This window comes from Gorilla gorilla, chromosome 9, assembly GCF_029281585.2.
Source record: "Gorilla gorilla gorilla isolate KB3781 chromosome 9, NHGRI_mGorGor1-v2.1_pri, whole genome shotgun sequence".
NCBI lineage: Eukaryota > Metazoa > Chordata > Mammalia > Primates > Hominidae > Gorilla > Gorilla gorilla.
Window position 1 is genome coordinate 105,445,852 of NC_073233.2, and position 72,089 is coordinate 105,517,940.

Below are 72,089 nucleotides of genomic sequence, written 5' to 3' on the forward strand. Positions count from 1 at the left end.
AATGACATTTTATGTAACTTTATGATAGTGGCAGGAGGCAGACAAATTCCTAGGCAGATAGGGGTGGGTCCCTGGTAAAACTCAACCTTCAAGCCAAAGGCAGCCTCAAGCCTGAGACCCAGGCTTCCAGTTCCAGGTGGAATCCATGACCCAGAGTGAGAACTTGCTTGATGCCTTTCAGCCAGTTAATAGGTGCTTTTTCCAGGGCTGCCAATGGACCAACCAGCACACACTTTGTGCATTGTGAGCTCATAAAACCCTAGAATCAGCCACATGTCAGGACTACCCACCTGTGGGTAGAATATACCCACTTCACGTCTCCTCTCTGCTGAGAGCTGTTCTGTTCACTCAATACTCTTCTCTGCCTTTCTCACCCTCCAGGTGTCTGTGTAACCTTATTCTTCCTGAATGCAGGACAAGAACTCGGGACCCAGTACAAGGTGAGTGCAAAACAGGCTATAACACGTTCCTGGCCAGCTCGCTGAGCTGTGGGTAGTGACAAGCTCCCATTTGTCAGATTTTGGCAGGGAAGGGCAGTAACCCTTCTGGGGGCCCAGGTCTCAGGATTTCCTGAGCCAGAGCTGTAACACTATAGCCCTCCTGCCCTCTGCTGGCATCAGGTGTCCACCCCATGTGATGCAAAGTGGTGGCGGGGTCGGCTAGCCTGGGAGCCATGGGCCAGAGCAAGGGAGCAGGACTGATTGAATTGAAAACATGCCCCTCACCCCTACTTGCCAAGCTGCTGGCAGTGGGAAAGATACAGCTTAGCATTCCCCGCAGTCCCTTGGGGATATGTGATTGCTGGCGTCTCCAAGTTTTTATGACCCACCATGTTCCCATCATCCAGACGCTGGCACCTGCAGCGGAAGCGACTTGCAGTATGGCTGGTCCAGCTGCAGCTTCGCACAAATCCAGCACCTGGAGCAGCCTGTCCCACTGCAGCAGCTGGCTCACATGGCTGTGCACAGTGGCCAGACCCCATGCTCACTTGCTCACATAACCCTCATTGCTCTGCGCCTGGCTCACCGTTGACAGGCATGAGATCTCGGCTGGCAGCGCGAGCTGAGCACAGCCTGCAGGGCTCAGTGGATGGAACAAGTCCAGTGGGCGTGAGTGAAACTCAAGCCGCAGAGGTTTTTGGCTCGTCAAGCCACACCCAAAGGATCATGGGACATTTACACAATAATGCAAGAACTACAAAACAGTATAATTTATTTTTACTTCACAAATAACTTATGCTCACCTATATTACTCTTGTTTTAATTGTATAATTTATTGTTATTAGTTTTAAAGATACAAGTGTGATTTACAGATAATACAAAGGAAAATACAAACCTTTCTATTTTCCACACGTTTACCATTTCTAGCATTCCTTAATCCTATGTGTTGATCTAACTTATAATCTATTATCATTTTCCTACTATTTGCTGAATTCCCTGTGAAATTTCTTTTATGCATATGATTTGCCAATAAATTATTTCACTAAATTATTTCAATAAATTATGCCAGTAAAAGTTGTGCTTGTAAGGAAATTTATTAAGTTCAAAAATTAGAAAAACAAAAAGACCTAAATATAGCCAAATGTTCTACCCTGAAACATGAGAAAAAGAGAAATTTAAGCTGAAAATCAGGAGGACAAAAATATAAAAACTAGAGCACAAACCAATGATTCAAAAACAGAAAATCAACAACAAACCACCACCACCAAGAAAACCAAAAACTGGATCTTCATAAAGATCAATCAAATCAATAAACTATAGCCAACTAAACAAGAAAGGGGAAACACCATTTACAAGGTTCAGAAATGAAAGAGGAGTTATCCTTATTCTCATAGATATTAAAATTATAATAAAAGAATACTGTGAGCAACTTCATTCCTACCAATTTGAAAACTTAAATTAAATGGACATTTTCCTTGAAAGACTTTACAATAAAAACCCCACACAGAAGTAGATAATCATAATAGGCCTTTATTTATTAAAGTAATAGGATCAAAAACTAATTATTTTGCAAAAAAAAAAAAAAAAAAAAATCAAACCAGAGGGATTCACTGCTAATTTCCACCAATTTTTTAAGCAATAAACTATGCCAGTACAGCAATGTCTCTTTCAGAAAATAGAAGCATGAGTAAAGCTCCTTGACTCATCCTGTGAGGTCTGCATTACCTCAATACTAAAAACAAATAACCAGTTAGCATCATGATGACAGGATCAATTTCACACATAACAATATTAACCTTAAATGTAAATGGGCTAAATTCCCCAACTAAAAGACACAGACTGGCAAAGTGGATAGAGTCAAGACCCATCATTGTGCTATATTTAGGAGACCCATCTCATGTGCAAAGACACACATAGGATCAAAATAAAAAGATGGAGAAATAGTTACCAAAGAAATGGAAAGCAAAAAAAATAAAAAAGAAAAAAAAAGAAAAGCAGGGGTTGCAATCCTGGTCTCTAATAAAGCAAACTTTAAACCAAAAAAAAAGATCAAAAAAGACAAAGAAGAGCATTACGTAATGGCAAAAGGATCCATGCAACAAGAAGAGCTAACTGTCCTAAATATATATACACTCAATACAGGAGCAGCCAGATTCATAAAACAAGTTATTAGAGACCTATAAAGAGACTTAGACTCCCACACAATAATAGTGGGAAACTTCAACACCACACTGTCAACATTAGACAGATTGATGAGACAGAAAATTAACAAGGATATTCAGGACTTAAACTCAGCTCTGGACCAAGCAGACCTAATAGACATCTACAGAACTCTCCACCCCAAATCAACAGAATATACATTCTTGTCAGTGCCACATAGCACGTATTGTAAAATCGACCACATAATTGGAAGTAAAACACTCCTCAGCAAATGCAAAATAACAGAAATGACATCAGTCTCTCAGACCACAGTACAATCAAATCAGAACTCAGGATTAAGAAACTCACTCAAAACACCACAACTACATGGAAATTGAACAACCTGCTCCTGAATGACTACAGAGTAAATAGCAAAATTAAGGTAGAAATAAAGAAGTTCTTTGAAACCAATGAGAACAAAGAAACAATATAACAGAATCTCTGGGACACAGCTAAAGCACTGTTAAGAGGGAAATTTACAGCACTAAATGTCTACATTGGAAGCTAGAAAGATCTGAAATCGACCCCTTAACATCACAATTTTAAAAACTAGAGAAGCAAGAGCAAACGAATTCAAAAGCTAGAAGACAAGAAATAATTAAGATCAGAGCAGAACTGAAGGAGAAAGAGACACAAAAACCCTTCAAAAATTCAAAGATTCCAGGAGCTAGTGTTTTGAAAAGATTAACAAAATAGACCACTAGCTAGACTAACAAAGAAGAAAAGAGAGAATAAACAAATAGACAATAAAAAATGATAAAGGGGTTATCACCACTGATCCCACAGAAATACAAACTAACATCAGTGAATACTATAAACAACACCTCTATGCAAATAAACTAGAAAATCTAGAAGAAATGGATAAAATCCTGGACACATACACCCTCCCAAGATGAAACCAGGAGGAAGTTGAATCCCTGAATAGACCAATAACAAGTTCTAAAATTAAGGCAGTAATAGCCTACCAACCAAAAAAATAAAGCCCAGGACCAGACGGATTCACAGCCAGATTCTACAGGAGATACAAAGAGGAGCTGGTGCCATTCCTTCTGAAATGATTCCAAACAACAGAAAAAGAGGTACTCCTCCCTAACTCATATGAGGCCAGCAACATCCTGATACCAAAACCTAGCAGAGACACAACAAAAAAATAAAATTTCAGGCCAATATCCCTGATGAACATCAAAGCAAAAATCCTCAATAACATACTGGCGAACCAAATCCAGTAGCACATTAAAAAGCTTATCCACCAAAATCAAGCTGGCTTCATCCCTGGGATGAAAGTCTCCTTCAACATACGTAAACTAATAAATGTAATCCATCACATAAACAGAACCAATGACAAAACCACATGATTATCTCAATAGATGCAGAAAAGGTCTTCAATAAAATTCACCCCTTCGTGCTAAAAATATTCCAAAAAAACTAGATATCAATGGAACATCTCAAAATAATAAGAGCTATTTATGACAAACCCATAGCCAATATCATACTGAATGGTCAAAAACTGGAAGCATTCCCTTTGAAAACCAGCACAAGACAAGGGTGACCTCTCTCACCACTCCTATTCAACATAGTATTAGACATTTTGGCCAGGGCAATCAGGCAAGAGAAAGAAATAAAGGTATTCAAATGGGAAGAGAGGAATTCAAGTTGTTTCTCTTTCCAGATGACATGATCCTATATCTAGAAAACCCCATCATCTCACCCCAAAAACTACTTAAGCTGATGAGCAACTTCAGCAAAGTCTCAGGATACAAAATCAATGTGCAAAAATCACAAGCATTCCTATAGACCAACAACTGACAAGCAGAGAGCCAAACCATGAGCGAACTCACATTCACAATTGCTACAAAGAGCATAAAATACCTAGGATTACAACTTACAAGGGAAGTGAAGGATCTGTTCCAGGAGAACTACAAACCACAGCTCAAGGAAATAAAAGAGGACACAAACAAATGGAAAAAAATTCCACGCTCATGGAAGGGAAGAATCAGTATGGTGAAAATGGCCATACGGCCCAAAGTAATTTATAGATTCAATGCTATTCCCATCAAGCTACCACTGGCTTTTTTTGCAGAATTAGAAAAAACTAATTTGAATTTCATATGGATCCAAAAAACCTCATATAGCCAAGACAATCCTAAGTAAAAAGAACAAAGCCAGAGGCATCACGCTACCTGTCTTCAAACTATACTACAAGGCCACAGTAACCAAAGCAGCATGGTACTGGTACCAAAACAGATATATAGACCAATGGAACAGAACACACGCCTCAGTAATAACACCACACATCTACAACCATCTGACCTTTGATAAACCTGACAAAAACAAGCAATGAGGGAAGGACTCCCTATTAATAAATGGTGCTGGGAAAACTGGCTAGATACATGCAGAAAACAGAAACTAGATGCCTTCCCTAACCTTATACAAAAGATAAACTTAAGATGGATTGAAGACTTAAATGTAAAACCCCAAACCATAAAATCCCTAGAAGAAAACCTAGGCAATACCATTCAGGACATACGCATTAGCAAAGATTTCATGACTAAAACACCAAAAGCAGTTGCAACAAAAGCAAACATTGATGAATGGGATCTAATCCAACTAAAGAGCTTCTGCACAGCAAAAGAAACTTTCATCAGAGTGAACAGGCAACCTACAGAATGGGAGAACATGTTTGCAAACTGCTCATCTGACAAAGGTCTGATACCCAGAATCTACAAGGAACTTAAATTTACAAGAAAAAAACAACATCAATAAGTGGGCAAAGGATATGAACAGACACTTCTCAAAAGAAGACATTTATGCAGCCAACAAACATACAAAAAAAAGCTCATCATCACTGGTCATTAGAGAAATGCAAATCAAAAACACAATGAGATACTATCTCACACCAGTTAGAATGGCGATCATTAAAAAGTCAGGAAACAACAGATGCTGGTGAGGCTACTGAGAAATAGGAATGCTTCTACGCTCTTAGTGGGACTGTAAATTAGTTAAACCATTGTGGAAGACAGTGTGGCGATTCCTCAAGGGTCTAGAACCAGAAATACCACTTGACCCAGCAATCCCATCACTGGGTATATACCCAAAAGATTATAAATCATTCTACTATAAACACACATGTACACATATGTTTACTGCAGCACTATTTACAATAGCAAATACTTGGAACCAACCCAAACGCCCATCAGTGATAGACTGGATAAAGCAAATGTGGCGCATATACACCATGGAATACTATGCAGCCATAAAAAAGGATGATTTCATATCCTCTTCAGGACACGATGAAGCTGGAAACCATCATTCTCAGCAAACTAACACAGGATCAGAAAACCAAACACCACATGTTCTCACTCATAAGTGGGAGTTGAACAATGGGGGCACATGAACACAGGGAGGGGAACAGCACACACCAGGGCCTGTTGGGCGATGGAGGCCAAAGGGACAGAGAGCATTAGGACAAATACCTAATGCATGTGGGGCTTAAAACTTAGATGATGGGTTGATAGATGAAACAAAGCACCATGGCACATGTATGTATACCTATGTAACAAACATGTACATTCTACACATGTACCCCAGAACTTAAAGTAAAATTTAAAAAATAAAAACAAATAAGGACATTATAAAGACAAACTACAGACCATTATCTCTCACAAATATATATGCAAAAGCACTCAACAAAATATTAGCAAATCAAATATAACAATGAATTTTTAAAAAGTATACACGATATATTCCAGGTATTCACTCATTCAGGAGAAAAAGTTTCAGCCATTAGAAATAAAGTACATACTCAACTTTACAAAGAACATCTACAAAAATCTTACAGGTAGCATCATCTTCAATGGTAAGAAATATCCTGGTGACAATTTACTCCTAGGATCAGGAACAAAGATAACTTCTCTCAACACTCCTATTCAACATTGAACTAAAATTCCTACCTAGTGAAATGGGACACTGAAAGGAAATAAAATATACAGGTTTGGGGAAAAAATATACTGTGTTTATTCACAAATGACAATGTTGTCTATGTAGAAAATCCCAAAGAATTAACAGAAAACTCCTGAAATTTATAAGTGAATAAATCGTGGTCACAGATACAAGATTAATATACAAAAGTGAATTGCTTTCCTAATCAAAAATGAACAAATGGAGTTTGAAATTTTAAAATGTAATACCATTTTTGCAATAGCACCAAAAAATTTAAATAACCTCAAATCTAACAAAATATGTACAATACATGTATGTAAAAAAAACTCCAAAACTCTAATTTCAAAAACAAAAACACAGAACTAAGTGAATAGAGAAATGTACCATGCTTGTAGCTTGAACAATTAAACATTTTAAGGTGTTAATTTTTCACAGATGGACCTATAGATTCAATGTATAACTACAACCAAAACCCCAGAAAGCTATTTTACAGATTTCAACAAATTGATGCTACAGTTTATAGAGGAAAGTAAAAGACCTAGAAGAGCCAACATGATACTGAAGAAGAAGGACAAAGTTGGAGGTCTCCTATTTTCCAATAGAAAAGCTTAATGCAAAGGTATAGTAATCAGGACAGTATGTTATTGCCAAAAGAACAGACACAGAGATCAATGAAACAGAATAGCCAAACTAAAAATATACCTGTGCAAATATAGTTAACTGGTATTTGATGAATGATCAAAGGCAAATTAGATGGAGAAATGGTAATCTTTTCAGTAAATGGTGCTGGAATGCTGGATATATACATAAAACGATGATTCTAGACTCATATCTACAACATTCACAAATATTAACTAAAAATAGATGACAGACCTAAATATAAGATGCAAAACTATCAAACTCTTAGAAAATAAAATAGAATAATATTTACATAAATTTGTATTTGGCAGTACCTTTTAGATACAGTAAAAAGTCATGATTCATAAAAAAAACTAAGTTGGACTTACTTAAAATTAAGTACTTTTGCTCTGAGAAAGACAATGTCAAGAAAATGAGAGGGTGAGTCATAGACTGGGTGAAAACATTTGCAAAAGATATATCTTATGAAGGAATCCTACCCAAAGTATACACATAACTCCTAACACTCAGTAATAGGAAAATAAACAACCTGATTACAAATAGAAAATAGATCTGGCACCTCATCAAAGAAGATATACAAATGGCCCATAAGCATATGAAATGATGTTCATTTGATCCTAGTACATATCACACTTATTACAATGGATAAAATCCAAATATGCCAGCAATATCAATTTCTGGCTCGGAGATTGAGCAACAGGAATTCTCTTTCATTGCTGGTGGTTATGTCAAATGTTATATCTACTTTGGAGGACAGATAGGGGTAAATATAGTCTTGTCATATGATCCAACAATTATACTCCTTGGTACTTACCTAACTAATTTGAAACAGGAAGAAATGTTCATAGCAGGCTTATTCTTAATTGCCTAAACTTGGAAATCACCAAGATGTGAATGAATTAGCAAACCGGGATACTTTCATACAATGCAGCATTTTTTATGATAAATAGAAATGCACTATCAAGTCATGAAATGGATGAAACATATGTATATTTCTAGGAGAAAGAAAACAATCTGAAAGGCTACATACCATATGATTCAAATTATATGACATCCTGGAAAAAGCAAACTTACAAAGACAATAGAAAGATTAATTGCTGCCAAGTATTCTGATTAAGAAGGTGAAAGCACAGGGGATTTTTCAGGGCAGTGAAAATATTCTATATGATAGTTGAATGATGGATACCTGACTTTACCTATGAAATAAAACTCATATAACTTCACAGAACAAACAGTGAAACTTAGTGTGTAATTAGAAAAAAAGACAAATGTTTTGCTGGTTGAGGGTCCCCAGAATAGAATGCTAGTTGTAACAAAAGAATCTAACTATACTTTGATTATGAATAACCAATGTATGGAATAAGCTTATTGAGATAAGGGTGGGGGAAACATATTAACCCAAAGAATTTCGGAGATGACTGCCGTATCAGAGCAGTATTCTAATACTCCTATGTATGTATACTAGAATTGATCAATTAAGTCAGTGGCAGATGGTGGGAGTTTACATATAAGCAAGAGAAAGATGCCAGAATAACCCATGTAGTAATGGATGATACTCAGGTACATGAATATGAACTTATACTTAGGTTAATGCAGACACAGGTGGTTACATATAGAAATATATATGTATGTGTGTATATATACTGGTTATGATATACACACACATTTCTTTGTTTCATTGGCTGAGAATGTCTAGAAGTAGTGAAATCTCAGTAGCAAGGGTCACACATGGAATCTAGACCTTCATTTCTGATACCATTCTTCAGTAGAAAGAACCAGGATTCCTTGCATTAAACTAGCTGATTCTAGGACTGGGGCAGAAAATACACAAGATGAGTCTGAAGTATCTCACAGTGACAGAAAGTAATGAAGTACTTAAACAAATAACATGCCCTTTGCTGGAGGTATATTAAAAAACACACAGGAGCCAGCCGGGCGCAGTGGCTCATGCCTGTAATCCCAGCACTTTGGGAGGCCAAGGCGGGCGATCACAAGGTCAGGAGATTGAGACCGTCCTGACTAACACAGTGAAACCCCGTCCCTACTAAAAATATAAAAAATTAGCCAGGTGTGGTGGCGGGTGTCTGTAGTCCCAGCTACTCGGGAGGCTGAGGCAGGAGAATGGCGTGAACCCAGGAGGCGGAGCTTGCAGTGCGCCGAGATTGCGCCACTGCAGTCCAGCCTGGTTGACAGAGCGAGACTCCATCTCAAAAAAAAAAAAAAAAAAAAAAAAAAAAAAAAAAACCCAGAAAAAACCCACACACAGGAGCCAAATGAAAGAGATCCCAGCCAAAACTGGAACAATTTAAAGAATAAAGTAGTATTGGATTGTAACCCAAATATAAAATAAATACCTATGAGTCCATATTAATATAAATGAATGAATACATAAAATGGTAGAAGAGGAAAATCTACCATGCAGAAAAATTCCAAATAATTTATATAGATATTTCATGCTCAAGAAGGTGGAGCAGAACTCCCCACTCTAAGTGTGGACTGCTCATTGTCACTTCTTTACAAAGAATAGCGTATGGAAAGAGGAAAAATAACATTACAGTGGAGAAACCTGACAAGCACAACCTCTGCCAGGTAATAAATATTAACATGAACAGCAATAGGTCATGTGATAATGTATACTCTTGATATAATGTGATGAAAACAGCACTTTACCCATCCTCTTCCTCCCTCAAACCCATAGCCCTACTTTAATTATAAGAAAAACATTAGACAAATCCTAAGATAGGGACATTCTACAAATTACCTGACCAGTAAAATTGAGAACTATCAAAGTCATCAATACAAGGGAAATCTAATAAACTGTCACAGCCAAGATGAGCCAGAGGTGATGTGACACTAGAATGTAATGTGGTATCCTGAATGGAATCTCAAAACAGAAAAAAAAAGTTAAAAACTAGTAAAATCTGAATAAAGTATGAACTTGAGATAATAATAATGAATCAAGATTAGATTACTGGTTCATTAGTATTAACAAATATAATGTATTTGTTCTATTAACATATGTGAATTTAACAGGAAGGAAACTGAGCACAGGGTGTATGAGAACTCTCTGTACTAACTTCAGAAGTTCTCTCTATACATCATAAACGATTATAAAAAATAAATTTTTAGAAATGTTATAACTTGTTAAATGTTATAAATGCATTAAAATAATGTAAATGCATGTAACATTTCTTATCTCCAGGTGGTGAAATTATAAACTTTTTGCAATTTTTGTTCATGTCCATTTTTGGCATTGAAGGTACTTTTTTTTAATTTAAAAAAGTTACTTTACACACTGCAAAGTGTTACTATACACACTGAAAGGTAGATATTCGAGCAAAGAGAAAAGAGCTAAAATTATATGTATATGTATATGTATATGTGTGTAGACTAGTAAAATATGTATTTTGTATACATTATATTTAATTATGTATGCACATACATATTAGCCTTAATTTAGTAAATACAAGGACATATTAACATTTTATTCATAATCTTCAGTCTGGAGATAATTACTTACGTCTTAATACAGCAGAGGAAAAGTTAAAAAGCATTCCTTAATATATTATATTAACATTAAATAAATAAAATATGAATTTGAATATTTAAATATACGTTAATTACATTAATATACTTAAATATAAATCAATATATACATTTACTAATAAACTAGTATTTGAAAGAATAAGAATATTCAAACAAATATGCTTTTTATCCAATTCAATTTATTACAATTTTCCTGAGAACAATGACTGAAAGTTTGATCATGTATTTTATAATTATTAGAAATACTATTTTTATTATAGTTACCTTCACATTTTAGCTGATTAAACCAAGAATTTTATTAACAATGAGAAACTGGAAACAATTGGTGATATTTTAATCTTCTCAAAGTATTTGTTTTTATAATTTTATCACTATAATTAAAATGACTGAAAATAAAAATAAATATTACTCATTTGGCGTCATATGTTGCTACAATAGTACCTCAGTGCTTCATAGAAAATTAAGTATTTCTAGGATACTCTATCTCTAGGAGGTTTAATGATAACTTAATTAGAATACATAATTTTTCAAAAGCGATTTCTACTGTAAATTAACAATATTAGAAGCAGAGAAAAAAAGTGGAATAGAAGCCTCCACCAATTGCCCCCCAGCAAGGACACCAATTTAACAACTATCTACATAAAACAAGCACCTTCATAAAAACCAAAAAACAGGGGAGCACTGACAGTACCTAGTTTTAACTTCATATTTCTGTAAGAGGCACGCAAGAGGTTCTAAAAATATAACCAGTCATTAATTGCTAAAATGTCCCCTCTCCCATCCCCCAGCAGCAGCAGCAGCAGCCTGGTGTGGAAAGTGTTTCCGCACCCTAGGGAGAGGGAGAGCCAGCAATTGTGAGGCATTGAACTTAGTGGTGTGAGCTTCAATACAATAGTAGCTGGAGACTTCAACACTCCACTTTTTTCAGCATTGGACAGATCTCCCAGATAGAAAATCAACAAAGAAACATCAGAATTAAACTGCACTGTAGATCAAATGGATCTAACAGATATTTAAAGAATTTTCACCCAATGGCTGCAGAATACAAATTGTTTTCCTTAGCACCTGGATCATTCTCTAGGATTGAACATACATTAAGTCACAAAACAAGTCTTAAAACATTAAAAACCTGAGATAATATCAAGCATCTTCTCTGACCACAATGGAATGAAACTAGAAATCAATAGTGAGAGATTTTGGAAACTACACAAATACATGGAAGTTAAAGCATATGCTCTTGAATGACCAGTTAATGAAAAAAATTAAGGAGACTGAAAAATTTTTTCATAACAAATGAGAATGGAAACACAACATATCAAAACCTATGGGATAAGGCAGAAGCAGTACTAAGAAGGAAGTTTATGGCTATAAATGCCTACATCAAAAAGGAGAAAAAATTTCAAATAAACAACAGTACATCTTAAAGAACTAGAAAAGTGAGAGCAAACAAAACCCAAAATTAATAGTGGAAAAGATATAATAAAGATCAGAGCAGAAATAAATGAAATGGAAATAAAGAAAATACAAAAGGTCAATAAAACAAAACCAGTTTTTTAAAAAAGGTAAACAAAATTGACAAATCTTTAGCCAGACTATGAAAAAAATAGAGAAGATCCAAATAAAATCAGAGATGAAAAAGAAGACATAACAACTCATTCTGCAAAATTTAAAGGATTATTATGAGCAATTATATGCCAAGAAACTGAAAAACCTAGAAAAAATGGACAAATTCCTAGACACATACAACCTACAAATATTTGAACCAGGAGGAAATCCAAAACCTGAACAGACCAATAACAACAAAGTACTATTCAGCCATTAAAAAAAAATGATATCCTGTAATTTGCAACGACATGGATGGAATTGGAGGTCCTTATGTTAAGCGAAATAAGCCAGGCACAGAAAGAGAAACTTCACATGTTCTTACTTATTTGCGGGATCTAAAAATCAAAACAATTGAACTCATGGACATAGAGACTGTTACCAGATGCTGAGAAGGTAGTAAAGTAGTGAGGGGGTGGGAGTGAAGTGAGTATGGTTAATAGGTACCAAAAACAAAAAACAAAAAAAACAGTAGAAAGAATAAGACCTACTATTTCGTAACACAACAGGGAGGCTATAATTCATAACTTAATTGAACATTTTACAATAACTAAAAGAGTATAATTGTATTTGAATACAGAATAAATGCTTGAGGGGATGTGGTATTATACATTTTCCATGTGGTATTTCCATGTGGTATTATACACTGCATGCCTGTATCAAAACATCCCATGTATTCCATATATACACCTACTGTACCCACAAACATTTAAAATAAAAAAATATATTAAAGGCTGTCTAAGCCTCAAGAGATATTCATCATATAGCTAAATTACTGAAATTTAAATTATTACTGCATTAGAAATCATTATCCATTTTTCTCAACATCGGTTCCATGTTTCTATTTACATAGCGAGCATGTGCCTCATTTTATTAAATAATTTCTAAATAAAAAAAAACCCTATACTGTTCTAAATAGTCAGGGTAAGAGATCACATTAAAAAAGTTTCTCAGTACATGAAACATTTACAGTGCTAATGCTCACAGTTAATCTGAATTTTTTTTTTTTACCAGCGTGTACTGTTCTAATAATTTGGTGAGAAACACATGAATAGTGAGGACACTTATTCCAAAATTTCTTAGAATCTTCATTTTGCTATAAAGCTAACTTCTGTGTTGATTTATTTATTTGTATTGGGATGGATAAACCAGCTCCATAATACTATAATTATCTTGAATCATCACCACAATACATATTTAAGTACTGCTAAAAAATTTTAAAAAAACCTGATTAAATGTCTTCTCTAAACTCTACTGTTTAGCAGATATGTTTTTGCCCTATCAAAAAATAGATCAGACTTCTAGGTTTAAAAGCTTTTATACACATTTTTGTATGTGTCTTTGTGGAAATATGTATTCATATATTATATATAATATATATTATTTATCGTATACTTATATTTTTTCTTCCATCTATACCTAGGGTTGGAAATGTTGAGTCATAGGGCAGAAAAATGCATGGCTTTAGTATACTGTCCTAAACAATTCTCCAAATCGTTTGTATCAATTCAGACACCCTTTAGCAACATATGAAAGAAGTTTCTCAACTGGTAATGTCAGTTTTTGTTTTTCTTTTCAGCTATCCTGGTGGAGGTGTAGTGCTTTTAATTTTCATTTCCCTGGAAATAAATGTCATATATATTTTATATAATATTTGCCATTTGGATAGCCTCTTTTTATGAGGTGTCTACTCAATATATAGCCTATTTATAGTCTTTGTCTTTTTATTATTGCTTTGAAGTCCTTCATGAATCCTATATGAGAGTTCTCTATCACATATGTGTGTCATATATGTTTATCTACCTATCGGTCCATCAGTCCATCCACCTATAACAAATATATTATCTTCCTTTTGTCTGTAGCTTGACTAGACACTTTGTTACTGCTGTATTTTAATGCTTACTTTTTTTTTTTTTAACTTAACAAAGTAATTGTTTTTTCGTTTTATGGTTAATACTGTTTGAGTTCAATCTAAGAAATCCTTTCCTGTCCCAGGGTAAAGAATAAATTCCATGAATTCTTCCTGGAATTCATTTTTTGCTAAAACCAGATATGTTGTGTTTTTTTCTGAACACAAATCTGATTTATTTTCTCACCTTGCCCTAATAACCACACTGCCTTCATTATTTTATCTTTATAAATCTTAATTTCTGGTAGAGAATCACTTTGTAATTCTCCGTCTGTTGAGACTTGGGTTCAAATTACACTGAATCTTTACAGAGTTTGGGAAAAAATGTTATTTTAACAATTTTGAGTTTTCAAATCTATGGACATAGTCTACAATTGCTATTGGTTTGCCTTTGTTAAGAATTTCAACCATGTTTTGTACTTTTAAGCAAGGAAACTTGAACATCTTTTGATGGATTTTTTTCTCTGATGAAGCTTATTTTTAGTGCTATTGTGGTATTTTAAGTGTACTACTGTTTGTTGCTAGTACATAGAAATAAAATTGAATTCTGTATATTGAATTATATTCAGAGACTATCATTTGTAATTTTTGGTAGGTTCTTTTGCATTAACTCTATATAGGAACATACTTGGAAATAAAGATAATTTATTTTTTCTTTCCAATATGCATGCCTTTTGTTTGTTTTTCTCTCCCTATTACACTGGTGGAAACTGAAGTAAATGTTTAATGAAAATAGTGAAAGTAGACATTGTTTTCTTCTCCGTACACTCAGGGGGAAAGCTTTTAATATTTCACCATTAATTGTTGTGTTAGCTATTTTTTTCTTGCTTTCAGAGCTACCTTTCAACAGGTTCACATAATATCTCTTCTCTTATAGTATATTACATATACTTAGTTTAAAGCTGATATCAAAATATGCTGAGAAAGACAAAGAATAATAATTATAAATGCAAAAGAAAATGCTCAGTTGTATTTAAAGTGATAATTGAGCACATACTATTTGCCATTTTCTATGTTTTAAAGTAGAAAAGCATGACTCAGGGAAATCATAATACAGAAAATTTAGTATCTTTCAGAAAGCCAGATCCATATTTGGTCCCACAGAGGAACTTAACACTTCTGCAACAAGGTCCACTGCATTGGATCCTGACATTTACCAGTCTCTCCTCTGTTAAGTGTACCATCTTCCTGGGTTGGGGGAAAAGTATCCACAAAGCCAAGGGACGTTCTCACCAAGACCTTACCAGTAGGTAAAATTAGCGTTATGTAGGTACATCAAAGTCTACAACATCTGGAATTTTATTTGGCACCTCCAATCTTTTCTGGAGTACAAACAGTTGACATGTGGGGAGATTCTGTTTATTTTGTCCAACATCTATTGTTTTATCTTGATCTTATTCTCCAGACTTCAAAATCTTGCTTTCAAAAGGTTAATGCCTCGTTGTTTGTTTGGCTTTTATTCTAACTCTGATAATATTTGACCATTTAGCTAGTTGATGTTTGTGTACATTTATTTTTTCCACAGCATTTAGGCTAACATCAGACCTTACATTTCTATTTTGGTGTCACTGATTCCTATTAAGACAGAGATGGTACACTTGCATTGAAGCCAGAGCATACTCCTATGTGTTCCATACTGATTTATGGACATTGCTATACTGTGTCGTTTTTGTTCTTTTTATTATTCTAGGGTGTTCTTTTCACTGCAACTTTTTTAGCTTTTAATAATTCCCCTCTAATGGGTTGTCTTATGCCTAGTGTGAATGTCCATATTCTCATTTTATTCAGAGCTTTATTTGTTCCATCAGTAAATATATTTAGTAGTTTGACATCAAATATACTTAAATATAAACATGACTGACTAAATCTAGTTTCTCTAGATAAATATATCTAGTTACCCTTTCTTCTAGATTACCTGTAGATAATAAGGATATCCAAGATTAAAAGAGACAATGGTTGAGAGGTTCCTAGATGAAGATAAGCAAGAAACATGACAGTTAAGGATTAAACCATGTAATCAACCACAATAATTCCATTCCAAGATTGTAAAACTAACAAATATAAATTTTTACAACAGCTATAGTTATTACAAAAAATATTACAAGCAAATTAATAACGGTGCTTCGAATGTCAGACCCCTCACCAGACTGATGTCCAAAAAGCTCTTAAGTAATATCCTCAACATGATGAAGATAAATCACTGTCAACCTAAAATTATATATCACGCTAAAAGATTATTCAAGAATGAGGGTAAAATAATGACAAATTAAAACACAGGAAAACAGAATTAATCATGGCTAATTGTGTAAGAAAATACAAAAAACAATGTATCACAATAAGAACATTGAATCCAGGCAGAAAGACTGGGTAGTAATTGGTGAGGGTGAACAAAGAAATTAGTATATGTGACAATAGTTCAATATACTCCTTAATTACTGATAAAGATAATTTTAATTATTTTGAACGATTATATTTTAATGAGTCAATAGTTCAAACAAAAACAAAAAACAGCTCTTTTTTCTCCTACTTCCAATTCTCTCATGCATTTACTTTATGCTACCGTATAATAAAAACATATGTATAAAGACAGAGCTGGCATTTGTTTCCTTTATCCTGAAAGAATGAGGATTATATGAGTACTACATACATACAGCAATATGGAGTTTCCTGAAACTTTGCTCAGGACAAACGTAGAATGTATTCAGTAATTTGCAAAATAGAAGAAGAAGATTATAGTCCTCATTTACAATAAAATAAAATCTCCCATAAAGGTAAAAAAGCTGTCAGTGTATTAAAAATGGAAAAAGTAGGCATATCTGATGGTTTGCATGGATGTGGATGTGTTGTAAGTGTAAGACAGTTTGCTAAATTTTCCTTTGTCAAATCACCTGCCCTATCATGTGTTCTGTAAAATGATTCAGTATGTATGGTCACTTGGTTCTCCCTTATAGAATTAGTTTCATTATCATCACCATTTTACTTTTACTTTCAATGTAGTGATTTCTTGATGCATTGTTAATCTCTATTATATTTTGTTAGAGATTTTTTAAAAAGGTATTCACCTAAATTTAGAGTTAAGAATATTTGGCCAATAATACTAACAATATTTTGGGGGCTCAAATTAATCGCCTTGTTTTCCCATTTCCCATTAAAGAGAATGATATCACATGAAAAAACAGAATATACTGATACACCAATATAAAAGTGTATCTTGTAAATATTTTATGCCAGCTTTGATTCTAAAACATCTGGAATTTTATTTGTCACCTCCAATCTTTTCTGGAGTACAAACAGTTGTGTTTTATAGTGGCACTAAATCAACATACATCTTCCCTGAGTTTGTCTGCCACTCTTTAATACTTAGATTCTTGAATGTTCATTGTCAGTAAAATAACTAATGCAAGCACAATGGGGGGCAACAGGAATCTATAGGTAAGGTAAGTGTTTTAATAACATCAGCCAGTGTTTGCAAGAAAATATTGCCAGTTGCTATGGGCATACAATTAGCGGTGACTGCAAATGCATGCAGGTATAATCATTGCTCTCTGCAAAAAGCTGAACACTATTTTGTCATTTATAGGAAATTTGGAGGATGATCCATCAGCTCAATTGAATAAGGAAAGTCCATTTAAAATGCTGAAATGCTGACAATTATTGTAAAGAAACCTAGATTTGTTAATATTTTTGTCAAAAAAATTCACCAACAGTATGAGAGACTAATATAGCTAGCATCTCACACTTGTGGGTCAGGGAAGATGGGGATGCATTAAATACAAGCAGGATGGTCCTTCACTTGATGACATGGCTATTTAATATTGAGTATTCCCACTCTAAACACATATGCTTCAGAAGAGAACTTCATATTAAAATAAATTTTTAAAGGACTAGATAATATTAAAGCTTTAAAACATAAATGATTCCTTGTAATAAACAATGCAAATATTTGAGAGTTTCTTTTGGTGTGTATATGTCTCCAACATTTAATAAAAATATTATGAAAACCACTATGAGTTTTTTTCTTGTTTCTGGACCATTACAAAAAAGATGTTACCACTATCTTTCTACTTTTTTTAACCTTATGTAAGTACTCTCAGAGGAGTCCAATTTACAGCTATTTTGAAATGGTAACATTTCAAAATCATAAAGCTTTGTTGTTCTAGAGTTATATATTATCCTCTAAATAATAGAATTCCAGTGAGCTGGAACAATCTGCTGCAGCTGATGTTTTAGCAAACAGACTATTCCCTGAAGCACAGTTGGAATTGCATCCAACTGTCAAGGAGATCCACAGAGAGTATACCTAAGGATCTATATTGTCTGTGCCCAGGTAGAAGGGTAACAAACATCATTACTAATATTTTCTGGTTGTTCACTGGACTTCTCTGTGGCTGAAAAAACAGAAATTTGCTAATTAGTTTGTTAGATATGAGTTTATGTGCTACGTAAATGTGCATTTAATTGAATTATTTCTGGATTCAGTAAATGAGGCTTAATATCAATGTGCCAATGGGCTTCCTTTGAATACTGAATTTCCCTGAGACTTAAGATGTTTAATTGCAGAATAGGTGACCATTTAAAGAGATGTTATAGCTGACATGGAAGCACTTGAACTTTAGACAAACTTTAAATATGTTTTCAACCCTAACATTTTATTTGTATTTTAACTATAACTTAACAACAGTCTCATGAAGCAGAAACTTAGGAGACAAATCAGTGTATATGAGAGGTAACTTTTCTCTAAATGGTTATTTCAAATATAATTGCTTTATTAATGTTTTCAACAAATGTTTATTGAGCTTCTACTATGTCCAGTATCATATAAAGTACTGGGCTTCTCTCTCTAAATGTGACACATATTATCCCTGACTTTGTGGAACTTAGGATTTAATGAATAATATTGATTTTAAACACTTAATTTAATGATCACACTTGTGATCATTCAAGTGATAAAAATAGGGTCTATAAGTATATATTACAAGGGTACCTGATTTCATTCCTTGAGAACTGAAAATGGCTTTTCCTGAGTAAATGTTTAAGCTGGGTACTGAAATAGGAGTTATGAAGTGGCCAGGTAAACACAAAGCCAATTTAATTCATGTTAAAAGAACAAGACAACCAAAGACAGTAAGGAAGGAAGGGAGGGAGGGAAGGAGGGAAGGAAGGAATTAGGGTAACTTGGGCCAGACGTGATACTAAAGGAAAGTAAGGCATCAAGCTTAACTCTCCCAAGTATATTCCTTATGTCTCATTATCATCAGAATATATAGCATCATGAAAAGAGAAATATAGCATCATGAAAAGAAAAACCACTTTGAAATCAGACAGATATATAGTTAAATGCTTTCTGTTCCTTTACTGACTTTGTTACCTTGGGAAACAGTTATCCTCTCTTACCCTTATTAAGGTTAAAATAATAATAGATTGTTAGCAGTGTTGTTGCAAGGATGAGAGAGATCATTTGAATAGGGCTCTTTGACAGACCAAAAATTCTCAATAACAGTTGACAAAATGGTGCTGATATTAATGTTATCATCCAATGTTAAGATGGCATTGGCCGGGTGCAGTGGCTCATGCCTGTAATCCCAGCACTTTGGGAGGCCAAAGTGAGCAGATCACAAGGTCAGGAGTTCGAGGCCAGCCTGGTCAATATAGTGAAACCCCATATCTACTAAAAATACAAAACATTAGCTGGGCGTGGTGGCAGGCACCTGTAATCCTAGTTACTCGAGAGGCTGAGGCAGGAGAATCGCTTGAACCCAGGAGGCGGAGGTTGCAGCGAGCCAAGATCGCGCGACTGCACACCAACCCAGGCGAAAATGCGAGAATCCACCTCAAAAAAAAAAAAAAAAAAGATGGCATTGTATTTTTGAGCAGTTCAAGAAACTGAACAGGGGCGATACAGCTTGCTGTTATTTTATTGGGGAATGTTCGATAATTATTTTTGCATATTTAAAATACTTTCCCATATACTTCTTTACATAATATTTATGTTGTCATGTTTTTCTGGACTCTTTCTTGTTACTGAAGTAATTACTCTTTCTACTCTAGACAGGCAACATATTCCTGCTCCTTGATAGATGCATGGGCAGGAAAAATCCTGGTATTCCCAATCATGAGTGATTTTTTAAAATGTAATCATTTTATTCCTCATTTGTCCAGTGATTCATTTTGGAGAATGCAAGTCTGCTTTTCAAAATGCACATATGCGATGGGCCACTAGAGGACATAAGACATTTCTGTAAACAAACAGATCTGCACACCAGTAATGACCTTAATTGACAGGCAAACATTTGTAATAATAGCTGGAGTAAATAAGTTTTTCAGGGATTGTTACAAATTTAGAAAAGGAGAAATGACATGTTATATGTTGTTTTCCATATTTAATATTTTCTATGGAAATAACTTTATAATTTAATTGGTAAAGTATAAAAAATAGTTAAAGCATGAATTGCTGATAGATACTGTTTTTCTTATGAGCCGTGAAGAGATTTTTGAATTTCTCATTGTCACAGAGAAAGTTAAAATGAATAATACATTTCTTTTCAGCCTTCAATAGCTAGAAAATGAAACAAACAAATTGTTTTTAAGAATATAACCAGTTATAAGACAAACAGAATCAGGTAATGGGAGAAGTCACACATTTGCCAACCTTTTGTGTTTGAGCTTCTGTTACTTGTTAAAAAAATCATTCTTATAAAATGAAAATGTGTGTGAACATGATACTGTGCAAATATATGCAAATGTTTAATTGTAAATTTCTAATTTTGAGCCTCAAAATCTTAAATTTATCTCAAATGTACCTGGTTTTCAAATCTTCAAATTAAATATATGCTTTTATCATGTTGATTGTTTACAATTCAAAATGGCATTGTATTGACCATTGAATCTCTCTTAAGTATAGCACAGAAGCCTATTGGTAAAATTTGAATTCATTAAATTTACTGCAGCAAGGGAAAACATAACTTGATATAGTGTCTCTGTGGTAGGCTGAGAAAGGATATTTACAGGTTTTTGTGTGTCTAGGCTCATGTGATTTAAGGAAGGTGTTTCAGAGAGAGGAACTGATATGGATTGGACAAAGTTTATGAGATAATTTGAAGAAAGCACTAAAACCAAATTGTTTTGAAAAGTGTATAAAATACGTGTTATCTAATAAGCAGACTGTTTGCCCATGTGAGCAGTCTGTTGTTTCAATAAGAGAGGTGTCTGTACAGATGAGCAAACTGCTTGGACAAAGTGGTTTGCAGGAACTTCCTGAAGCAAACAGTAAATTTCTTCGGTTTAAATTCATATTTTCTTTGTTAAGAATTTCCTGAAACAGTTCTGTTAACACAGGTGCTTTACTGAGTTATATTTATGCTGATTCTATCAATTCTCAGGATCCCCATTCCTACCCCCCAACCGTATGTCATTCTCCAGCCTAAACTGGAGGATGTACTTCTACTATCTGGGAATGTGATCAGATCAGATTTCCACCTTATTATTATTGTTATTTTCAAAGACAGACAGAGTCTCACTGTATTGCCTAAGCTTGTCTTGAACTCCTGGGCTCAAGAAACCCTCCTGACTTGGCCCGAGTAGCTGGGATTTATAGACATGAGCCACCATGACTGACTCAGATCTCATTCTTTATATGAGAGCATCTGTGTCAATGTGTTGAATTGTCTTGGCTGACAAAATATATGTTGTTATATTTACATCATATATTCCTGAGAATTACCAGTCTGTAGTGTTAGGTATCAGTGTTATGCATGCTTTATAGAAGGGCTTGGAAAGATCTTCTACCTTTTTAATGTCTCAAATAATTTACATAATATTTGTCTGTACATAATATTTAATCTGTAAATATTTGGCAGAATTTCTTTGAGGTCTTGTAGGTCTGATGATATTTGGCGGGGTAGTATCTTAATAATGACCATAATTTGATTTTTACTTTTTAGAATAGGTAAGCTTTCAATAGGATCAACTTTTATAGTCTATTTTCTTAGGAAATTAACCATTACCTATAAATGTTCATATTTATTTGTACGGTCTGCATATTAGTCTTATGATTTTTGAGTCACTTATTTTTAATGTTTATTTCCCCTTCACATTTTTTATTAGTGCTTTCTCTCTTTTATTCTTGAGCAAGTCAGCTAGCAACTTCTGAGTTTTGATTTATTGATTATATCTAGAGCTTTGGTGGTTTTTTTTGTTTGTTTGTTTTTTAAACAGAGTCTTGCTCTGTCACCCAGGCTGGAGCGCAGTGGCGCGATCTCGGCTCACTGCAACTTCCGTCTACTGGTCTCAAGCAATTCTTCTGCCTCAGCCTCCTGAGGAGCTGCAACTACAGGCATGCGCCACCACGCCCAGCTAATTTTTTGTATTTTTATTAAAGATGGGGTTTCGTCATATTGGCCAGGCTTGTCTCGAACTCCTAACCTCGTGATCCGCCCACCTCGGCCTCCCAAAGTGCAGGAATTACAGTTGTGAGCCACCGCGCCCAGGTGATTATATCCACAGTTTTTCTATTTTTTACTTTTTTTTTTTTTTTTTTACCATTAGTATTCCCTCCATTCTCATTTGATACAAAGACTTTTTTTCTTTGTCTAGCTTTTGTGAGGTGAGATATTAACTTTTATGTTCATTCTTTCTGTATTATTAATAAACTTTTAGTAACAGGAATTTTCATCTACTTCTGATTTAGATGTACCATGTATTGTGACGTATAGTGTATTCCTTGTCATTAACTTATTTGATTGAGATAGGATCTCGCTCTGTCTCCCAGGCTGCAGTGCAGTGGCACAATTATAGCTCACTTCAGCCTCAAATTCTAGGGATCAACTGACCCTCCAGCCTCAGCCTCCCAAAACCCTGAAATTACAGGTGTGAACTACCACACCTGGAAAAATTTAAATTTTTTAAATTATCTATCCATCCTTGTCTTTTTATTTGTTTTGAACTTACATGTATATGGAAACATTTTAAGATACTCATCATTAAGACCTTTGCTGATGTTTTCTCAGGCATCATTTTGTTGAATGAGGGACATTCTCTGGTGTATTTCTCAAGAAGGGATAATGGATGCAGAGTTTGCTAAGTTTACGTTGAATTTTTTTTTCCTTATAACCCTGTTATTTTAAATACTGAATGGCTTGATATAAAATCTTTCACCTTTGTTCACTGAATTAAAATAAGAAGAATGTTGCTCCATTGTTACCTTGCTTTGGATATTGGTTTTGAAAAGGCTGATGCTAGCTTAGTTCTTTTGCCTCTGAAAGTGGTAATATATTTGCCTTGGGGATTTTAACTTCGCTTTTCAAATCTGAGTATTTTGCTTAGCTCTTTCTCAGAGTGGACCATTCCCCCGCATCTCCCGTCTCCCTATTCCCTATCCCCTCCACCCTGCATCTTTCCACATAGTCAATGTGCCCTTCCAAATTTCAGACATTTTCTGAAAATATTTCTTATAGTTTTAAATATTAGATTTGCCTTTTTTACTTCTTTAAGGACTTTGAAAGTTTGACTATTGCTTTCTTTGCCAGTTTTCCATATCTGTTGTTTCCCCCGACCTTTTTTTACTTCCTTATGTTTCTTTCTCCTTGTGTTTCCTTGCCTTTGATTATTGCCACTTATTAATTTTTGAAGCTGTTGTATATCATGTAATTTTATTTGAGATAATCTTGAGTTCAATTAACTCTTTTCCATTTCTTCCTAATTTTTGTATGCTTGTTTTTAAGTTTTTGTAATTCTGATTCCTAGTTTTTCATACCATTACACACTTGTTTATATATATTTGCTTCTCCTTGGTGTGCCATAGTTTTCTTCTGGTTCATGGTTGTTATTCAGAGGAAGAAGTTTTTCTTTAGTTAATATATGTAAAATTATCTTCTTGTTTAGAGTAATCTATAATATCCCTAGTTTAATGGCACATACTTCTGTCAGTATATTAAAATCTTGGTTGTTTGGTAGGCTTAATTTGTTTCATGATGGTTGGGAGAATCATTAGTGCTCCAATTTTATGGTTTGCTTTTGTCTTTTAGAACTGTAATATTCACATTTGCCTTTTTTTTTTTTTTTTTTTTTTTGCCTTCACACCTGAAATTCTAATGGGTGCTTTTTACTTTTTCTCTTTTATTTTAAAGTATATTTTATTAATTAACACATAATAATTGTGTGTATATATATTAGGAGGTATAAAGTGATGTTTTGATACATACAATTTATAGTGATCAGATAAAAGTATTCACCTATCAATCCTCTCAAACATTTATCATTTCTTTGTTTTGGGAACATTCAATATCCTCATTCTACCTATTTGAAGCTGTATAATATATTAATCTCAACTCTAGTAATCTTACAGTACTATAGAACGCTAGAACTTATTCTTCTATTTAGCTATAATCAAAATATGGTACTGGCATAAAAACAAACACATAGCCCCCCAGTGCAACAGAATAGAGAGTCCAGAAATTAATCTTCATGTCTACAAGCCAACTGATTTTTGACAAAGATTCCAAGAACATACATTGGGGAAAGGACACTCTTCTCAGTAAGTAGTGCTGAGAAAACTGTACATTCATACACAGAAGAATCATACTAGCCCCTCTCAGCATACAAAAAAAAAAAAAAAAAAAAAACTCAAATGGATTAAAGACTTAAACGTAAAACCCAAACCCATAAAACTACTAGAAGAAAACATATGGGAAATACTTCAGGACATTGGTCTGCAAAAAGATTTTATGAATAAGACCTCAAAAGCACAGGTAACAAAAGCAAAAATAAATAGATTATATTAAGCTAAAAAGCTTCAGCACAGCAAAGGAAACAATCAGAGTGGAAAAACAACCTACAGAATGGAAGAAAATATTTGTAAACTTGTCATCTGACTGGAGATAAATATACAAAATATACAAAAACTTAACCGTTGATAGCCAAAAAAACTAAACAATTCAATTTAAAAATGGGCAAATGGGCTGAGCACGGTGGCTTACGCCTATAATCCCAGCACTTTGGGAGGCCAAAGTGGGCAGATCACTCGAGGTCAGGAGTTTAAGACCAGACTGGCCAACGTGGTGAAATCCTGTCTCTACTAAAAATACAAAAATTAGCTGGGCATGGTGGCACATGCCTGTAATCCCAGCTGTTGAGGATGCTGAGGCAGGAGAATTGCTTGAACCTGGGAGGCAGAGGTTACAGCGAACTAAGACCATGCACGGCACTCCAGCCTGGGCAACAAAGCAAGACTCTGTCTCAAAAAAATTAAAAAAAGAAAAAACGGGCAAATGATCTGAACACACATTTCTCAAAAGATGACATGCAAACGGCCAACTCATGTATTTAAAAATTATCAACGTCACTAATCATCAGGGAAATGAAAATCAAAGTCACAATGAGGTATCATCTCATTCCAGTTGGGGTGGCTATTATCAAAAAGACAAAAACAAATATACATCGGTTGTTTATATACCCGTGGGTTGTTTGTACACTGCTGGTGAGAATGTAAACTAATACAGCCACTATAGAGAATAGAGGTTCCTCAAATCTCAGTTTTGAAATATGTTTTCAAAAGATAACAGATTTTAATCTGACAGCTTTTAACTTTCAGTACTTCAAAAAAGTTTGTAGACGTCTTTTGCATTATTAAAGGAAGAGACATCTGCTATCATTCTGATCTTTGTTCCCCTCTATTTAACAGGTTTTCACCACATTAAATTTTCTCTTTACTATAGTTTTTAGCAATTTGATTATGATATGACTTGGTATAGTTTTCTTCGTGTTTATTCTGCATTGGTTTCATTGTACTTCTTGGATATAAGAGTTTATATTAGTAAAATTTGAAAATTTTAGTCATTATTTCTTTAAATACTTTCTCCAATCTCCAGCCCCGTTCCACTTGGGGACTCCCATTATATATATATATAAGGTCATTAGAAGTTTTACACAGATCACTGATACTCTATTTTTAAGTCTTTTTCTCCCTATTGAAGTTTATTAAACTTGTTTTCTGCATTGTCTAATGTGGCATTAATCCCAACCAGGTTATTTTTTTATCTTAGTCATTGTAGTTTCTATGTCTAAATCTATGTCTCCTTTATCTATTTTTCAAATTTTTGCTTAATATTTTGACTTTCCTACAGCATCTTAGACAATACTAGTTTTACTTTCCTTTTTTTAAGTATCTATCCTTTGTGGGTCCTATTTTCCTGATTTTGTATTTTACTTTGTTATTTGCTTGATAGTTTTGTATTTTTTATTTTAATTTTGTGCTTAATTCTGGTAGACAGTTAAGTTACTTGGAAACAGTTACATTCTTTGTCATATTTCTTTTAACCATTATTTGGTAGAACTAGAGGAGTATCTGGTCTAGAGATAAGTGTGTGCCACTACTTTGCCAAAATCTCTTTAAATGCTTTGTTCAACATTACGTGGTTTATGAAGGTTTGGGCCATTTTGGGTGAGAATAGCATTTTTTCCTATCCCCTTAGGACGTCAGGGGATTTCTTTCCTCTAATTCTTCTGGATGTTTCTTTCTCTTTCTCCAGCGTTATATAGCTTTATTATCTACTTCACTAATTAGTACTCAGCTGTAGACTCAGTGGTGACCCTCTTCACATCTGTGGAGCCCTCTCCCTTTGGAGCTCTGACACATTGTTTATACATTAATGAACTGATTTTTAGTTTTTTTTCCCCTAAACTGTTTTCTCCATTATCTATTGCAAAAGGTCATTCTGGTTTCTACATTTAAAAACATTATTATTTCACTTTTCTCGACTTAAAGTGAAATTTAATTCAACTCAGCATATAAGAAGTATTTCTTCTTTGAAGAAAACATTATGAGAATATGTCCTTGCTGTCGCATACTAAAATGTTGTGTATGATCTAAGACCCAAAACTAGTAAAGCCTCAATTAATCACTTCCATTCTACTGCAATCCATACATTCTATTTTCTGAATTTCAGTAGTAGCCAGCAACCGTCAAAAGGTAATAAACTAACTTCTTTGCTCAGGTTTAAAAAAAATGTGGATTTGGCTCTCTGACTATATTTCTTCTTATCAGCAACTTCTCTGTAGTATGTATTGTACAGAGCTTAGAAAGCTAAAATTTATATTTACTAGACAGCCTTTGAAGCTAGCATTCAAATTAGCTATTCTGATTTCAGAATTGAGTTAATACAGAGAAGATGAAAAAATTGAGTAATATATTTGATAATATGATCCTTAGTAGATATAGAAAGACCTTGATAATTTTCCATTTTAATAGTTCTTACTTTTGTATCATAACAAGACAGTACACTTGGATGTTTTATCTGTTCAATTTTTTGAGAACGATAGTTCAATTTAGTTTGTGTAGTCTTCCCGATGAGTATATAAACCGTTAACAGATATTTCACAAAATTAAGAATCACTTCTAAGAGCAAATATTTTTAAACTGTTTAACTCTGCAACTGAACACACTGACACTTTTCCCTACAACACTAGTCATGTACTGTAATTCTGTAATAAAAAAACTATTATTTTACTTCAGCAATGTCTCTGGTAACACCAGTTATGTCAACTTGAGAAAATATCTTAAATTATCCAATTTTCTGTATATTCTCCCCATCCCCTTTTTTTGAGATGGAGTTTTGCTTTGGAGTGCAGTGGAGCAATCTTGGCTTACTGCAGCCTCCACGTCCTTGGTTCAAGTGATTCTCATGTCTCAGCCTCCCAAGTAGCTGGGACTACAGACACGCACCACCACACCCAGCTAACTTTCTGTAGTTTTAGTAGAGATGAGGTTTCACCACATTGGCCAGGCTGGTCTTGAATTCCTTCCCTCAAGTGATCTGCCCGCCTCGGCCTCCCAAAGTGCTGCTGGGCTTATAGGCATGAGCCACCGCACCAAGCACGTTTCGCCTCATATGAAAATATATTTCTTTTATCCACCTTACTTGCTTATATATGCTAGCATGCTGAAACAGTACTGCAGTACTGGGTACCTGGAAGTCACACAAAAATTACTTGCTACAAACATTAAATAAATGTTTAATTTAAACATGTTTACATTTAATTTTAAATGTTTACTTTCTAAGCAGTAGCAGAAGGTGACAGAGGGCCTGGTGTTTTCTTACTCCAACCTAGAACAACAACAAAAAAAAGGCAGCCAAGGTAGCTTCATTCTTCCCCAGATAAAAGAATGTTGTAACAATACCAGTCCAGAATCTTCATACTATATCTAAACAGGGTTATTGTCTGCTAAATAGTTTAATAGAACCCAGAGACCTCTTACGTTATAGAAGAAATGTCCAGGATACAATTTTTAAAAATTATAGTAAGAACCAGGAATCACAACTTGAATAAGAAAATCAACTGACACCAACACTAAGATGAAACCAAATGATGGGATTATCTGACCAGGATTTTAAGGTAGCCATCATAAAATGCTTCAGTTACAAATTATCTCCAAACAAAATTGAAATTTCAACAAAGAAATAGAAATTATTAACAAGAACCAAATAACATAGAATTAAAAAAACATAAATTTTAAAATGTGCTCAGTGGGCTCAAATTACAGTGGCAATAATTAACATGAGGATAGATCAATAGAATTTTCAAAATCTAAACAACACTGAAAAAGAGACTAAAAATAAAAAAACAAAGCCTCAGGAAACTATGGAACTGAAACAAGGATTAATTATGTACAGCATCAAAATCCTAGGAGAGAAGAAAGTATCCAAATAAGTAATAGATGAAAACTTTTCAAATTTGGCAGAAGACAAACCTACAGATTCAAGAAGCTGAGCAAACCACAAATGGAAACAAAAAACAAGACACATCAAAATTTGCTTTGAAAAGCAAAGACAAAAAAGTCTTGAAATTTCCCTGAGAGAAATGACACATTATCTACAGGAGAACATCAAATTGAATGACAGATTTCCCACCTTAAATCATGGAGGCCAGAACAAAGAGGTACAGAATTTTTTGTGTGCTGAAATAACTTTCAACATAGAATTCTTTAACCAGAAAACTCGTCTTTAAGAAATGAAAAAGAAATAAGGATGCAGAAAAAGAAAAATTAATACAATTTGTCTGTGAAAAATCTATCTTTAAGATTGGGTAAAGGAATAAACAAACTCAGCATAAAGAAAATAATTTTTTAAGGTAAACTTAGACTTCCATTTCATGGTCTCACATGTAAGGAGCTTAGAAGTGGCTACTCCATCGTCAAAATAAGAGGAAATCTTATCAAACTGAAAAAAAATCAACTCTTTTTAGATCTGTCAAAGAAGTGATATCATGGGGCAAACCACTGTGCCAAAAATTGGAGAGAGAGACAGGCAGGTACAGAGAATCACAACTTCATGGAGCAGAAATGTATGATCAAAAACTTCCATGGGAACCAGCGCTGGGGTAAGAAAGCCTGAACTATAATAGATAAATTCTGGATGCTCAGTACTCAGTATTGACACGCTGAGAGTTAAATACTCCAAGGGGACCCAGTCATGGAGGATGGGAGGTGTTGTACTTTTGTGAGTTTTACCTTCAGGGGTTCTACCAGGTCCTCACAGTGAGTATCACAAAAAAAAATAGGTAAATAAAAATAACGACAACAACAATAACAAAAAAACGCCCTCATGACCCCAGGATGTGGAGGGAAAAATGAATAATTTTGAAATATACCAGAGCATTCTGTTCTTCTTAACAAGGCCTTACCTTAGGAGAAACTATTTAACCAGAGCCTGATCCACCTGGAGGAAAAGAAATATCCTAATCCAGCTGGCTCTAGCATTTCATGTGGAAGAAATAAAGTATTCAACCCCAGCTAGTCCTCTCCAGCCATCCTGTCTAGCCTAAGCGGTGATGGAGGAGGGGCAAAAATAACTGAAAAGTGCTGATGACTTCACAGTCCAGGAGCACAGACACATCAAAAGACAGAGATCTAATCATAGGGCTATAGAACATTTCCCCTTCCCCTAAACCTTAACACTCCATTACTAAAGGCCTATATACCGTACCACCTTTGTTCTAGTACACTCTGACTCCCTGTCCTCCTCCCCAACAAACACCAAAACTACAGGACATATTAAAAGGCAGAAAAATATAGTCTGAAGAGACTGAACAAGAATCAGAACCACAGTCAAATATGGCAGGCCAAGTACAGTGGCTCATGCCTGTAATCCCAGCACTTTGGGAGGCTGAGACATGTCTTGATCACTTGAGGTTGAGAGTTCAAGACCAACCTGGTCAACATGGAGAAACCCCATCTCTATTGAAAAAAAAAAAATACAAAAATTAGCCAGGCATGATGGCAGTTGCCTGTAATCCCAGCTACCTGGGATACTGAGACATGAGAACCACTTGAACCCAGGAGACGGAGGTTGCACTAAGCCTAGATTATGCCACTGCACTCCATCCTGGGTGATGGAGTGAGACTCTGTCTTAAAAAAAAAAAAAAAAAAGATAGAAATATTGGAATCATCAGATTAAGTTTTTTAAAAAACTTTAATATTCTAACTGCTTTAATAGCAAAAGTAGACAACATATAGAATAACTGGATAATATAACTAAAGAGGTGCAAATTCCAAGAATACAAAAGAAATGATAGAGAACAAAAATAATCTAATATTAAAAAAAAGCTTCTGTTGGGTTTATTATGACTATGCATGGCTGAAGAAAGAATGACTCAGCTTGAAAATATGACATTAGGAATTTCAAAAAAGAAAAAAAAAAGACTGCAAAAAAAAAAATAGTCAATAACAGTGGGACAACTACAAAAGGTATAAATGTGCAAAATTAGAATACCAGGAGAAGAAAGAGACAGTAAGAAAAAAAATATTTGATGAATAATGACTAAAAATTTCACCAAATTAATGCCCTAAACCTCATAAGACCCAGGAAGCTCAGAGAACACCAAGCAAGATAAATGCCAAAAATAAACTACACTCAGGCATGTATGTCATATTCAAACTTGAGAAAAATCAAAGACAAAGAAAAAAATATATTGAAAGAAGCCAGAGGAAAACTATACCTTACCTACAGAGGAGTGAAAATAAGAATTCCATCTGACTTTTCAGAAAGCATGGAAACAAGAAGACAAGTATGGAGTGAAATATTTATAGTGTTGAGAGAGAAGAAAAAAAAAAAAAAACCAAAGAAAAAGCCTGCCACACCTGTAATCCCAGCACTTTGTGAGGCTGAGGCAGGCGATCACTTGGGCCCAGGAGTTTGAGAACAGCCTGGGCAACATGGCGAAACCACATCTCCACTAACAGTACAAAAATTAGCTGGCATTGTGGCACATGCCTGTAGTCCCAGCTACTCAGAAGGCCAAGGTGGGAAGATCACTTGAGCCTGGGAGGCAGATGTTGCAGTAATGCAATAAGCCAAGATCATGCAACTTCACTCCACCTGGGCCACAGAGCAAGATGTCATCTCAAATAATAATAATAATACACCAAAAAAACTCACTTTATTAGTTCATTCTCAAACTGCTATAGAAATACTACCTGAGACTGGGTAACTTATAAAAAAAGAGGTTTGACTCACAGTTCCATATGTCTGCAGAGGCCTCAGGAAATTTACAGTCATGGAGGAAGGAGAATGGGAAGTAAGGCAGTCTTACATGGTGGCAGGACAAAGATCGAGCACTCCGGGGAAAACTGCCACTAGTAAAACCATCAGATCTCATAAGAGCTCCCTCACTATCATGAGAACAGCACGGGGGAAACTGCCCCCGTGATCCAATCACCTCCCACCATGTCCCGCCCTCAACACATGGGGATTACAATTTGAGATGAGATTTGGGTGGGGACACAGAGCCAAACCATTATTGTTCCACCTTTGCCCCTCCAAAATCACATGTCCTCTTCACATTTCAAAACCAACCATGTCTCCTCAACAGTTCTCCAAAGTCTTAACTCATTCTAGCATCAGCCCAAAAGTCCAAGTCCAAAGTCTCGTCTAAGACAAGTCCCTTATGCCTATGGACCTGTAAAATCAAAAGCAAGTGAGTTACTTCCAAGATACAATGGGGGTACAGACACTGGGTAAACATTCCCATTCTAAATAGGAGAAATTGGCCAAAACAAAGGGGCCCCAGGTCCCATGCAAGTCTGAAACCCAGCCGGGCAGTCATTACATCTTGAAGCTCTGAAATCTCCTTTGACTCCATGTCTGCCATCCAGGGCTCCCACTGCCTTGGGAAGCTCTGCCCCTACGGCTCTTCAGGGTACATCACCCCTGGTGGCTTTCATGGGCTGGCATTGAGTTTCTGTGGCTTTTCCAGGTATATGGTGCAAGCCTTGTCAATGGATCTGTCTTTCTGCAGTCTGGAGGACAGTGGCCATCTTCTCACAGCTCCAATAGGCAGTGCCCTAGTGGGAACTATGTTGGAGGACTCCAACCCCACATGTCCCTTCTGCACTGCCCTAGCAGAGGTTCTTCAACCCATTTCTTCTGCCCACCCAGAGGCCCACCACCACATAGAAGCCACCAATGCTTGGGGCCTACACCCTCTGAAGCAATGGCCCAAGCTATACCTTGGCCCTTTTTAGCCATGGCTGGAGTGAGAGCGGCTGGGATGCAGGGTGCCATATCCCAGGGCTGCACAGAGCAGCAAGGCCCTCAGCCCAGCTCATGAAGCCACTTTTTCCTCCTTGGTCTCCAGGCCAGTGAACAGAGGGGTTGCCACAAAGATCTCCGACATTCCCTGAAGACATTTTCCTCATTGTCTCAGTGATTAATATTTGGCTCCTTGTTACTTATGCAAATTTCTGCAGCAGCCTTGAATTCCTCCCCCGAAAATGGGTTTTTCTTTTTACATGGACAGGCTGTAAATGTTCCAAATTTTTACACTCTCCTTCCCCTTTAAACATACATTCCAATGTCATATCATCTCTTTATGACTGCATAAAACTGCATGCTTTTAGTAAAAATGAGGTCACCTCTTGAATGCTTTGCTGCTTAGAAATTTCTTCTACCAGATACCCTGAATCATCTCTCTGAAGTTCAAAGCTCCATAGATCTCCAGAGCAGAGGCAAAATGCCACCAGTCTCCTTGCCAAAGTATACCAAGAGTGAACTTGCTCAAGTTTCCAATAAGTTCCTCATCTCCATCTGAGACTACCTCAGTCTGGACTTCATTTTCTATATCACTATCAGCATGTTGGTCAAAACCTTTCATTCAACAAGGCTTTAGGAAGTTCTAAACTTCTGCACATCTTCCTGTCTTCTTCTGAGCCTTCCAAACTATTCAAACCTCTACCTGTTACCCAGTTCCAAAGTTGATTCCACATTTTCAGGTTATCTTTATAGTAGTACCCAACTCTGCCAGTAGTAATTCTCTGTGTTACTCAGTTCTCACACTGGGTAATTTATAAACAAAAGAGATTTGATTGACTCACAGTTCTGCATGGCTGGCAAGGCCTCAGGAAACTTACAATTATGGAGGAAGGAAACAGGAAGCAAGGCAATTTTACATGGCAGCAGGAGAGAGAGAGAGCCCACAGAGAAAATCTGCCAGTCTTAAAACCATCAGATCTCCTAAGAGCTCCTTCATTATCATGAGAATACTATGGGGGAAACCACACCCATGATCCAATTACCACCCACTAGGTCCCTCCCTCAACATATGGGGATTACAATTTGAGAGGAGATTTGGATGGGGACACAGAGCAAAACCCTATCAACCACCAATCATGAGTTCTGTACCCTGCAAAATTATCCTTCGAAAGTGAGAGAAATAAAAACTTTCTCAAACAAAAATTGAGAATCTCTTGCTAGTTGACCTATTTTTCAGGAAATGTTAAAAGTTCTTCAGAGAGGCCAGGCGCAGTGGCTCACGCCTGTAATCCCAGCACTTTGGGAGGCCAAGGCGGGTAGATTACGAGGTCAGGAGTTCGAGACCAGCCTGGCCAAAATAGTGAAACCCCATGTCCACTAAAAATACAAAAATTAGCTGGGCATGGTGTCTCATGCCTGTAGTCCTAGCTACTCAGGAGGCTGAGGCAGGAGAATCACTTCAACCTGGGAGGCGGAGGTTGTGGTGGGCCAAGATCACGCCACTGCACTCCAGCCTGGGCAACAGAGAGACACTCCGTCTCAAAAAAGTTCTTCATAGAGAAAGAATTTTATAAAGGTCAGAAATTCAGATCAACATAAAGAAAAGAAGAGCACTGGAGAAAAGAGAAGGTAAGGAAATGTTTTTCTTACTGCTAATTGATCTAGCAGATAATAGTTGTTTCAAGATAATAATTATAGCAATAATGTTTTCAATTATGGAAAATTGTTTCTTTGGTGGTGACGTTTTTCCTTGATTTTTTGTGTGTTTGAAAAAGCAGTCATCCATCTCCTCCAGTCATCGCTTACTGGCTTCAGAAAAGAAAGGCATTCACCAGTAGGCCTGCCTGTGGGTTCTAAGAGTATCTCAGATTTTTCTTTTTTTAGGAATGTACCTGCTCCACTCCTCCTGTTTTCTCTTGGGAAAGTGGGGTGGGTTAAAGACTGTTAGGACTGTATGCTTTTTCCCTCAAGGTCAGGCTGAGTGCTAAGAGCCTCCCATTAATTTTCCCTAGTGCAGTGTCCTGAAGGACTCAATGTTAAGCTGCTTCTCCCAATCCAGCAGAGTCTACCTGTCTGTGTGTGTGCTAATACATGACCTGTGGAGGCTTGTGTGAACTGCTTGTATAGAGCATACCCAGGGTGGTAGCTACATGGGAATAGGAAGGGAGGAGTTCTATAGGTGTTCATGGGCTAGATGCAAGAGTCCTCAGGGGATGTGTACTACAAAGTTAATGGGTGGGTCTCATTAGGTGCATACATTATAATTGTATGCATAGTGTACACATATATGATAGTTGTATGCATAATATATGCATATATTATGATATTCTATAAATAAAATTCAAAGAAATTTAGATTTAAAAAGCTGATGAGTTTAACAATGCAAAGACTCATCAACCCACAAAAATCAATGTTGTTTATAATTTTACATAGGAACAATGAACATGCAGAAGTCCAAACTAAAAACACAATACAATTTATAATCACTCCAAAGGAAATGGAATGCTTGACAAAGTATATGTTATGTATTTAATAAAATATTTGCAAGACCTGTATACTAAATTTTATAAAATTCCGATGAAGCAACTCAGACACTAAAATGAATGGACACATTTTGTTCATTGATTGAAAGACTCATATAATAAAGATGTGAATTGCCCCCAAAGAATTCTACAAGCCTAATTCAATTTCTATTAAAATTCTAGCATATTTGTGGACATAGACAGTCTTCTAAAATTTATCAAGAATGGCACAGAGCCTAGAATTTAAGGGGGAAAAAAAGAGAAAATATTGACACGGAAGATGGTAAGATTTTTCTCTACCTATTTTTCAGACTTACTAAATACCTAAGTAAGCATAATCAAGAAAGTGTGGTTTGGGCAGGATAGACACATAGGTGAAAAGAATAGAAAACTCAAATAGACACACATGAACACATTCAAGTGACTTTTTAAATCAATGTGCAAAAGCAATTTGAAAGAAAGTTATAGTCTTTTCAAACGGTACTAGAGCAATTGGACATGCATAGGCAAAAAAAATTTTGAAAATTTCCTCAATAGAAATTTCATGCTTTATTAAAAAATTAACTCTTAGATCAAATGTGAAACAAAAATGTAGGAGGAATTGTTTTGGATTAGAAATAAATAAAATTCTAAGAACTGATACCAAAAACAGTTCATAAGAGAAATAATTGATGAACTGTACTTCTTAGACACAAACACCTTTCTATATATAAGACCAGGTAAAGAGGATGGAAAGACAAGCTACATTTAGAAATGAAGGACAGAAAAGTGGTATACAGGGGTTAAAGATGAGTGAAGGAGAGAAAGGGAAAAGAATTGGGAGAGTCAGGTGTGGTTATAAAAGGACAAAAAGAAGGATCAGTGTGATGATGAAACTGTTCTATATCTTGAATATGATAATGTATATATGAATCTATACAAGTGACATGTTGTGGGAAGTCAGGGATCCCGAATGGAGGGGCCAGCTGAAGCCACAACAGAAGAACATAAATTGTGAAGATTTCATGGACATTTATCACTTCCCCAATCAATACTCTTATAATTTCCTATGCCCATCTTTAATCTCTTAATCCCGTCATCTTCGTAAACTGAGGATGTACATCTCCTCAGGGCCCTGTGATGATAGCGTTAACTGCACAAATTGTTCATAAAGCACGTGTTTTTTAACAATATGAAATCTGGGCACCTTGAAAAAAAAACAGGATAACAGCGATGTTCAGGGAACAAGGGAGATAACCATTAGTTCTGACTGCCTGGGAGCCAGGCAAGACAGAGTCGTATTTCTCTTATTACCAAAAATGGGTAAGAGAAATATCGCTGAATTCTTTCCCCAGTAAGGAATATTAATAATTAACAGCCCTGGGAAAAGAATGCACTCCCGGGGTGGGGTGAGCGGGGGGCTCTAAAATGGCCGCTCTGGGAGTGTCTGCTTTATGCAGAAGAAACATGCCCTGGTCTCCTGCAGCACCCCCAGGCTTGCTAGGATTAGGAAATTCCAACCTGGCAAATTCTAGTCAGACCAGTTCTCTGCTCTTGAACCCTGTTTCCTGTTAAGATGTTTATCAATGACAGTGCTTGCACAGTGGTACATGAAACTTCATCAGCAATTCTAGTTTCACCCTGGCCTTGTGACCTTGCCCTGCCCATTTGCCTTGTGATATTTTATTGCCTTTGAAGCATGTGATCTCTGTGAACCACACCCTATTCGTACACTCCCTCCCCTTTGAAAATCGCTCATAAAAACTTGCTGGTTTTGCAGCTCAGGGGGCATCATGGAACCTATGGAACCTGCTGACATGTGATGTCTACCCCAGACACCCAGCTTTTTTTTTTTTTTTTTTTTTTTTTTTTTTTAGTAGAGACGGAGTTTCACTTTGTTAGCCAGGATGGTCTTGATCTCCTGACCTTGTGATCCGCCTGCCTCGGCCTCCCAAAGTGCTGGGATTACAGGCATGAGCCACCGTGCCTGGCCAGACACCCAGCTTCAAAATTTCTCTCTTGTGTACTCTTTCCCTTTATTTCTCAGACCGGCCGACACTTAGGGAAAAATAGAAAAGAACCTACATTGAAATATTTGGGGCTGGTTCCACCGATAGTGACACAATTGTGTAGAATTAAACACACACTAATACTGTACACATGAGCACAAGTAAAACAGGGATATTGAAACCTTAATGTTGGTTTGTATTACTATCAACATCCTGATTGTGATATTGAATCACAGTTTTTACAATTATTACTATTGGTGAAAACTGGGTAAGGTTTTTCAAGATCTGTTGGTATTATTTCTTACAATTCATGTGACTCTACAATTATCACAATAAAATTTTAATTAAAAAATAAGTGCATGGGTATAAATACAAAAATTACATGTCCAAACAAAATGCAATTATGTGAACAATCTTACTATGAAACTCATAGAAGTACCTAGTAAAATATAACATACTAACACCATAATTTTGGTTCAAGAAAAGGGACAAAAATTGATGAGGAAGGATAAAATTATCATGTTACACTGGAGTAATGGGCAAATTTACGAATTTCTCTACTATACAGGATTGGTAGCAGCCACAAAAGTCAAAGAAGTAAAAGAATCAACAACGAAAGATGGAGAGAAAAGTGGAACATAAAGCTAAGAACCACAAATATATTTGCCATCATTGAAAGGATGTACTAAAATAAATCATTCCTAAACAAACAAAGGCAAATGAGGAACTCAGATGATGTACCTTTCTTTTAAATGGTAAGATGCAGCTTCTCAGATTTGTTAACCACAGGTCTTCCCTCACATTCATTTGAAGTTATATATACCACTTAAATGATTCAGAAACCACAAGCTACTGCCACCCGCAGTTAACCTGAAGCCATTCTGGCTTGGTAGACCTCTGGTATAAATAAAAAGCCCATGCCTAAGCATTATAAAGGCAGACTATAAAAAATGTAAAGAGGGTCTGGTGAGGTGGCTCATGCCTATAATCCCAGCATTTTTGGAGACCAAGACAGGAGGATTGTTTGAAACCAGGAGTTCGAGACCAGCCTAGGCAACATGGGAAGATCCCCATCTCTATGAAAAATTACACAAATTAGCTAGGCTTGGTGTCACACACCTGTAGTCCCAGCTCCTCTGGAGGCTAAGGCTGGAGGATCGCTTGAGCCCAGGAATTCAAAGCTGCAGTGAGTCATAATCGCTCCACTGCACTCCAGCCTGGGTGACAGAATGAGATCCCATCTCAAAAAACAAAAACAGAAGATATTAAATGTAAAAAAGAAAAGACTGCTTACAAAGAAACTATTACAACTGAAAGTAAACTTTACAACAGTACCAAGGAAAGCCAGAAGACAATGGAACAATATCATCAAAGTACTGAAAAGCAAGGAAGATTTTAAAAATTGTATAGTCCAGTACACTTTCCAGGCATATCATTTGAACAAATTTAACTATATTGATGTTAAAAAGTTTTCTTCAAATACAAATGGTACTTTATACACTAAGAGGTAGATCTTTTCCAAATATACATGGAAAGCATTAATGGCAAGTCTTAAAAAATACTCACATAAACCACTAAGAAAAGAGAGGCCACAAAAGTGATTTGACAATATTTAGTAAAAAAGATGTTAATACCCTGAAACTGGTAATTGCCTTCTCAGTTGTAATACCATAAATTTTAGACACGTATGTGTATATCATGCTACCATTTATAAAAACTTTCAAAATATGTGATGCCATACTGTATATCTTCTGAGACACAAAACTATAAACTGTTTTTTAAAAAGACACCTGGTGATAGAAACTACCTTCAGGTATATCATTGCCTGTAGGCAGAAGAGGGGAAAACGCTGCACAGAGAAAGCATTTCTACTTATTAGTAATGTTTTTTCCTCTATGTTTGTCACTGGTACTATATTCCTGAAATGTATGTATATGTAAGTGTGTATATATATATGTGTGTGTGTGTGTGTGTGTGTGTGTGTGTGTGTTTTGAATATTTCATACATTTAAAATTTTCAATTTTCCCAACTACAGTTGGCTTGCTTCTATTTAAAGAAATCAGTGATAACAAGCTGCTGTTTACCTTCTCTAAATATAAATGAGGAATCAGGTTATTATAAATATATATAAATTAAATATAAACATATAAACACATTAAAATTTGCAATACTTATATTTTATAAACATAGCTATTCAACTCACAAAATTACAAATTACTTGAAAAATGATGTGATTAAGTTTGTACATGATTCATTTACCTGGTGAATACTTTCATGTTATGACTTTTACTTTCTAAAATACTTGAAACTTCAGGGAATTAATACTCATAATAAAAAGTCCTTCTCACATTTGTAAATAATTTATATAAATTCTTACATTCCTTAAAATGTATTTTACTTACTTTGAGGTATCAATGATATCTTGGTGGGTATAGAGTTTTTACCCTTTCTCTCATTGGCATGCATATAGCTTCCTAGTGATTTTAGTATTCAAGATTTCAGGTGAGAAGTGAGATGTTTATAAGATCACTTTTTTAAGCAGCTTTTCCTTCTATTTGGACCCTTATAATAGTTTGTATTAGCTTTGGAGTCCAACAATTTCACCAGAATATTCTAGGTCTGTCTTTCAAGCCCTTTTAATCCACACACTTCAAGGGAACATTTTTCTATTCTTAAGAGTTTTAACATAACACAAATTATATGAATATATTCAAAGAGGACATAATGCTTAAAGTATATGATCTGTAGGAATGTTCCTGATAAGTACAAATATTAATTAGTATTAACATTTTATCATCATAACAAGTATCAACATTCTTTTCTAAGTGTTCTTCTTCAAACCGTATTATAGATTATTGCTGATATCTAATAATGGATTTTTCAAAGGGAATCCTTAAGTAGTTTAAAATGGGGAATATATTTTAAGTAATGGAAAATTGATATTACAAAATAATTTTGAGTGTAGATGACATCTTACAGGCTGTGATTAGTCTTGCCTCTTCCATAGCCCAATTTTGTCACTAAATGTTGGTTCTACTTCTCCTTTTCCCTCATACCTGTGTACCCAGTTCATATCCCATCAAAAGGCTATTTCCACTATCCAGTTTTTAATCCTCATTTTAGAGAAGAAGCCACATATTTAATACGCTATAATGTGAATTATTTTTTCCTGAAGCACTCTATGTAGCTGAGACATGGTATTAACCATTTTTAAGTCTTCTTGAAAAGAAATATAGTACTTATTATCTGGATGTAATTATAGAAAAAGCTTGACGAAGCAAATATTAATACTAAATAAAGAATTCAAATGATTGGTTTATGTCATTCATAGTCAATTGTTCAGAAAGACTTGGAAAGGAATACTTATGTCATTCATATATCTACTGCAGGTCCTAGAGGTAAAAGTAAAGACAGGAAAACTAAATGAATGGGCTTTGGGTAATCTGAGGTGTGATCTGGTCTGGATGTCAAGAAAATAATGTCTGTCTTTTAACAAAATGTCTATATTTGAGTCATTCAAGGAAATAGATTCATTTAGTTGTCTATCTTCATGGTAAAAATAAAATTGACACAAGTGAATGCAGCAGAGGAAATATGAGCATTCATATTTATATAAATGTACATATAAATTTATTTCTGATCTGGGAAAGATAAGAGGAGAGTTCACATATACGATATTGATGCTTCTGAATTCTAGCTTCAGTCAAAGGATTATTGGCCCCTACTGAATGTGCTACACTATATTATATATTAAAGCAAGATTTAACATACTTATGTGAATATTATAAGTTGTTATTAATGTCAGAAAAAATGGCAAGTAAACACAGAAAACATATTAAACTAATATTTTAAAGCTCAAGCCAGTTGAGAAAGCTCAGGTAATCAAAGTGCCAGTCATGTTCTAATAAAAGACCTCTGCATGACATACATAATTGCTTAGTGTAACATCAATATTTTCGATTCCCTGAGAACTTGGAATAATAGCTCAGTATTATTTTGAGAATTTCCATTTAAAAATCCCTGGACATAGGTCAGGCTGAGCCACATATTTGAGAACAAAAACTATAGACTGCTTGGGCCAAAACAACTTTAACTAACTTGACCAAATGCATTTAATAAGTTCTTTTTTTTCTGCCTTGTCAGTGGTGAAGCAAGTAGTCCCCAGTGAGTTTAGGGAGATCAGCTGTGGAATGAGATTTAATTTGAGAACAATTTATCCTACTTTAAGGGCAATGATTAAATCGATGCAAAGTTTACCCAAGAAAAACTGTATCTTGAGGATTTACTATGGACAAATCAGTTGACCAAACACCACAAGTGACACAAATATGGCTTTGTATGTGTCATAATTTCTAAATCCTAGCGTCTCAAACTAGTCAATGTTGTAGACAGTGTTTCAAGGCATACTGTCTTGATCTAATAAATAACAACAAATATAGAAAAAACAATGGCCTAGAAGTGATTCTTAAAGAAGTTGCATGGATAGATCTGACAGGATAGTAGAACGCTGATGGACAAATATTTTAGGGCAAGCTTAGAGAGAAAGTTATGGCTACAAAAGACAACACTTTCTCAGGTGGTGATTTTGGGAGTTTCAAGATGAAGGAGCAATAGAAAAAAGCTGCAGAGGTACAAGAAATAGCTAAACTGCAAAATACTCTGTATATCTGACAGATGAATTTGAAAATCTTGAATCATTAAGGCTTTATTTTCATAATATATTTGGAGCAACACCAAGGATAAATGATTGGAAAAAAATGACATATGGAAGTATGAAGAGAGGAAGAAATTATCATCACTATCCCAATTAAGGAGGAAGAATAATGAATATAGAGAGGTAACTTTTAAAATTAGACAGTTAACAAGTGGCAATTGGGATGTAAACCTGGGTCACTGTAAATAAAAACTCATGTTTTTTCTACCATATCCAGCTATTTTGAGGGAACTTGGTCACACAGCTTTTGTAAAACCTACCACTACATCTTTTTTTTTTTTTTTTCAGTTCACATAACTGAATCCACATCACAAGGTGCTACTTCTAAAAAGAGTCAAATACAATATGCATCCAGATGCCTATAACACACACACACACCATTGGAAGGAATTTGTCCTAAGACAAACTTTTGTTGGGGCTCAGGGCATACTACCCCAAAATATGACTGTAGGAGACCAGAATAGGCCACCCCAAAATATTTCTCTTTGACATATTGATTATTTCAAGCTGATTAAGAAACTGCAGACACAGAGGTGGCTCTGAAAAGCTTCCATTTTGTAAATAAAACGTCCATCAATAAAGGAAACGTTTTTCCTAGTAAAAATATCTACAAGAGAGTTGCTTAGAGATAACATTTGTTACTTGAGAGATTTTATCTTCATAGCAAAGCAACAAATTACTTCAATGCATTTGCTCCCCTAATACTCTCATAATTTGTCTCCAACATCCCCCCAGAAACCTCAAGCCCCTCTTCCTTTCTGTAGCTCAAGATGCTATGTAAGCTCTCATCATCTGTCCCTTCTTGAGTCTCATATCTGTGGGACTTCTGTGCATATGTACACAACTTAAATGGTTTTTCTACTGTTAATCTGTTTTCTGTCAATTCATAGCCCAAAGGACCTAGAAGAGTAAAAGCCATTTTTTCCTTCTCTACACTTTCAACTTATCATATTTACACTATATTATTGTTTAAAATTGCAGTACTGTAACCTCTTCATTCACATTCTAAAAAGTGTTATTGAGAACCTAAAAAGTTCCTACTTTCCCATTCTTCTCAGTATTCTGTGCTTACCAAGGCAAAACTTATTCTATAAGGTTTATACTTATTTTATAAAACATAGCATTTCCTATTGTGAAAAGTTATTGTATATAATATATAAAACATAACACTTTTTATAAAACCTATAAAATCACCTAGAAATTCAGCCTCCCAGAGAAAACCCCCATTAATCTGCTGATGTATTTGGTCATTTCTATTGCCCAATGTGCATATAAGAACAATGTGTAATATGTTTGAAAGCATTTGCCTAGTTCTTCTATTTCCAAGAAATTTCCATTAGCCAGAGACCCCATATCTGATAGCATGACTGGGCAATAATCTTATGCTGTTTCAAAAGGTAATTTCAGATTTGACATATAAAGAAAGAACTTTATATTCATCATTCCCACCCTTACAACCACAAAGCTAGACATAACAGAAATAAACAATTTTTCTTGGACTCACCGGAGAATTGAGTTCTCAGGGCAAACAGTCACTGCAAGAGGCCGGAGCATTCAAGGAATCAGTGGAGGTGTTATTTACCTGGAGCAAAAGCCACCAGAGCCATTAATTGGTAGGAATACTTGAAATGCCAGAAGGTGAGTATGAGGCATGAAACTCCATGAATCACAGTTTTAAGGGGGCCTCCACACTTTTGTGGGTTTTACCTCCAAGAATCCCACAAAGTTCTCACAGTAAAGGGCCAAAAATGATTCTAGCCGGACTCTAGCAAGGCTCTAGCAAGGTGAGAGGAAAAGGAGCCATTTTGAAATACCTCTAGAGGCTTCCTCTTAACAAAGATTTACTCTCCAGGTGATAAGACTTTCAGAGAGTCTTATCACACCTGGAGGGAAGGGCATTTATCCACAGATAGCTACTCTAGAGCCTCCTGTCTCTTGTTAATGACGGGTGGGTAGAAGATTGGAACCATTTGTGAAGGGCTCAGGATAGCCCAGGAGCAAAAACATTAAAATAACTTGATTTAATTATAAGATTATAAAAGCCTTTCCTCCCTCACATCTTAGTATCACATCAATAGGGATCTAGTATAATGACAGTGGATTGCAGCTAAAGGAGACTTTTCAGGAAGAGTTCTTAGACAAAGACAACAGAAGAGGCAACAAGAAGGAAACTAGACCTGTAGCTGCAGCAATCATCACACAAAACTCACCTCCTGGCTATTAACCTATTAACCTCAACTAAGCTCAGACCACTTCAATTATCCTCAGATCATAGGCCTTTCCCTTAGTCGCTACTACATGGTATATCATCTCCAGCTCTTGGCAAAAAAAAACAAACAAAAACAAGGAAGGTTAAAGGTAAGACAAAGCATATTGTGAACATAAAACAAACAACAGAACCAGACTAAAAAATGACACAGATGTTATTATAGAATATAAGAAAGGACGTTGAAATAACTATGATTTATCAAGATATTTACTCAAAAAAGTAGACAACATGTAAGAGCAGATGTGTAATGTAAACAAAAAGATAAAAACTCTAAGAATTAATCAAAAGAAAATGCTAAGAAAAAAACACAAATAAGCAAAGTGAATGTTTTTGAGATGCTCATTCATAGCTCGGGTATGGCTGAAAATGAATCGGTGAGCTAAAGATATGCCAATAGAAATTTCCGATACTGAAATGCAAGGATAAAAAGTAACGAAAAATGCAAAACAACATGAAAACAGACAATCCAATAACCATGGAACAATTTCAAAAGATGTAAATACATGTAATCGAAATATCAGAAGAAGAAAGAGAATGGAACAGAAAAAAAATTTGTAATAATAGTCAAGAATTTTTCAAAATTAATAACAGATAGTAAACTACAGATCCAGGAAGTAAACCAAGGAGAATGAACACCAAAAAAAATCTACATGAAGGCATAGCACACTCAAATTGCATAAAACCAAATGCAAACAGAATCCTGAAAGAAGCATGAATAGGGTGGAAGGAGATAGAGAAAACATCTTACCCAAACAGTAACAAGCAATAAAAATTGCAGAAGTTTTCTCATCAAAAACCATGCAAAGATGACGAAAGTAAAGTGAAATAAATGTTGTTGAAAAAAAGAAAAAAAAATGCAACCTAGAATGTTATACTCATCAAAATTGTCTTTCAAAAGTGAAGGCAAAATAAAGACAGCAAATAATTCAGCAAATCAAAAGACAATGCAACCATTCAGAAACTATTATTTTCTTTGAAGCCTGGATCTCTAGATATGGATAGCAGTCACTTCTGAAATAATTGTTTATTTGACTTTTCCTAGGTCCATACAGTAAATACTGCACAAGTTAACATTTTAGTTTCTAAAATCACTTTTCCACCCACAGCATAGAAAAGGTATGCATATTGATGTGCTATATAGATGAGTTTGCTAGATAAAATATAGTTAACATAGTTAACTTTGAATTTATTATAAATAACAAAAATATTTTAAGTAGATCCCATGAAATATTTGAGCCCTCCTTATATAAAAAAATTTTTTGTTGTTTATATGTAACTCAGATTTAATTGAATATTTTATATTTTTGTTGGCTAAATATGGTAAGCCTACATACAGGTAAAACAAACCACAGCCTCAATTATACCCAACTTATCACCAAAAACTGCCCAAAACACTAGTCCCAAGAAGGTAGCTTTAATTAGAATAATCAGATGTCTCTAGCAGTTCATCATGCCTTACATCTTAATAAATACCAGTTGTCACCAATAACAAAAGCCTCATGTTATTCTTTATGAAAATTCATTCTATTTGTTAAGCAAAATACTCTATAACTTCAATGTTTGCTTATTTTTTTGGACTCTAAATAAAACTTTCCAAACTCTCCTGATTTTAACTTAAGTAGTCATCATTTAGTGGTAGCTGTTATTTTTCTTTCCCATACCAATCAATGTAGGGAGTATAGTTGAGGTAGGTTTGCTTCTTGCTGCTTCTTAGAAATTCCAGACTGTAGCTCCTGTCACATCTCTAAAATCCTGAGCTCCTTTAAAGCAAATGCTGTTAGCTATACCGCTTGTACTGTTACTGGCTGGTGGGTTGTTGACCCTTGGTAAATAGAAACAAACTGAGAGTCTGAGATGGGTTTGAGCAAGGCAGTTTATTGGGACTTTCAGCTCCAGCAGAAAGGGAGACAGCAAAAGGAAAAGACTTGCTTCAGAAGGCAGGTTAGTCATTATTCTGAGGTTTTATTTCCTTTGGACCTCCTCTGGGTGACATCACTGCATATTTGGGGTGGTCTGTCAATTTCACCTGTGCAGTTTCTCCTTATGCTTCTTCATGTGATGCCGGTCTCATTAGCATCTTAAATCTCCACTTAGGAGTGTGATTTTTACTATTAAAATGAAGCAAAGGTCAGGATAGGACATTACTGGGCATGCACATTTGGGGAGGGTCTTTTGGAAAGTGCCTGCACTTGTTAACCAGGGTGTTTATGGTCAGAGTACTCTGTTCCCTCCTGTTCTGTGTTGGTTCACTTTGTGAAAGAAAGTGTTCATGGTTGCCATGTAGCAGGACAAGCCGCAGACAAAACCCTTCAGAGTTAAAGAAGGAAGGGCTTTATTTGGCCAGGAGCTAAGGCAAGACTCACGTGTCCAACAACCGAGCTCTCCAAGTGAGCAATTCCTGTCGCTTTTAAGGGCTCACAACTCTAAGGGGGTCCACGTGAGAAGGTCGTGATCAATTGAGCAAGCAGGGGGTATGTGACTGCGGGCTGCATGCATGGCTAATTCAAATGGAGCAGAACAGGACACGGATCTTCACAGTGCTTTTCTTATGCAAATAACCGATTAGGTCAGGGGTTGATCTTTAACTACCAGGCCCAGGGTGTGGCACCGGGCTGTCTGCTTGTGGATTTCATTTCTGCCTTTTAGTTTTTACTTCGGAGGCAGAAATTGGGTATAAGACAATATGAGGGGTGGTCTCCTCCCTTAGCCAGGCTGCAAGGCTGAACACAGCTAGCACAGTCAAGTGCACACAAGGAAAAATGGGGAGGAGTTTCTCCTGCCCAGTTTTCCCTATCTGTCTCAGTACTTTCCAGACTATCAAATCCAAGATTACTTGCCTCTTTAGTTGAAGATTTTAACACCTTCACCATCTTCACTGCCATCACTATTTAGAGCATCAATCCTCATATTTCAGCATCCATTTAGTGGATCCATCCGATGCTCTAAACTCTCAGTTGCTTTACCACATGCCAACAGAATTTACACCTCCTTCACCTTAGCCACCATAGTCATCTATGGTCTTAGGTTAGGCCAGAGTCTCTCATCATCTTGCTGTGATACGCATTTGTGCCATTATTAAAATACAGGTGTATTCCAGATAATCACTTCAGTCACAAGGACAGCTATGTGGGGACTATGAGGGTCTGAGTCTGCTGCCTTGCTGGCCCTGAATGAGAGGAACTCTGTTTACCTCAGCTTGCCCATGTACATGTTTTTATTTTGTATCTGTGCCCTGAATAGAACACATTTGTGAAGCTTCTTAGTTTAATATTAACTAATGCACAGCCTCTTAATATTAATTTCAGGCATCCACCTTCAACCAAATTTCTCATACTTCATGCTCACATATTCTAAATAACCTCTCTAACAATTTTGAATCCCAACTGAGGCCACCTACCAATTGACTCCACCATATTAACATTTTCAATTGTTCTTCTATCCTGACCAGATGGGTCTGTGACTATTATCACATCCTTGAATATACACAGTGGCTTAGACCAACTCTCCTTGTTCTCCCCCAACAGATTTTTATCCCTGATTCAAAGTAGCTAAGCATGCCTAAAAAAGTAAAATATGAAACCAAGCACATATGTTCCGCCTCAGATAGTTTACCACAAGTTACATCTGGTCTCACAACACTGTTAGTGATCTTATTTTATTTCCCACTTAATTTCCCATTTAATTACACACTTTCTAAGTTGACTATACCTCACCTTGTCTTCTCTACTCAAAGCTTTCTTTTACTTATTTGCTGTTTTAGGTTGCTTCTTAATTTACTGAGGGATCAAAAGTATTACAAGAGATATTTTGATACCACCAACTCTGCTAACCAATCAGGACCCATATAACTTAACTCTCCTTTTCCTAATGAGAAGTGGTTTTGACTTCCATATTATTTACCTAGTGGTGTCCTAATAAAATTTAAGCAACCAAAAACGAGGTGGCTTAAAACAACACAAATTCATTATCTTACACTTCTGGAAACTAAAATATTGAAATCATCATGTCAGTGGTGCCATGCTTCCTCTGAAACCTGTAAGGAACAACCCTTCCTTCCCTTTCTAGCTTGTGGTGGAGGCTGTCAGTCCTTGGCATCCTTTGGCTTACCACTTGATATAGTTTGGATGTTTGTCCCCTCCAAATTTCATGCTGAAATGTGATTTCCAATATTGGAGCTGGGGCCTGGTGGGAGGTGATTAGATCATGGTGGTAGATCCCTCATCAATGGTTTAGCACCATCCCATGATAAGTGATAACTCACTCAGTTAGTTCACACAAGATCTGGTTGTTGAAAAGCCTGGGACCCCCTTCCTCCAGTCTCTCACTTCCACTATCACTATGTGATGTGCTTGTTCCTGCTTTACCTTCAGCCATGAGTAAGAGCTCCCTGAGGCCTCACCAGAAGCTAAGCAGATGCCAGCAGCATGCTTTCTGTAAAGCCTGAATAACTGTGAGTCAATTAAACCTCTTTATTAATTATCCAGCCTCAGGTATTTCTTTATAGTTATACAAAACAGCCTAATAACCAGGTGCACCTCTTCAATTTCTGCCTCTGTTATGTGATATTCTTCCTGCGTGTTTGTCTCTCCGTCCAAAAATCCTTCTTAGGATGCCAGTTATATTGAATTAGGACTCACCCTAATGATCCCATTTTAACTTGAATACATCTTTAGAGACTTTATTTCCAAGTAAAATCACATTCAAAGGCACCAGAGATGCCTATGACTTAAGACTTCAACATTTTCAAGGGGACACAGTTTTAAGAACTTCTAATAAAAAACAACCACTGAATTCCAATCCGTCTCCCTTGTCTCTTAGATCATATCAAGATGAAATTATATACAGTGATATCCATACAGAATTATTGATGTAAATATGTCTCTTAATGAATTAAGCATGGTGTCTCACACCTATAATCCCAACATTTTGGGAGGCCAAACATAGGAGGATTGCTTGAGCCTAGGAATTCCAGACCATCTTTGGTGACACAGTAAAACGCTGCCTCTTCAAAAATTTAAAAATGAGCCAGAAGTTGTGGTGTGTACCTGTAGTCGCAGCTACTCAGGAGGCTGAGGTGGGAGAATTGCTTGAGCACTCCAGCCTGGGGGAAACAGTGAGACTCTTCCCTGCAACCTTTCTTTTTACACACACACACACACACACACACACACACACACACACGTACATACATACATATATACATATATATACACACTCCCTTGACATCATACATATATATCAACAAATATACCCCATCTAGAACTCCCTACCTTCATCAAACCTTTAGAAACAATTGTCTATGTTATCTGCCTCCACTTCAGTACCTCCTATTATTTCATCATCTAGATACTTTTTCATACATTATATCATATTTTATAGGTAGTTGTATCTATCACCATTTCCACCCTAGTGCATTTTAGATTTATGTGACCAGCCCTTACATGACTTTTGAGCTCAAATATATAGGAAATTCAGTGTCACCATGTCTCAAATTAACCTTCAGTTTCCTCCATTAAGTATCCAAATCTTCCTATTTTAGCAAATGACACAACTATTCTCAGTTATTTAAGCCCTAGTAAAGACACCACATCAGAAAGTCATCATGTTAAAATGAGGGAAAACCAAAAACACAGAAAATATTTTTTTAAAGGCAGAGCAACAAAAAAAAATTAGCCCTAAAAATGTAAAAGATTGTCTTAGAATTGACTGTTTACCTAAAATAGAAGTCAGAAATCAAAGGACTGATGAAACAAAATTTGAAATAAATGGAAAAATGGTAGATTAAAAACAATACATTTTTACATTGAATTTGAATAATAAATTTTTTAATTACAAGTTAAAGACTGTAAAACCAGATTTTAAAAAGAAAACAAATATATGCCATATGCAAGAGATATCTTAAAAAAAGGACACAAATATTTGATATCAGAATTGTGGAGAAAGACATACTAGACAAAGACCGTATAAAAGGAGGCTGATATATCTATACTAAAATGGAAAAGCATAAACTCTGAGGCAATAAATAATATAGAAGATAAGGAAAAAACATAATTATAAAAGAAAAGGTCAATTTAAAACTAAGACAAAGCAATCATAAAAATGCATGCATCCTATAAAATAGTTTTAACATATATAAGGTAAAAACTTAAAAAAAGGAATAAAATTAATGAAAAATACAGTTGAAATTAAAAAAAAAACTTCTCTCAGTAACAAGATTAGAAAAATATTATTTAGAATGTAGAAAATTTGAATGACATTTAAAAAATGATATACAGAAAATAGTACATAATAACTGTAGAGTATACATTATTTTCATGTGACTATGAAAAAAATACCAATATTTGGCTCAATTAATATCAAAGTTTTAAAACCACACTAAATATGCAATGTGACTACAGTAGAATTAAATAAGAAATGAATAACAAATACAACTAGAAAATTCTAAGAAGTTTGGAAATTAAGTAATATGCCTTTAACTGATGGATCAAAAAATAAGTTATAGAGAGTTATTAAATGTTTTGAAAACACATAATGAAAATGTATTTCAATGCTTTGTGACATATTTACAGAAGTAAAATGAAGGAATTTTATGCATTTCACAATGATGCAGAAAGAATAATGATTTATGAAACTAAAAAATTAGAACCAATAAATCATGAAATAAAATAGAGAAAATTAAAAGCCCAACATTTATTTATGTATTTTATATCAAATATTAATACAGTTGTTGAACTCCTAGAAAGACTAATCAAATTTGAGATCCACAAGTATCAATGTAAAAAATATAAAATTGGCCGGGCGTGGTGGCTCACGCCTGTAATCCCAGTACTTTGGGAGGGCGAGGTGGGTGGATCACGAGGTCAGGAGCTTGAGACCATCCTGGCTAACATGATGAAACCCCGTCTCTACTAAAAATACAAAAAAAATTAGCCGAGCATGGTGGCAGGCACCTGTAGTCCCAGCTACTCGGGAAGCTGAGGCAGGAGAATGGCGTGAACCCAGGAGGTGGAGCTTGCAGTGAGCTGAGATCACGCCACTGCTCTCCAGCCTGGGCAACAGAGCAAGACTCCATCTCAAAAAATAAATAAATAAATAAATATACATAGATATATATATATATATATATATAAACAGAATTAGGAGAAATATGGCACTTAGGAGACAGGGCTAATGTGCAGCTCCCACTTTGATGGATAGAATAGTGTGTGGAGACTCACATGAATGCTTGCTCCAAGAACCACCACAAGAACATAACCAGGAAAAGTGAAAGAATTCACGGATTCTTTAAAAGAAGTGGCATGTCACTGCAAATTCTGTGAGATAGATGAAAAATTGTGAGTTCCCAAAGCATAAGAGGAAGAAAACCTACCTCCAAAAACACATCCCCACTAGAGAATTTGAAAATCCAGATCACAAGAGAAGGATTTAACCTTACCTAGAGGTAAAATGGATTTAGGGAGCTGCACAAAATATAAAAGTAGAAACAGCTGTGGGAAGAGCCGTGTAAGCACTCACAGTCTCTAGCTAAAGCCCAGGGAAGCCATCCCTGACTATATCTCACAGTGGCCCTTGGGGAAGGCAGCCAGCAGGATTAGGGAGGGCTCGCAGGGTGAAGGAAGCTTCCAACTGAAATTTGTAACAATTTCAACTGGGCATATGTTTTCTTAAGCAGAATTGGAGGGGCAAATGAGAACTGCTGCAGCTAACAAGCATGGGAGCCACTACCGACAGCATGGACAGAGGGTGGGGGCAAGGCCTGAAACACGTGCTTGTTTTCTCAGTGGTGAAGCTCATGGCCTGGCACAAGGTATGAGTAGGGCACTGCGGGAGTAGGACTGATCTTGCCAAATGCATGGGAGGAGGGTGAGGCCTCTTGTCACTGTCTATCCCCCACTTCTGTGGCAAATTACAACACACAGCAGAGGCATCCATAATTCCATCTGGAACATAAACCCATTGGGTCCAGAACCATATACCCTCATCCCCCACCATAGCTGCAGTAAGCCCTGCCCAAAAGAGTTTGAGCCCAGACCTGCTTAGCCCTGTCCCCACCTGATGGTATTTCTCTACCCACCCAGGTAGCAAAATACAAAAGACAGAAACTCTTGGAAGCTTTATGGCCCCACCATTGCCTGAGAAATCAGAAAAGTTACCAACTTAGGGCAAGCTCAGGTCTCCCTACTACTACCACAGCTGGTGCTCTCTAGAATACACCACCTTCTTGCTGGAGGCCAACCAACTGAGGCCACTGCAGCAACTCATGACAGAATAACTCTGTTCCCAGGAAGCAGAAAACAACAGCTAAGTCCACTGCCTAAAACATCCTGACTAACCAGAAGGCCTGAGTCTATCCATAAGACAACTTCACTGCTAGCATAACAAGCATTTGAGAAAGCCAGCACACTAACATATCTACAACCAAGGACTCTCACAGAGTGTACTTAACTCCCCTGCTACCTCCACCAGAGCAGGGAAGTGTTGGTATCCATTGCTGGGTGACCTGAAGAAGAACCACAAAACAGGACTCTTTGCAGACATTCCCCAGTACTGGCCCAGAACCCAGTAACTCTGCTGGGTGGCTAGACCCAGAAGAGCAATAACAACCACTGTGGTCTGACTCTCAGGAAGCCCTCACTCTAGGGGAAGGGGGAGGGCACCACATTAATGGATCATCCTAAGGGATGAAAGAATCTGAAGAGCGGGACTTGAGTTCTGGATCTTTCCACTCATACAGTTTACCCAAATGACAGGGAAGTAATATTATCAAAATGACAAAATGACAAAACGGGGTTCTATAACATCCCCAAAAGATTACAATAGCTCCCCAGCAATGGACCCAAACCAAGATGAAACTCAGAATTGCCAGATAAATAATTCAGAAATTTGATTATTAAGCTACTCAAGGAGATATCAGAAAAAAAGTGAAAAACAACTTAAATAAGTTTAAAAGAAAATACAGGATATGAATTAAAAAATTCTTCAGAGAAATAGATATCATAAAGAAAAAACAGTCACATCTTCTGGAAATGAAAGACACAATTACATAAATACAAAATGCACTGGAAACTTTCAACAATAGACTAGAACAATGAGAAGAAAACTTCAGAGCTCAAAGACAAGGCTTTTGAATTAATCCAATCAGACAAAGACAACAAAAAATAATAATAATAAATAAACCAAGCCTCCAAGAAAATTGAATTTTATTAAATGGTCAAACCTAAGAAAAATTGGTGTTCCTGAGTAAGAAGAGAAATTTAAAAGTTTGGAAAACTTATTTGAGGAAATAATTGAAGAAAACTTCCTTGGCCTTGCTAGACATCTGTATATTCAAATACAAAAAGCTAAAAGAACACCCGGGACATTCATTGCAAAAAGATTATCATCTGGGCATATTGTTATCAGGTTACCTAAAGTCAAGATAAAGAAAATAATCTTAACAGCTGTGAGACCAAAGCATCGGGTAACCTGTAAAGACAAAGCTATCACATTAACAGCAGGTTTCTCAGCAGAAACCTTACAAGTCAGAAGGGATTGAGGTCCCATCTTTAGCCAAAACAAAATAATTTTCAGCCAAGATTTGTATATCCAGCAAAACTAAGCTTCATAAATGAAGTGGAGATAAAGTCTTTTTCAGGCAAACAAATGCTGAGAGAATTTGCCACTGACAAGCCAGCACTACAAGAATTACTAAAAGGAGCTCTAAATTTTGAAACAAAACCTCAAAATAATCAAATTAAAGCATAAATCTCACTGAGCCTATAGAACACTAACATAATAAAAAACGTATTAAGGCAACAACTAGGATAATTAATAGAACAGTACTTTACATCTCAATACTATTGTTGAATGTAAATGGCCTAAATGCTCCACTTAAAAGATGCATAATGGCAGAAAGGATAAAAATTCACCAACCAAGTATTTGCTGTCTCCAAGAGACTCACACAAATTTAAGGTAAAGGGGTGGAAAAAGATACTCCACACAAACGGAAACCAAAAGCAAACAGGAATAGCTATTCTTATGTCAGAAAACAGACTTTGAAGCAACAACAGTAAATTAAGACAAAGAGGGACATTATATAATGACAAAAAAATTAGTCCAAGAGGAAAATACCACTATCCTAAATATATATAAAACTAATGCTGATGCTTCCAAATTCATAAAACAATTATTACTGGACCTAAGAAATGAGACAGATGGCAACAAAATGATAGTGGGAGACTTCAATACTCCACAGACAGCATTAGACAGGTCATCAAAAAAGAAAGTCAACAAAGAAACAATGGACTTTATTCCCTAGAACAAATGTACTTAACAGGTATTTACAGAACATTCTACTCAACAACTGCAGAATACACATTCTTTTCATCAGCACATGGAACATTCTCCAAGATAGACCATATGATAGGTCACAAAACAAGTCTCAATAAATTCAAGGAAATCTAAATTACATTGAGCATTCTCTCAGGCCTCAGTGAAACAAAACTGAAAATTAACTTCAAAAGGAGCCCTCAAAACCATACAAATACATGTAAATTCAATAATATTCTCTTGAATGATCTTAGGGTCAACAATGAAATCAAGATGGAAATTTAAAAATTCTTTGAATGGAACAATAGTGAAACATCTTATCAAAACCACTGGGGTACAGAAAAAGCACTACCAAGAGGAAAGTTCATAGCATTAAATTCCTATATCAAAAAGTCTGAAAGAGCATGAATAGGCAATCTAAGGTCATACCTCAAGGAACTAGGGAAACAAGAACAAACCAAACCCAAAGACTGACTGCAGAAGAAAAGAAATAACAAATTTCATAGCAGAATTAAATGAAACTGAAACAAAAACTATGAAATATAAATGAAACAAAAAGCCGCTTCTTTAAAAAAAAACAAATTTGATAGACTATTAGTGAGATTAACTAAGAAGAAATAAGATCCAAATAAGCTCAATTAGAAACAAAACAATACCACAGAAATACAAAAGACCATTCAAGTCTACTATGAGCACCTTTACATGACAAATTAAAAAATCCAGGGAAGATGGATAAATTCCTGGAGGTATAAAACCCTTCTAGATTAAATCAGGAAGAAATAGAAATTCTGAACAGACGAATAACAAGTAGCAAGATTGAAATAGTAATAAAAAAATTGCCCCAAAATTCCAGAACCAGATGGATTTACAGATGAATTCTATGAGACATTCAAAAAACAATTGGTACCAATCCTGCTGAAACTATTCAAAAAGATAGAGAAAAAGGGAATCCTCCCTAACTCGTTCTATGAAACCAATATCATCCTAATACCAAAATGAGGAAACAACATAGCAAAAAAAGAAAACTACAGGCCAGTATCCCTGATGAACATAGATGCAAAAATCCTCCACAGAATACTAGCTAACCGAATTCAACAGCAAATCAGAAAGATAATCCACCATGATCAAGTGGGTTTCATGCCAAGGATGCAGGGATGGTTTAACATACACAATTTAACAATTGTGATACATCACTTAAACAGAATTAAAAAGAAAAATCTAATGATTATCTAAACAAACTCTGAAAACTCTCAGAAAAATAATTTGGCAAAATTCAGCATCCCTTTATGATTAAAAACCTCAGCAAAATTGGCATAAAAGGTATATACCTCCCGGTAATAAAAGCCATCTATGACAAACACACAGCCAACATTATACTGAATGGAGAAAAGTTAAAAGCATTTCCTCCGACAGCTGGAAGAAGAGAGGATGTCCACTTTCACTACTTCTATTCAACATACTACTAGAAGTCCTAGCCAGAGAAACCAGCCAAGGGAAATAAATAAAGGGTATCCAAATCAGTAAAGAAGTCAAACTGTTCCTGTTCACTGATGATATGATTGTATACATAGAAAACCCTAAAGACTCATCCAAAAAGCTCCTAAATCTGATAAACAAACTCAGTAAAGTTTCAGGATACAAAAGTGGTATACAAAAATCAGTAAAGCTGCTATATACCAACAATTACCAAGCTGAGAATCAAATCAAGAACACAACTCTTTTTGTAACACCTGCAAAAAGAAAAAAAAATTGCATTACCTGAGTTCCAACTATACCTCAAGGCTATAGCAACTAAAACAGCATGGTACTGGTATAAAAATTGGCATGTAGACCAATGGAACAGAATAGGGAACCCAGAAATAGAGCCAAATACAGCCAATGAATCTTCACAAAGTGAACAAAAACATAAATTGGAGAAATAATACCCTATTTAACAAATGGTGCTGGGATAATTTGCAAGCCACATGTAGAAGAATGAAATTTGATCCTCATCTCTCATACAAAAATCAACTCAAGATCACAGACTTAAATCTAAGATCTGAACCTATAAAAATTCTGGAAAATAGCATTGGAAAAACTCTTCTAGACATTGGCTTAGACAGAGTACATGACCAAGAACACAAAAGGAAATGCAACCAAAACAAAAATAAAAAGATGGGACCTTATTATATTAAAAAGCTTCTGCACAGCAAAAGAAATAATTGGAGAAGTAAACAGACAACCCACAGATTGGGAGAAAATATTCACAAACTATGCATAATACAAAGGACAAATATCCAAAATCTGCAAGGAACTCAAACAAATAAGCACGAAAAAAATAATCCCATCAAAAAGTTGGCAATGAAAGCAAATAGACAATTCTCAAAAGAAGATATACAAATGGCCAACAGACATGTGAAAGATGCTCAACATCACTAAGTATCAGGGAAATGCAAATTAAAACCACAGTGAGATACTACCTTACCCTGCAAGAATGGCCATAATTTAAAAAAATAGATGTTGGCATGGATGTGGTGTAAAGGGAACACTTCACTGCTGGTGGGAATGTAAACTAGTACAACCACTATGTAAAACAGTATGGAGATTCCTTAAAGAATTAAATGTTCATCTACCATTTGATCCAGCAATACTACTACTAGTTGTCTAACCAAATTAAAAGACGTCATTATATGAAAAAGACACTTGCACATGCATGCTTATAGCAGCACAATTCACTACTGCAAAAATATGGAACCCACCTAAACGTCCATCAACCAACAAGTAGATTAAAAAAATGTGATATATATATGTCATATATATATCACATTGATGTATATATCATATATGTGATATATATCACATTGATATATATCATATATGTCACATATATCACATTAATTATATATCATATTTGATATATATCACAGTGATATATATATCACATTGATTATATATCACAGTGATATATATATCACATTGATTATATATCACAGTGATATATATATCACATTGATTATATATCACAGTGATATATATATCACATTGATTATATATCACAGTGATATATATATCACATTGATTATATATCACAGTGATATATATATCACATTGATTATATATCACAGTGATATATATATCACATTGATTATATATAACATATATCATATATATCACATTGATATATATCACATATATCACATATATCATATATATCACATTGATATATATCACATATATCACATTGATATATATCACATTGATATATATCACATATATCACATATATCACATTGATATATATCACATATATCACATTGATATATATCACATTGATATATATCACATATATCACATTGATATACATCACATATATCACATTGATATATATCACATTGATATATATCACATATATCACATTGATATATATCACATTGATATATATCACATGTATCACATTGATATATATCACATGTATCACATTGATATATATCACATGTATCACATTGATATATATCACATGTATCACATTGATATATATCACATGTATCACATTGATATATATCACATGTATCACATTGATATATATCACATTGATATATATCACATATATCACATGTGATATATATCACATATATCATATATATCACATTGATATATATCACATATATCATATATATCACATTGATATATATCACATATATCATATATATCACATTGATATATATCGTATATATCACATTGATATATATCGTATATATCACATTGATATATATCGTATATATCACATTGATATATATCGTATATATCACATATATCACATTGATATATATCACGTATATCACATTGATATATATCACACATATCACATTGATATATCACATATATCATATATATCACATTGATATATATCACATATATCATATATATCACATTGATATATATTACATATATCACATTGATATATATCATATATATCACATATATCACATTGATATATATCATATATATCACATATATCACATTGATATATATATCACATATATCACATTGATATATATATCACATATATCACATTGATATATATTATATATCTAGCATAGAATACTACTCAGCCGTAAAAAGGAATGAAACAATGGCATTTGCAGCAACTCGAATGTAGTTGGAGACCATTATTCTAAGTGTAGTAACTCAGAAATCAAAAACCAAACATCATATGTTCTTACTTATAACCAAGAGCTAAGCTATGAGGACGCAAAAGCATAAGAATGATATAATTACATAATAGACTTTGGGGACTCAAGGGGAAGGGTGGGAGATGGATGAGGGATACAAGACTGCACATTGGGTACAGTGAACACTGCTCAGTTGATGGGTGTTCCAGAATCTCAGAAATCACCACTAAAGACCTTATTCATGTAAACAAAACCACCTGTTTCCCAAAAACTATTGAAATAATAAAAAAAGAATATAAGATCACTCCCCAAATCTATAAAAGTAAAGTAGCAAAACAAAAAGAAAGTAAAGGTTTAGATTACTACAGACAGTAAAAAGCAAACCAAAGGGACTGAATGAGTAACTGCATGTCAATGAATTACTTAGATAAAGTGAAAAATTCGTTAGAGAAATCTAGCATAAAAACTGGGCCAGGCTTGATGGCTCATGCCTGTAATCCAGCATTTTGGGAGCCTGGAGTGGGAGCATTGCTTGAGGACAAAGTCTGAGACCAACCCAGGAAACACAGCAAGTCTCTATAAAAATATTTTTAAAAACAGAGAAGCAATACTGTAAAATCTAAAAAAACTCCTATCTACTTTTTTAAAATAGGCTATTATTAAGAACTTTCCCTCAAATGAAACTCGCACAAGATGGCTTCACCAATGAAAATGATTAAGGAAGGGAAAACACCAATCCTACATAACTAGGTCAATTGGATACCTACGTGGAAAAATAAAGCATAATGCAAAACAAACCGAAGTAAATTCCACAAGGATTGTAGATATAAATGAAAAAGGTAAAATAGTTTCTTAATGGTACTGTAAAAAAACATTTATATGACTCCTTTTCCTCCTCCCACCCCAACCAAGTGGTGGGAACAGGGGAGGCAGATGTACAATATGTAATATGTCTTTGACAGGTCACAGAAAGTACTAACCATAAAGAAAAATATTGATAAATTGAACTCATTAAGTTAAGGGCATATTCCTTAAAACACACCAACAAGAGAGTAAAAAAGCAAGTTAAACAATGGGAGAATATATTGTAATACATATATGATGCAAAGGAGTTATGTGGAATAAAGAACTTATAAAAATTAATAAGGAAAAGCAGACAACTACTCAACAAATTGGCAAAAAATTGAACAAGTATTTCTTAAAAGAGGATATTCAAAACCCCCATAGGCATCTTGAAGACATACCAATGAAAACCACAATGAGAGATGACTATACATTCCACAGTGTGAAAAAACTATTAAGACTTTTCATAAACTGCTGGTGGAAGTATAAATTAGTATATCTACTATGGAATACTGTTTGTCCATATCTTCTAAAACCGAGTGTACAGCAACCCTGTCACTTGGTATTGCTCCACTACATCTATAAAAAAGAGAAATATACCAAAAGATATACACAATTATGGACATAGTAGCATTATTCATAGTAGTTCCAAACTGGAAGTACCCTAAATGTCTATCAATATTAGACTGGGTTAAAGAAAATTATAGTCTATCAACCAATTACTGTCAAACACAACAGCAGATGAATATCAATGAGTATCATCATCATCATAGTTAGTAAAAGAACCCTGCCACAAAAAGCAAATACTATAAACTTCCATTTGATTGGAATTTAAAATAAGAGAAAACTAGTCTATCATGATACAGGTCAGAACATTGACTATTTCTTAGAATAACAATTATTGGAAGGAGGCACAAGGGAGGCTTCTGCATGTTGATAATATCCTACACATTGATGAGGTAGCCTCATTTTTCAAATAATTAAACTAAAAATCACAGCTATTAGTTTAATTATCTGGCTCATAGAGCCATTGAATTAAGAATACAGGAGGATGCAGAGCCTGGTTTTCTCATGTTGACCATGGGACAACTGGAAATACAAGCTAGGGGCATCTATGGAAAGGGCAGTAATTGAGAGATTGAGAGACTGGATATTTCACTCTTGGAATCATGCTGGGTAGCAGATTTTTCTTCACCAATTGACAGTGACTAAAACATGCAATTTGGTATTCAGTGGTTTCTAAGCCATAGAGTCTCAGAAGCAGCTATATATTACCTTTCAATAATATGGGAAAACAGACTAGTAGACAAACAGCGAGGACGGCTTATATCATTACTCAGGGGTCCAGGAAAGAAAACTGTGTAAGCCACTGCCCTACAAACATATTTCCCTGCCTCTGAGAAAATATTGTTTTCCTAACAAGGGTTGACACTGAGTTAAGTATGCTTGTTTTATAATGGCAATGTTAGCTTTGATTTTAGATCCCTGCAGCTGTTTTAAATTGTGAGTATACAAGTCCTAGAAAAACCTATGTTGCGAAAGCAAATACTTCAACAAAAATTATTCCTTTTTTGTAGCTCATATGGTAGAAAATAATGTTATGAGAATTTTACTAATCTTAAAAATTGCTATTCTAAAACTAAGCATTCTTCATACCATTTGGATAGGTTTACTAAAGTAACAATATTAAAGAAATAATTAAAAGAAGTGATAGTCTGAACTTGTATTTTTTAGAAATCAATTGCTTTACTAAAATAATTATCAAATGACTGCCAAGTATTCAAGTGTCTAGGACATGGGCTTAATAGATAGTTTCTATCAAAATTAATTATATTTATAAAGAAATAAAAAGAAAAAACGCTATGTAACACTGTTTAAATGATATTAACATTCTCAAAGACAAAAATAATTGACCCCAGATCATATCTACTTTCACAAAAATAATACATCAGAGATTAAATACTCACTAAGAAATCTTAAAAATAAGGCAAAATCGTAAATTAGCTGAATGTTCAGAATATTGCTGTTATCTGTTAGCTATTTTTCAACTTTTACACAGTGGATGGGGTTAAGCATTTGTGTCTGAGCCTTGTGATGTATTTCACTATTTTGAGTATATCATCTGATCAGTTATAAAATCTGTTCCTGCCACAGGTATCACTGATTCAAAATTTCTATGCATTAAAATATTTTTTAAAGTGTGTAAAATTTTTATGTTAAAAAGTTCATCTATACCAGTACTCCTGCTATTAATAATAGCCAATTTTATTAAATGCTTACTGTTCACTAGACTCAGCTTAAGGTGATTTATTCATATTATTTTTATCAAATTAGTACAACAAGGCTAGAAGATAAAATACTAGCATTGTTCCTGTTTTAGAGGTGAGGAAAATAAAGCCTGGAGAGGTGAAGTAGCTTATTCAAAGCCATGCAGTTTTTAAATAGTAGCTAGAATTCAAATTCTGGAAGTCTGAATCCAAACCCAATTTCATCAAATATATTTGTTTTTATATAAATATGAACATATGGTATGGAGAAAATAGTTATATACACCAAATGAGAATAAAAGTAACCCCAAAACACAGAATTACATAATTTATCAGATATTCCAGAGATAATATGAAATGATGAAGTAGCCATTAATAAGTTGCATTAATAAATTTGGAAAGTCATTAATAAAGTTTCAAAGTGTCTCAGAAATCAAAGAAGATGACAAATAATATGAAGTTAGTTATGATGAACAAAATATCCACTTTATAAAAAAGGGAGCTCTTAAATCTGTGCTTTCTGAAAGACTGGGCTGTTATATAGACTTTATAATTGTATATGAAAGACATACCAAAAGGAAATCTTTTAATATATATTGGTTAGGAAAGAGGCATATGTTCCAAATGATGCCCTTCATGTTAAAGTATGGAAAGAAAAGAATGTTGAAAGGAGTCACATTAAAATGCTGAGGCTTTAAAAATTGTGTTACATTTTTCTTCAAATTGTGCACATGAAATACATACTATTTACATAGTCTCAAAAACAAATAGTTATAGGAATCAATAATACATACCTCCTGCAGTAATTTTACATTTCTAACATTCTCATCTGATTCTTTATAATAAAAATAAAATCTTTTTTGTTGTGAGTTCTCTATGCACTGTAATTACATTGACACCTTACTGTAGATGGCACATTTTACAAGTTGTAAGTACACAGAATACGTTTTCTCTTTCCATTTCTAAACCTTCTAGTGTTTCTATTCATGTGGTGAAATACATTTTCAAAGCAAAATTTGCCTATCAGCCTCAGTTAAGAGGATTCTATGAAAGTGAGAGAGACAGAGGACCAGTTGGAAAAAAAAAAAGAATATGCTATTATTTTCCTTTATCTTTGAAAATAACTTGGAAAGTATTTTAATGTCAATGTTAAAATATTAACATTAGGAATATTGTTAAAGGATAAAGAAAATATTTTAGTATTAAAAATCATAGGTGATATATATTTTGTTTTGGACCACAGAACATTTTCATATGGAAAGCAGTGGTTACTAGGTGAGGTGTGGAGTCTATGGCCCATGCCTTCTATTCTTCAGGACTAGATTACTTTACTCTTTATTGACTAGCTTTCCTGTTGGGTCACTAAATCAGACAGCGCCCTTTAGACATCTTTCTTTTATACAATGAAGATGAATGTGTTTCATTGCAACTGCTCCAGGCTAGTCAGTAAGTTTGCTTGCTCCTTTTTTTAAAAAATAATAAATTGTATTAAAAATAATATTAAGGGCCAGGCACAGTGGCTCATGCCTGTAATCCCAGCACTTTGGGAGGCCCAGGCGAGTGGGTCACTTGAGGTCAGGAGTTCAAGACCAGTCTGGATAGCATGTCAAAGCCCTGAAACCCCATCTCTACAAAATATATAAAATTTAGCCAGGCATGGTGGCTCTCACCTGTAGTCCCAGCAACTCCAGAGGCTGAAGTTGCAGGATTGCTTGAGCCTGGGAGGCAGAGGTTGCATGCAGAGAGCCAAGACTGCACTACTGCACTCCAGCCTGGGCAACAGAGTGAGAACCTGTTTCATAATAATAATAATAATAATGATTAATAATAATAATCAATAACATTAAGTGTATGAAGCATGATGCAGCCTATCTCTTCAATTAGGGTTCACAGAGACTATTATTTGTAGTTGGCACTTGATGGATTTAGACGTCATCCGAAAACAGGATTACATTTGTTGTCAGGACAACTTTTTCTTCAGTACTTGGGTATATCAAACTTAGGAAATAATTGTTTATACCAACATATTCCTAAAAACAAAAGATGTCTCAAAAGTATTTTTCATACTAGACTTTTATCATTTAAAATATTGCTGTACACTAATATGCTAATTATACATATGAGAAAACTGAGGCACAAAAAAATGGCATGGCTACTCATTAGTTGATCTTTCCCTAGTGATATTTATTAATTATTATTCATCAAATGCAGTGCTGTGTGCTGGGAATATGATGATAGATAAGAATGCAGGCAAGAATGCCCTAAAGTAGGTTGCAGCTCACAGGAGAAAATGGACTAAATAGGAAATTATAATACTTGTTAAAAATATCTCTGATAGGGAGAAATAATGCAGTTTGAACAGACTTTAAAGGCCCTGATTTTTCTACTACATAATCATATGTCAATGAAACATCAAACTACATCAAAAAACCCAGTAAAGGAGACCTGCTTGGGAAATATAAAACATAAATTTTCTTTAAAAATTTTGAAAGATCTATTCATTCTGAAAACAATGTTGCATGATGAATTTTATTCTAATCAATAATTTGTATCATTTGAATTATGTGTGGAAATTTTTCTTACATTGGACAAATAGACTCAGTACTATCAGTAGTTTATACTTTCTGCAGCTAATGATATATTAGATCATAATGTAATAAAATAACGTCATTATATCCAGAACTTAAATATATATCTTCAGATATATAATGTATCATTTTCATATTTTTTCTTTGAAAAATCTGAAGAGAGGCAGGGTCTTTGAACACATTTTTAGAAAAAATCAAATTACTATATGTAAAACTCATTATCTACAATAAGAAAACAAAATTTTGCTAAGCACATTAATGAGAGTTGTAGGAAAATTCACAGCAGAGTTTGATCAAAATCAAACAAAGGAATGAGAATAGTGAATATTCATTTAATCCTTTCCTTATATCATGGTTTGTGTTGAAAATTTACAGATATTTTAATTAATCAATATAAAATGTTCAGAACTTGAAGGCCCCTAAATAACATCTAATACAGTACCTAACTCAGATGAGGAAACTGAACCCAAAGGAATAAATGGTAATCATCTAGAAGTCTTGACTCTGTCTAATGATTTTTTAAAAATCCACATTTGATCTCACTTTGAGAATCAGGAAGACTGATTTGCAATAATGCTTCTTGCATTGTAGTATTAGATTATATTACATACTTAATTTTATTGCAGATAAGATTTAAATGCATTTTGCAAAACTATGTATAAATAAATATGCCATTTTTAAAAACCTATCAATGGATTTAAACCTACACACACACACATACACACACACGTGTCTCTCAGCATGAGTCCACATGATTTGAGAGATGAAAAACCCAGTTTACAACCGTGTCCTCTATGTAGCTTGCACAGATGGCATATTCTTTTTGAGATATAATTGGGCCGAACTCAGTGACCTAACTACCCTCTCATTCTGCTACAAAACACCCATAATACTCAGTAAAAAAGCTTACACCTCAGAAAAACAAATGCCATAAGAAAGACCATATGTTTAAAAAAAAAATGTTTCCCAAAATGAAGACCCTGAACTTCTTACCTAGGGTCCTTTTTTTTCTGGCCAAAAATATTCTCTGAAATTCTATTCCATATAAACATGCCACTCATCTGCACCCACCTGGAAGGTGGCACAGTTTTCCAGAATTCATGTGGTTCCAAGTTTAATCTCCATGACACAATTGACACAGTTGCTGGCAATTTCTAAGAAGTGGCCCTTGAAGTATTACAGGACACTGTGTACTTTTTGATTTTAGTCATTTTTATCCAGGTATATTTAGAGAAGAACTAAAATATATCACTGAAATGGGGACACACATCACCAAACTACAATGACATTGCAGCAGAGATTTTGTGGGAGTGTAATCTCACCCAATTCGTTTTCCTGAGATGAATCTAATCTGTTTGGTCTGTTGATAGCTCGGAGACCTTTAGTACTTAATTCGTAACTCCTGAGGGTTCATTGATTGTCCAGTCCTTCCTGGGGCTCTCAGAGGTGCTGGGCACACATACTAAGGCACCAGGGCAATCTTCAACATTCAAGCCAAGCCAAGCCAAGCCAAGAGTACTTTTGTTTTAAGTATTACTTGTACTGCTCTTTAATATACCAAAAGCAGAAGAAAACTTTCAGCGAAAAGATGCAAACATTGTCCCCACAGAAGTAAGAACTTGTAATTTTTCAGTGGATTTTCTGTTAATGTCAGCATATGCCTATGAGTAAAATTTAGCCTGGCTTCACACATTTTGGCAGCCAAGGATATTGGAAAGACTGTGCTCCTTTTCCACTTATTAATCAGGTATTGAATTGATTCTAGGCAGAAAGCTTTCTGAACAGTTTATTTTCTAATTGTATATGGTAATTTTCTAATATGAAAAGTGGGATGTCTTTGAAGCCCTGACTAGGTAGGCTCTACACTGTGTCAATATAAAAAATAAAGTAAAAGGCACAGTATTATATATATTATGGATAATTTGCAGATCATTTGCCAGGATATTTAATGTTTACTCTCTGGCCTTATCCTTCAAGAAAACAATCAATCTTGTCAGAAACGTATAACTTTTCATTTCATTAGGAACTATCTTCCCATTAAGAAATGAGAATACAACACAGATGACAGAAAAGAGGAAAAGTGTGGATTATTTAACAGAAAGAACTCGGCCTCCTGTATTCAGCAACCATTTTTCTGAAGCTGTCTTATTGTAATTACAAAGATAAAGCTACAGTTTCTTCCCATTCCTTGTCTCTTACACATTTGGCTAACATTTGCAAGCCATGAAGGTAGAAAGTTTACTAAAATATTTATATTTAAGAATTATTAATTCATTTAAACAGTAGCCATTGTGGGCATATCATAACACACAAAGTCAGAATAAATAAATAATAAATAAATAAATATCTTAGGCAATCAGGATTTGAGACATCCACTGCAGCAGATAGCATACTCTCTGAGAGCTTACAGTTAAGCGGAATGATAAATATGACTTCAAGCTATATTTGTATAAGGGATATGGGACTTCTGATAAACATGAGTAATAAAGCCAAAGTAGGCTGTACCTTATTGACTATTTTGGATGCAAGACCCTCATAAAGCACACCTTCCCAGTTGACCTATCTCATTATCCTTGACATCAAGCTCCTCTAAGTTGCTGGCATGGCCTTTTGGATGTAAGAGCTAGAAAGTGACTACTTGAGGCTGATGCATTTTTAATAATGGCAACCCTGAGATACCTTTTGGCAGAAATTGCAATTGATTCCAAGGTGATTAGCATATATTCCAGCTGCAGCCAGCCCTTCTGCTGATTTCTCCAATGAACTGTGAACCTCAGAAGTGTTTTGCTGACCTTGTGTTGAATGTGCTTTTCTGGAATTCCCACTTGGAAAGATATAAAATATATTTAACTCACAGCGGCAGCTGTCTTTTGCTTACTGGTTAACTTGGGTGGTGATGGCACCTGGGTCCAAATCATAGCAATATCATCTTGGATAGAAAAGGATAATAACAGTCAAAGACAGAGACAGATAAGCCAACTATAATGATAAATTAATATGGTGAAACTTTAGAACTGTACAATAATTTATAATTCAAATACTGTGGATTTGTTTAAAATCTTCACCTGAAGTGGCAGTACAATTGTCCCGGTGCTGCTACCATTGATCAAAACAGTTTAGGAACATTGAATTTTATTGTAAAAAATCTCTGATACTTTTAGTTACTTTTAGATGAATCACTCTCATTTACATATTTTTTTCTGTCACAACCAGCATTAAGCCTACAAATAATGCATTAGCACTAGTTTGAAATTGCAGGGAGCTGCACCTGTAATATCATAATCATGGAATTTTAAATTATTTTCATGAAAGGTTAGTTTTAAAGTCTCTCTAAGGAAATTTTTACTATAGTTTTTATACGCCATATCCTTCTGATAAAATCAAATCACCCCAAGGGACACACTAGGTAAATCTACAGTATCTATTAATATACCATTTCTAGATTATTGGATAAGATGATAGCAAGCATAATGAAAATTTCCATTTGACATTTATATCGTTCAAAGAAAGAAAAATATATCTCCGAAGTCCCATTTCAAACAAAATACACGTAGAAATAAGCGTCCCATAGTCTGAAGCAAGGATATTTTTAAATGTAAATTTTGATTTTGAATAAGCTAACATTGTAAAAGGAGAATAGCAGTTACGTGAATCTTGAGATGTCTTTCATTTACGGACATAGCCATTTTGCAAAATGCTAATTAAGTTCCTAATGTGAAGTAGGTTATGCAGAGATTGGAGATTCTTAGATAAAGCACGAAAGAGTTGGCAATTTTATAGGGAATAAATTAATTCCAGTGTTCCTGAAAAATAGCTCATGGTTTGATCAGTAAATATTAACTCAATGACAGCTTAGAATTCAGGATAACTTCAGAGCTGGAGGAATGAGACAGTTCAGTATGTATTTCAAAAGGGAAGAGAGAGAGGCAAATTTAAATACACATCTGCAGTGATGGAGCAGGGAAGGATCACTATCATTTGTTGTCTGGAGATGTAGTGCAGATTGAATTCAAAGATATGATTTGCAATAGCTAGCAACAAAGATCTCTGTTTTCTCATTAACTGGGAATGTGAAGAGAAACCTCATTCATGGACTGATGATAAAGGTTAAATGATGTAATTTCAAAAAAAGAGAGAATAGCAGGACCAGCAACAGCAAAAATAAAAACTTGATCCACGAAGGAGGTGACAGTTGACATTGAAGATCACTTCAGAAAATGCTTAATATTTAATATATGTGGAAAAGTGAAAATAATGCATATCATTACCTCACTCCACACACAAAATGAATTTCAGGTAATTAAATACATATGTCTTAAAAGTAAAACTATATAACTTTTCAAAAAATATGAATGAATACTCATGATTTGTAAGCATTTACTAAACAAGAGAAAATAAAAGTACAGGCTATAAAAGTGGAGACTGCATAATAAATGTTAATTAATTACATCAGAGAATTTTATTTATCCTAATATTTGTTACTCAGTTTTCAGTGCTTGAGAATACATCAGTAAGCAAAACAAAGATCTTTGCTCTCTTGAGGTTTATATCCTAGTAACAAGACAGACTGCAAACAATTTTTTTAATGCACATTATAAAAATGTCATTACACAATATGTTAGAAAGTTACACAGGGTTAAAAGTAGACTAAAGACATTAGAATTTCTGAAGTGAGAATTAAGAGAAATTGTCATTTTTTAAAGGGAAACCTGGGTAGGTCTTGTGAAAAGGTGATGTTTGGAAAAAAAATATTGGAAAGAGATAAAGCATCAACAACCATGGAGATAACTGGGGGGAAAGCATTCCTGGGACAAGGAAGAGTGTGTACAATAGTCTTAAAGTATAAAAAGTTTTCATGTATTTGAGAACACGATGAGGTCAATACAGCTAAAGCAGAGTGAGCAAAGGGCAGAATATTAGCAGGCAATATCAGAGGTAGAATGATCAAATAGAATATTGATTTCCATGTTATGTTTCAAAAATCGTTGCTTATTCTGGATAATAAAGATATTCACATGCATTTTATTCTTAAAGTTTAATGTTTTGACTCTTACAACTTGCGATATGTTTAATTACATGGAGCTGTCACTCATCTTCAGAGAATTGTTATAATGGAGGAGGCAGCTCTCATGTCACAAATCTGTACATTTTTCCAGAAAAGCTGTGTTCATGAATTTTAATGTTAAATATCATATAAGTAAAATTTTTTCACGTTGATTATTTTCTATAAGAGGAAATTATCTAATTATATATATATTTCTTATTGAAAATCAAGTACTCTACCACTGGTCAATGAATAGTCCCTCTTATTTCCACTGCTTTCTTTTGCCACCAGTGCCATATCATTTTATTTACGCATATGTTGTATTCTGGGTTATTCTGGTCTTGCTTGGTCTATTCCTATAATAAAAGTGCACAGTATTGCTCACTATAGTTTTGTAATAATCCCTGTTACCTTGTGCCTCTGATGGCAAAATTGTCTTGCTATTCTTGGCCCTTTGATCTTTGTTTAAAAAAATAGAATTAGTTTGCCAAGTTCCACCAGAAATAGCAATTTTAAGAATGTGAATAAAATTACATGAAACGGATAGGTTAATATAAGGAAAACTGACACTTTTAGAAAACTGCATCTGACAGTTACCTCTTATATATCCCCATTGAGTCAGAATCATTATATACACATTTAAAAATATATATTTATTTCAATTACTTTATAGCTTTTAAATTGTGTAAAATTTTAAAATTACATCTCTAATGGCTCCTAGCATATACAATTCTTATTGATTTTTGAAATATGTGTCTTATATATAGCAGACTTATTAATCTCTTTATCATTTATTTCTTTAGCTCTACATTCATTTGTGTTTCTGAGTAGGAAATCATAGTATCTTTGAATAATGTTTTTTTCTTTATAATTCCTAAATTGTAATTTTATTGTTTTATTTTTCTATACTTTTGTCTGACTTGATCTGTCTAGGTCCTTCAATCCAGTGTTAAGTAGAAATTAGGTTGTTGGACACCTGTTTCCTTCCTGACTTCTAAAAAAACTTTTTTATTAAGTGTGACTTTTGAGGTATGATATTTGCAGACACATTTTAACCTGGTAAGGAAATTCAATTCTATTTTAAGGTTAGGGTTTTTTTAAAAACCACAGTTGTTGATAGTTTCGCAGATAATTTTGCCTCTGTTTCAATAATTTTATTTATATGGTTTTTTTTTACTTTAATCCATTAATGTGGTAAATAATGCATTCCTGAGATAAACCTAACTTGGTCATGATATATTTTTATGCACATTTATAGATTTTATTTGCAAATATCATGTCTAAGAAAAAATATGATGAATTCATTGTTCATAATCTTCAAACAAATATCACAAGGTTAAATTTAAGCATGTTCCATTGACATGTTTTGTTTGGCCTTATGTTTCAAAATTTTAAAATTGTTAAAAAAGAAACTTATGCCAATCTGGAGATTTAACATTAAAATCCATAGTCCCACTTTTTCTTGAAAAAAATCTACAGATTTGCTAACATAAGAGCTATCTCCTCCATTACAAGAATTATCTGAATGTGAATGACAGCTGCAACATATAGTCAAGAAAAACAAAGCTTGCCAGAGTTCTGACTACTGTCTGTGGTTTAGACTTATCCCACTTACATGATTTCCATAACAGTTCTGGCACACACAGCCCTTTTCTTGTATTTTTCATCTCTTCTTCTCTTTGCTACCTTTGGAAACAAAGAATTGAATCCAGTTTCTAAGAACATGATACTAGTAGCAAGAAATATTTCTGTGCACATGAGTGTATATATCCTTTTATCTAGCAATAATAAATATGTAATCAACTTTTATTTTATGCTATATTGTTAGAAATACCAGAATTAAATTTAGTGGGTTTTTTTTTTTGAAGCACACTTCCCATTGAAATAATTGAGCAACATCTCTCTAAAATAGAAGTTAGTTTTGAGTTTCATCTGAGTCACAAATTGTGTAATCTTAGCCTAGTAACTTTATGCCTGCTTTCTTATTTGCAAAATGGAGATAATTTTAATTCCCATCATTTCATAACACTGTTTTAAGTATCAAATATATTCAAAGTGGAAATATCTCACAATCATGAGATAGTGGGCTGAAGTTAGGTATAAATTTGATGACCATCAATTCTCAGGATGTCTATCACCCTTCTTGTCATATCTTCTTTTTTCTCCAATACATTTTTTAAAAATTGGGACTTAACTCACATACCATAAAATAAACACTTTTAAAGTGCATAATTCAGTAGTTTTTGGTATATTGAAAATGTTGCAAAACTAACAGTAGTAACTAATTCTAGAATATTTTCATCTGCACCAAAACAAACTTGTATCTATTAGAAGACACATCCTATACCCCTTACTTCAGGCCCTGGAAATGGCTAATCAACTTTCTGTCTTGATATACTTCCCAGTTTTTGAAATATTATATAAATAAAATCATACAACATGTGATCTTCTGTGACTGGCTTGTAAACCTTGTAGCATGTTTACAAGGTTTTCATGGTTTAGCATGTATTAGTATTTAATTTCTTGTATTTTACCTGAGTAATATTTCATTGCATGGATATCTTATATTTTTTCATTCATTTACCAAAGTATAGACAA

The 72,089-nt window shown here is 34.7% G+C and overlaps 1 long non-coding RNA gene across 1 annotated transcript; it reads left to right on the forward strand.

Moving 5' to 3' along the window:
* Positions 1-288: 288 nt before the first annotated feature.
* On the forward strand, positions 289-38,033 carry LOC129525340 (uncharacterized). The gene is made up of 4 exons (XR_008669574.2): positions 289-440; positions 22,652-22,760; positions 35,502-35,601; positions 37,875-38,033. It is a non-coding gene; the product is annotated as an uncharacterized lncRNA (long non-coding RNA).
* The last annotated feature ends 34,056 nt before the right edge of the window (positions 38,034-72,089 follow it).